At 36.0% G+C, this 66,306-nt stretch overlaps 3 protein-coding genes, 1 long non-coding RNA gene and 1 other non-coding gene across 9 annotated transcripts; 4 read left to right on the top strand and 1 right to left on the bottom strand.

Moving 5' to 3' along the window:
• The first annotated feature begins 16,678 nt into the window (after positions 1-16,678).
• LOC112772070 (thymidylate kinase) lies at positions 16,679-20,466 on the top strand. Of its 4 annotated transcripts, none has more exons than XM_025816954.3 (8): positions 16,679-16,810; positions 16,916-16,969; positions 17,209-17,266; positions 17,596-17,949; positions 18,669-18,780; positions 18,938-18,997; positions 19,520-19,624; positions 20,056-20,466. In XM_025816954.3, the coding sequence occupies exons 3-8, from the start codon at positions 17,229-17,231 to the stop codon at positions 20,173-20,175; spliced, it is 789 nt and encodes a 262-aa protein (XP_025672739.1). In that variant the 5' UTR covers positions 16,679-16,810; positions 16,916-16,969; positions 17,209-17,228; the 3' UTR covers positions 20,176-20,466. The 4 variants fall into 4 exon arrangements, with proteins under 4 accessions (XP_025672739.1, XP_025672737.1, XP_025672740.1 ...); XM_025816952.3 differs by having other exon boundaries at positions 17,593-17,949; XM_025816955.3 differs by lacking the exon at positions 16,916-16,969 and having other exon boundaries at positions 16,681-16,810.
• Positions 20,467-22,794: 2,328 nt separating this feature from the next.
• On the top strand, positions 22,795-27,348 carry LOC112769254 (probable ubiquitin-conjugating enzyme E2 25). Of its 2 annotated transcripts, none has more exons than XM_072225951.1 (7): positions 22,795-23,302; positions 24,208-24,345; positions 24,427-25,443; positions 25,557-25,620; positions 25,694-25,833; positions 25,927-26,238; positions 26,858-27,348. In XM_072225951.1, the coding sequence occupies exons 1-7, from the start codon at positions 23,228-23,230 to the stop codon at positions 27,140-27,142; spliced, it is 2,031 nt and encodes a 676-aa protein (XP_072082052.1). In that variant the 5' UTR covers positions 22,795-23,227; the 3' UTR covers positions 27,143-27,348. The 2 variants fall into 2 exon arrangements, with proteins under 2 accessions (XP_072082052.1, XP_072082053.1); XM_072225952.1 differs by having other exon boundaries at positions 22,816-23,302; positions 24,208-24,339.
• A 2,450-nt stretch (positions 27,349-29,798) lies between these two features.
• On the top strand, positions 29,799-32,603 carry LOC112769786 (uncharacterized). The gene has a single exon (XM_025814254.1). The coding sequence runs from the start codon at positions 29,799-29,801 to the stop codon at positions 32,601-32,603; it is 2,805 nt and encodes a 934-aa protein (XP_025670039.1).
• A 1,239-nt stretch (positions 32,604-33,842) lies between these two features.
• LOC112773030 (uncharacterized) lies at positions 33,843-36,834 on the top strand. Its single transcript, XR_003187771.2, has 2 exons — positions 33,843-33,924; positions 34,063-36,834. It is a non-coding gene; the product is annotated as an uncharacterized lncRNA (long non-coding RNA).
• Positions 36,835-44,912: 8,078 nt separating this feature from the next.
• On the bottom strand, positions 44,913-45,020 carry LOC112774807 (small nucleolar RNA R71). The gene has a single exon (XR_003189266.1). It is a non-coding gene; the product is annotated as a small nucleolar RNA R71 (small nucleolar RNA).
• Positions 45,021-66,306: the final 21,286 nt, after the last annotated feature.

Genomic DNA, 66,306 nt, shown 5'->3' with positions numbered 1-66,306 from the left:
GAAGCAGAGGGGAGTCAGGAGCAAGCCAACTACATTGGGAGTTCACCAAGGAAAAACTATGATCCATACTCCAAGACCTACAACCCTGGATGGAGAAACCACCCAAACTTTGGGTGGGGAGGTGAGCAAGATCAAAACCAAGACCAGAGACGTTACAACTCCAACAACAATGCAGCTCACCAGCAATTCACACAGAGGACGTCTCAACACCCCACAACAACACTTCTTCATATGCTTATCAAAACTAAAATAGCACATCTGCTCCGAATCACCCATCAATTGATGACAAGCTCTCTAAGATTGAAGCCTTACTTGAAGGAATATGCCAAGAGATTCAAGAAAATAAGGTGTTCAAAGAGGAAGTGCGAGCCAATATTAAGAACCAGGGAGAGACCATTAGGAAGCTGGAATTCCAGGTGGGATATTTAGCTGAGAAGATTCCCAAACCTACCGATAGCTTCCCAAGTGACACGGAGAAAAACCCCAAGGGAGAAGCAAAGAAAGTAAGATGGGAAGATTGCAAAATGGTCACTGCGAGTGATCAAGAGACTGAAGACAAGCAAGGCAAACCTTGCAAACAACCTGAAGACAACTCAACAAAGGAGGAGGATAGAGATCACCAAGGACCAGAAATCTCACAACAAGAGTTGCTGAAGCTCTATGCTCCCTTCCCTCAACTGCTCAATGGTGCTGTGGGAAAGAGAATATACTCAAGGTTCCTAGACTTGTTTGCATCTCTGCATGTAAACATACCATTCATCAAGGCAATTCAACAAATGCCTGCATTCATCAAGTATATGAAGGAACTTCTTTCCAGGAAAAACTCACTCAAAGAAGGCCAGACTATAGTGATGAACAAGGAATGTAGTGCCCTTATTCAACCTGAGTTGCCTACAAAAAGAAGAGACCCAGGGAGTTTTCACATCCCTTATGCCATAGGTGAAACTATGTTCGATAGAGCACTATGTGATTTGGGGGCCAGCATCAACTTACTGCCTTTATCCCTGGTGAAGAGGCTGCAGATCAATGAGATAATGCCCACAGATGTAATCATCAGACTGGCTGACAAAACTCAAAAGCAAGCAATAGGAGTGGTGGAAAATGTGTTGCTAAAGGTTGGGAAATACTTTCTCCCAACAGACTTTGTCATTCTGGACATGGAAGAGAGTCACACTCACCCAATCATATTGGGAAGACCATTCCTAGCTACGGCCAGAGCACTTATCGATGTAGAGAAAGGGGAGCTAATATTAAGAATCCATGATGAACGACTCAGCTTCAATGTCTTCAAACTCTCACAAGAAACAGATCAAGAGGACAAGAAACTAAGCACAAACGATAAAGAGATACTGAAGGAGGAGACAAGCACTAAAGCACAGCCAGTTCATTCTGAGATCCCCTTAATAGATAAACAAGGAAAACAGCAATTGTCACAACTCAAGGAAAAGTTGGAGGAACCTAAACCTCTAGAGGCAGGTGAAGACAGCATCACAACTCCTTGGAAAAAAGAGGTCACCAAGGGGAAGGCAACCTCAAAAGAAACAAAGAAGAAGGTACCAAGGAGATGGAGGAACAAGAAGATCCCTACGGAAGACTTCTCACCAGGGGATAGAGTTGTCTCAGCTTACTTCCCAGATATTCCCCCTAATCTCCCTACTGTACCATCTCAGTTACCTAAGGTCTTCACTATCAACAGAGTTCTTTCCCTGGAACATGTGGAGATCATTGATCCAACCAATGGATACAAGTCCACAGCAAGAGGGGAGGACTTTAAGCACTACCAACCACCCTGATGAAGGAAAAACGTCAAGCTAGTGACGCTAAAGAAGCGCTTCATGGGAGGCAACCCATGTTTTATAAGTTTTTAAAATAATGAATAAATCAATGTTTATGAATTTCAACCCAAACTTGACAAACATTTGGTGAAATCTTTATCATGCAGTATATAGTGAAGAACAAGTTTGGTGTTCAAAGCAAACCAAGATGCATGCTAGTCTTGGGAGCTTTGAACAAAACTTTTCATCACAATGCTTCAAACTAAGTTTGGTGTTACCCCATGGTGCCACCAAAATGCATGAGGATACACCAGTAGTTGGCTAAGTTGAAATTCATAAATATACAAACTCTTTTTCTTCTCTTTATTATTCTAGCCGAAGAGTTTGATTTTTTTATGATATTAATTTCCTTATTTTAAATCTTTATAGGAAAGGAAAAGGAGCATTAAAAGGGATAGATTGGACAACCAAACAAAGAAGGTTCGGACACCACAAGAGGAGGGGTTACACACTTGTTCTAAAGAGGGAATACATTGGAAAATGTTGCCATGCAACATTGAAAAAAATGGGACCCCTAGAAGACCGAGCAATCCCCATCATAAAGTGATGATCCTTGTCTTCTAGCCATGCATAACCCTAACCGTCCATCAAGTGACCACTTCATCAATCTACACCCTCCATTCTCGCACAACTTCTTTATATAAACGACCCTTGTCCGTACCACCCTTCATTGTCATCACACACCCTTCACCACTCTTCATTTCGGTACAATACACCCCCTATCTGATTATAAACGTTCCTTCCCTAACTCTCTTCATTGCCATAAAACCCTAAACAACCAAAAGTCTCCACAACCTTACCACCTTCACATATTAATCATCATTCATGGCATCTTCAAGTTCTAAGAGAAGGGAGGGAAAGGAACCCATGGAAGAACACCCATATGATGAGAAGAGATTTAGAAGCTTGCATCATGCATTGCAATACGGGTGGATGGTTGATAAGAAAATAATCTATGAGCTGGGGTTTCAAGTTAAGAAGACTGAATGCCCCGAAATCACAGAGAAGGTAGAAAGGAGAAGATGGGAGCTCCTCACTGACCCGGTCACTAAGGTGAATGCAAATCTCATAAGAGAATTTTATGCAAATGCAGTCAGATATGATAAGAAAGATGAGTCATATACAAGCTGTGTGAGAGGAACAATGGTGGATTTTGGTCCCATGAGTGTAATGAGGGCATTGAAGCTACGATCTATACCGTTTGAAGAAGAAAGTTATCATTCAAGATTGGACAACAACCCCAATTATGACCAGCTTTTACGAGACCTTTGTGTACCAGGAGCTGACTGGGAAAAGGGGTGCAGGAAATAAACCAAAGTTCATTAAGAGAACAGACCTCACTCCTGAAGGTAAGGGGTGGTTCGAGCTAGTGAGGAGGTCTATTCTCCCAGCTGCAAACAACTCGGAGGTGAATCTCGAGAGAGCAATAATGGTGCATTGTATACTCAAGGGAGGAGAAATCAAAGTTCATGAGATCATAGCTCAAGGCATTAGAAAGATGGCAGAGAAAAGCGACTCAAGAGGAACATTAGGTTACCCCAGCACTATTTACCGAATATGCAAGAAAGCTAGGGTGGTTTTTGAAGATGAGGACCCCGTTTGGATAAAGGAAGGCATTCCAATAACGGTCCGAAGGATGAATGCTGCAGCATCCCCCCTGCCTCAACGGAAGCAAAGAAAGAGGACAGCCCCTCAAGTAGTAGAAGGCCAAGTCTCAGAGGGTCAAGCACAACAGACCTTGGACATGCACCAACTGCAGGAGGCCATTGATGACTTGTCTAGACAATATTTGGAAAGCCAAGGAGCACAGAAAGAGCTTCAACTACAGATGATGGGGCAGCAAGAGGAAACACTTTCAAGATGGATGACTCAGCAAGGTGAGTGGCAAAGGCAAATGATGGAACAGCAACTAAGCCAAGGACAACAATGGGGAGAAGCATTCAACAGGATGGAACAAAGGTAAAACGAGCAACAAGAATCCACCCAGAGGCTAATCAACATCCAAGCACATCAAGGGGCACACATACATGAGATGCATCGAAGACAAATAGAACAGGCAGAACTATTGGACGAGCAAAGGGCATTCGCAGAAGGAGTTTACATGAGCCAAACAGGACATCATATAAACACTCAAGTCAGGCTCGGCTACTTAGTGGGACAGCTGCCAGTATTGCATCCAGGAATAGCCAAGTATGACGAAATGAAGGATGAATTAGCACGAAAGGAAAGACAAAGGGTGGAAGAGAGTCATGAGTCAGTGAGGAAGGCACTTGAGGATTGGAAGCAAGCAAGATTGGCACGGATGCAAGGAAATGCAAGAGGAAACAAGGAGGACAAGCAAGGAAAAGAGCATGGACATCCACAACAGTAAAAGGTGGTGGAGTTCCTTCTTTGTTCCATCTTTCTCTATGTCTTAAAATAAGGAAGATCTTGTATGAAATAGAACTTGCTCCCATGTTATGTTTAAACCTTTTTCAATCATGTCTTTAAAGTTTGTGGTATTGAATAGGTCTATGTGTGCTAGTCTTTATGTCGCTGCATCCTTACTTAACTTACTTGTATGCTTGTTCATTTTAAATCAAATGAAGAAGAGAATGTTTATGTTTTTAAAAGACCAGAGTAGAGTTCATATTGTGGAAGTGCATTCATGAATCTTTGGGGTAGTCATAAGTTAGCTAAGTTGGTTCAACCACAAGGTTAGGAGGACAACTATCTATCCTGAATACTTGACTTTGGATATACCCATGAGACTAAGTAGATGACAAGATCCTAATAAGAAAAAAGGGAAAGAATAATGGAAGTGAAAAACAAAAGAAAAAGAGTAAGCAATAAGGCTAGGCACCAATGGTTTGGACCTTGAGACAAGTGTCTGTGGTGCTCCTGTGTGAGGGATCTACTTGGATGAATAAGCTCTTAGGGGTGCTTTATCACTTGGTAACTTGGGTTAACTAACCCGGGATTATCAGCTGAAAATCCACTATCAAGAGTAACCCTCACTACAGAGCATTTAGTAACCCAAAGAGGTGCTGGACACCAAGGTCTCAAGAAAAGAAAATGAACAAACTATATGCCTGTGGTGTGTATGTATGGGGGAGAGACTTGAGGGAGTAAGTCCTTAGGGGTGCTTCAACACCTAGCACCTTGAACCAACTGGTTCGGGAGTGTTGGCTGAAAGCTTATCTTAAACAGTTGCCCCCTTACAGAGCACTTAGCCTAAATAACACAAATAACCCTTGAAATAACAATAAAAGGGTCAATGAATAAAAGTCTCATGGGATATAGACAAAGTAAGTGTTTAGGGACATGATAAAGGTCTAAAAGCCATTAATGGAATGAACCTAAGTTGCTATACATGAAACCACCATAAAATCAGTAACATGACTTCTACAAGAATGACTCATTTCTCTGGATATTCCATTCATCATTCTCTTGTTCCAGTACTTGCTTAGGAACAAGCAAGCTTTAAGTTTGGTGTTGTGATGCCAAGGCATCTTGGCCAGTTTCACTGACCTTTTCTTTACTGTTTTTAGGTTAGTTTCATGCATTTCCTTAGGAAATAAGCTAGTTTTGGGTAGATATTCACTTACACCTTGATTCAAGCATACATTGTGCATTTTACATTATTTCATGAGGATTTTGCATAAGTTTAGCGACAAATTGTATGTTGCATTACCCATGACTTGGACTAGAACTTTGATGCACTCTATTGCTTGATTTCAGGACCAAAGGAAGCAAGGAAAGGGAGGAAACTTGCAAGGTTAATGAGAAAAGTGATTGCCAATGACAATCTTAAAGCCATCATTGCCCACGTTAAGAGTCACGTTAACTAAGTTAACGTGAACTCTAACGTGGAAAAGGGAAGTTGAGCCAGCGTTAGTGACACTTAACATTGTCACTAACGTTGGCAAACACTCATGAGTGGCCACGTTAACCTAGTTAACGTGGCCTCTAACGTTAAAGGGGGAAGAGAAGCCAACGTTAGTGACATACAACATTGTCACTAACGTTGGCCTAGGATGCAACACACCACGTTAACTCCCACGTTAACTTGGTTAACGTGGGAACTAACGTAAGAAGTGAGAGTTGGCGACAACGTTAATGACACTCAACATTGTCACTAACGTTGGAAGCAACCACACAACCCCCCAAGGAGCCACGTTAACTTCCACGTTAACTTAGTTAACGTGGAAGCTAACAATGAGGAATGAATGATGAGCCAACGTTAGTGACACTAAACATTGTCACTAACGTTGGGATGGCTAAGAATGGCCATGTTAGAGGCCACGTTAATCTAGTTAACGTGGACTCTAACGTGAGATCTAGGGGCACATTGGAACGTTAATGACAATGTTGAGTGTCACTAACGTTCTCGAAGGTTGGCAAGGCCACGTTAGAAGCCACGTTAACCTAGTTAACGTGGGGTCTAACGTGAGATCTAGGGGCACATTGGAACGTTAGTGACAATGTTGAGTGTCACTAACGTTCTCGAAGGTTGGCAAGGCCACGTTAGAAGCCATGTTAACCTAGTTAACGTGGGGTCTAACGTGAGGCAAAGGGGTACAATGGAACGTTAGTGAAAATGTTAAGTGTCATTAATGTCCTCGAACTTATACTTTCACTAAATGTTAACACCCCTAACGCCCTGAGCTAAAGTCTCTGCCCACTTAGCACTTTCTCTCTGCAAGTAAAGCCAAGCCCAAATGAAGAAAAGAACTGCTTCAAACTCAAGATCCAAAGGCCTAATACTTGAAGAGCAAACTAGAAGCTGAGAAGAGTAGTATATATAGGAGTAGCTTTGAATTGTAAAAGGAGTTCTGGAGGCTGAAAAAAGGAGAACTACTCTCTGTATTTTATCTTCTATGCATTTTCTAGTTTTATGATGTATTCTCCATCTTTGTTTTCATTTTCAAGAGCTATGAACAACTAAATCCCTCTCATTGGGTTAGGGAGCTCTGTTGTAATTTGATGGATCAATACTAATTTTCATTACTCTTCTTCTATCTTTTCTCTTGATTTTACTTGAAAGCTTTCGATCTTCATCCAATTGAGTAGTTATCTTGGAAGAGAAGCTATTCAAACTTGGATCTCTTTTGAACCTTGAAAGAGGAATGAAGAGATCAAGCAAGAAATACTTTCTCATGCTGGACTAAATTAGGTTTGGATGGGTATGTGACTATAACCCTCTCAATACTTGATTTGGGAAATGCATGTGGTATAATCAGTGACCATACTTCATCTCTTCTCATGAGCAATTGACCAAGGAATTGGCTATTGATCAAGATTTGAGAGATTGAATTGCAAGAAATTGTAATTCAATCACTTAAGATTGCCAAGGAGATCAATGAGTGCATTGATTGAGGAAGAGATGAAAATGAACTTGATCCGGAGAATTGCAACATCTCCTAAGCCCAATGAACTCCCCATCTCTGATCTTACCCATTCTCTTTAAATTCTGCCATTTACTTTTATGAGCAAATCCCCCATTCCCATTTACAATTCTGCAATTTATTTTCAGTCATTTACTTCCAATCCTTTAATTCTAGCATTTACTTTTCTGTTATTTACATTCCTGCCATTTTATTTTCTGCAATTCTCAACCCAAATTCTGGATTCGCTCAACTAGAACATTCTTCTAATTAAATTTGCTTGATCAATCAATCCCTGTGGGATTCGACCTCACTCTATTGTGAGTTTTTACTTGACGACAAATTCGGTACACTTGCCGAAGGGAGATTTGTTGAGAGACAAGTTTCCCCCGCATCAGTCAAATTAGGAATCTTTGTGGCATTAAGCTTAAGAGAAGAATATTTAGTGGTTGGAGTTGCAAATTAAGGCTCATCAAGGTTGATATTTCAAGAGCTAGATGTAAGTGCTCAACTGATGATAATTTGGTTAGATCTAAAAGAAGAGTTTGGTACTCTGTAGAGAATTCAAATTGCTTACCACCCGGATGGAATCATCATGTTCCACTTGAAGACGGATGTAGATACAAGATTTGGGATGCGGGAATATATGAGGATCAATTTTGGGAGCTCAAAGCTTGTGAAGAACTCCCTCAAGGCTTAGCAAATTCACTTGAGAATGATGAACATTATTGGAAGTCCAAGCATCGGTGGAAGTTTCAAGACGAGTTCAAGCACAAACCACTATGACAAGGAGCTCACCAAATGTCCAACTTAAGGACTTTAACTAAAAGTGCTAGGTGGGAGACAACCCACCATGGTATATTCTTTCCTTTTTGTTCTTAGTTTTATTTTATTTTATTTTTATTCGTGTTCATTCATAATTTCTGCATATTCACCTGCATTCTGCATTTGCATCTACATATTGCATAAAAAAAAATTTCGCACGCGACGCGCGAGCGTTGTTGACACGTCCGCGTCATATGTGCATTCAGAAGAAAAGAGAATTAAACAGAAAGTCACGCGAAAGCGTGGCTGGAGGCGTGCCTTAGGCACAAACGTGCCCACACGATCGTGTCAACCACGCGACCGCGTCATTCTGTAAAAAAGCCCCCCCCCCCACGCGACCGCGTCACCTACGCGAACGCGTGGCCCTGCAAAATCAACGTAAAGATGTGTATGGCAGAGAGTTATGATGGAGCTGGGCTGGAATGATGCTAGAAGCACCAGCCCTATCACGCGACCGCGTGCCCCACGCGTCCGCGTCGTTTTCAAAATATGGCCATTCACGCGATCGCGTCACCCACGCGAACGCGTCACCCTAAATTTTGGCAAAATAAGTTTGAGACAAAAAGTTGCGCGAACGCAAGGCTGCACTCGCGCCACTAGCACAAATCAAGTCATGCGTCCGCATGACCCACGCGTTCGCGTCACTTGAAAAACATCGCACACCATGCGACCGCATGACCCACGCGTCCGCGTCGCCTGCGCCGCACAGTTTATCAAGATCAGCGCCAGATATCTTATCTTTTCTTTCCTAATCCTAATTCTTTCTTATCCCTTCTTATTATTTCTTCCTCCTTTCTTACTTTCTTCTTCTTCATCTCTTTAACTTCTCATCCTTCTTTTCTTTCATTTTATTTTACTCAATTTATTTGAATACTTTCATTCATTGTATTTTAATTTTTGTGCATATTTTTATTTTCTTTTCTAAATTTATTATTTTTCCATTGGTGTTAAATTTTCTTTTTCAACTGTTGCATCTTTTCTGGTATTAATTTGGTGATTCATGACTTGTTTTATTCTGATTGGGTATTATTATTCATAAGTCAATGCTATTCTTTTATGATACTTGTATTCTATTTGCATTGATATGAACTTATACTGTCTTTTATTACCCACACTCTTCCCCTTTGTTGCAAATTTTGCACCACTGGTATGCCATGTGCTTTTATTATTTTCTCACTTGCATGTTGTAGCTACCATATAATTGAGACCCTTATTATTTGGCATTAACTCACCCATACTTTATTTATTCTTTTATCTTTATTTCTGGGTTACTTTTCTTCCTTTTTTCTTTCAAGATGGCCACCAGGAAGGGAACCGGAAGACGTTTACATGGAGAGACAAACAAGTTCATCTGCACAATCTCTAGAGAAAAGCATCAGTTGTAGCAGTCCGTCCACCTGCACATCTCAGCATGCACCGAGGATGGTGCAATCTTTAAGTGTGGGGAGGTCGATACCGATCTCCATGGGTTAGTCATTTCCTTCTCAAACACCAATGTTTTATTTTCTTTTTTTGTTCATTGTTACATTTGCATGTTTGATTGTATATTTGTTTGGTTTTGTGCATATTCTACCACTGTTTGGTTAAAGTAATAATTTATTTTCCAAGAAACTTTTTATAACATTTCACTAATTTGAATAAAATTTTTGATAAACTTGTTTGAAGGAATATTATATTGGAACATGGTTTAGAGCTCGAACACACAAAACCTGTGAGATTTTGAGCCTATTTGAATTGGTTGTATTCTATCAACCAATATTTTATTTTTTTTGTGTGTGTTGTTCTCTCTAAAATTGTGATCTTTGTCTTGCTTAATTCTATATTTCCATTGTTTGATGTATGCATATACTTATATGATTGAGACCTTGTTTCACTGAGCTTACATACCCATATGGCCTTACCTTTCATTATCCCTTGCAAACCAATTTTTAGCCTATTTTACCCCTTTATTCTTTACTTTAGCACATCATTAACTCTAAGCGGAAAACAATAATGTCCTTAATTTGAATCCTTGGTTAGCTTAGACTAGTGACAGTGCTCACGAATTAAGTGTGGGAAAGTTGGATTTGGAAACATTTGGTTTGAGAATTGAGTATGTTAGAATTTTCTGAAAATGTGAAAGAATGTTGAGAATATGTTCATGCATTCAATACCTTAATCATATGCCTTGAGAAAAGCAAAAGAAAGAAAAATTATGAAAAAAAAGGGAAAAATAAAGGAGAAAAAGAAAAGAAAAAGAGCAAATAAGTAAAAGGGGACAAAATGCCCCAAAGTAAATGGTGAAAGCAATACATATGTACTGTACTTGAAATTAGAATGCATGAATATGTGGAAAACATGGTTAATGGATAGTTAGGTTTTGTACTTTGATTACATGGATTGTCTAAAGTTAGGTGGAAAGTTTAAGTTAATTAAGGATTCAGATTTTAGTCCACTTGGCCAAATACAATCCTACCTTGACCCTAACCCCATTACAACCCTTAAAAGACCTCTTGATATGTGTATTTTGTGCATTAAATTTTTATTGATTGTTAGATGAAGAGCAAGCCTTAGAAAGCAAGGTTAGTAGAGAATTGAGAGATCGAACCTTAAACACTTGAGTGATTAGAGTGTATACACTTCTGGTGAGGGTTCGATGCTCGATTCTTTGTTCCCGGCTTTCATGAGCTATTTTCTTCTGCAAATTCACTTGTACTTTATTTTGTGATTTGAATTAGTGAAATCTAATTCATATTTGTTCTTAAAATATTTATTTACTTTTAACCAAGTAGGTAAAAGTATTTTGCATATAGCTGCATTCATACAAATAGGTTACATTTCATACATTCTACCATTCCTCTTCACTCTTATAGCTTCTCTTGAGCTTAGCATGAGGACATGCTAATGTTTAAGTGTGGGAAGGTTGATAAACCACTATTTTATGGTTTATCTTATGCTCAATTGAGTGGATTTTATCAATCTTTCATACACTTATCCATACAAGATGCATGGTTTTACAATTTCCTTCTTGATTTTGTGCTATGATTGAAAACATGCTTCGTGCTCTTAAATTTCCTATGTTTAATCCTCTCTTATTACCATTCAATGCTGTGATATGTGTGTTAAGTGATTTCAGGGATTACAGGACAGGAATGGCTTAGAGGATGGAAAGGAAGCATGCAAAAGTGGAAGGAATACAAGAAACTGAAGGAACTGCTAAAGTTGTCCAGCCTGACCTCTTAGCACTCAAACGGTCATAACTTGAGCTATAGAGGTCCAAATGATACGGTTCTAGTTGCGTTGGAAAGCTAACGTCCGGGGCTTCGAAATTATATATAATATGCCATATTTTCCCTGACGATAAGTGACGCGAACGCGTGATTCACGCGGATGTGTCGCAGTGACAAAAAAACCATCGTGACAGATTTCGCAACCAGTGATTTTTGGGCTGTTTTTGGCCCAGTTTTCGGCCCAGAAAACACAGATTAGAGGCTATAAAGTGGGGCAATCCATTCATTCATCAATTATACTTTCATATTTATAATTTTAGGTTTTAGATGTAGTTTTTAGAGAGAGAGAGGCTCTCTCCTCTTTCTTAGGATTTATGATTAGGATTAGGATTTAGGATTTCTATTATGATTAGGCTACTTCTCTTCATTCCAGGTTCAATGTTCCTTTAATTTACTTTCTACTTTTAATTATTCTATTACTTTAATTGTTATTTATCTTTTCAATTTGGCTTATGAACTCCATGTTAGAATTGATTTCTTATTTAATACACATTGAGGTATTTCAGATTTATGATTGCTTTCTTTTATTTATTATATAAATATTTTAGATTTTCCCCTTTTGGCTTTGGTTGAGTAATTAGTGACACTTGAGTTGTCAAACTCAGCTGTTGATTGAAAATTGGGAATTGCTAATTGATTTGGATCACTCTAAAGCTAGTCTTTTAACAGGAGTTGACTAAGACTTGAGGATCAAATTGATTGGTCCACTTGACTTTCCTTTATTTAGTAAGGGTTAACTAAGTGGGAGCAATAAATAATTCTCATCACACTTGATAAAGGATAACTAGGATAGAATTTCCAGTTCTCATACCTTGCCAAGAATTTTTCTAGTTATTAATTTATTTTTCTTGTCATTTAAATTACTTGTTCCTTATTTCAAAAACCCAAAAATATACAATTTTCCATAACCAATAATAAATCATACCTCCCTGCAATTCATTGAGAAGACGATCCGAGATTTAAATACTTCGGTTATAAATTTTATTGGGTTTTGTTACTTGTGACAACCAAACTTTTGTATGAAAGGATTCTCTGTTCGTTTAGAAACTATATTTACAACGCGATTATTTTTATAAAAGTTCTTTACTAGCGAAGAATCAGTTCGTCATTTTTCTTCTTTCATTTTCCATCTATTCACTAGTAGCCAGGCATTTCTAAACACCCATGGATTTCCCTTTAAAACCCTCTCAAGATCTATCTCCTTTTTGAAAAAGAACTGGTAGAGTTTGAGTCTTACTTCTATTACTCTAAATCCCTCAGGGTTTTTCCAAATATTGGCCATAGCAATTTGGATCCAAGCTACATTAATGTGTTTGTTGGTAATGAGCTTTTCCACTATGCTTTTTTTGTAGAATCTCACTCCCTCAGAGATATCTTCATCGTCATATATTACCAGTATTTCTTCTCCTTCCATTGTTTCATTAGTGTTCTGTCGATTTTGTTCTTCTTCCTCACCTGCTATGTTTTGTTTCAAGACCAAAGCCAAGTTACCCCTTCTTAATTGATGCTTTGGGGTGGTTCACGATTAGGAATGGAGGCTTTCACAATAACAAAACAGATATTTAGCATTATATTTCCCAAGAAAGCGAACCTTGGGATTGAAAAGAGAGGAATTTCAACATGGCTATACTAATATTCTTTAAAATGATATTAGTTTCGAGCATGCGGTTAAGCTGTCTAAAAGGGTTACTAACTGTTAGTCAAGTTATAACAAATAATGTTAAAAAATTCTAATTATATATGGTCCAGATTAGGTAAATAGCTTAATTAAGTTTTTTTTTTTTTAAAAAAGAACTTAAATAATAAATATTTATATTAAAAGTAACTTATAAATAAGTTATTTTTTATTTAGTTTTTTAGTCCTAAAAGTGTTTATTTTAAAAGAAAAGTGATAAAAAGCTTTTTATTATAAGAGAAGTTATTTTTTTAACTTCTGCATAAACACTTAAATAACTTTTTAAAAAGTTATAATTTGATTTTAAAAATTACACCAAACATTAATACTATAATTTTTCATAAATTAAAAGTAAAAAAAAAAAATCACTTATAAACCTACTCAAACTGACCCAAAATCATAAAGGCATATAAAGAAATTATTCAAATACATTAATTAAATTACTAAATTAAATTAATATACATATAAGTTCACACTCAAAAAAATTTAGTCTCCAGTACATCAAAATAGATTAGTAAAAGAAAATAGAAAGTTGAGAGAAGCACTACCAAAAAATAATGATTAATTCAAATTTCAAATACATTAGGCACTCACTTTAGGGACTTTTTATTTAAATAAATTAAAAAGTATTTTATTTATTAAAATAAATAATTTCAAAAATAATTACGAAAAAAGTATAAACGAGATATGATAGTGTGAGTGATACGTATATATTTCGTTTACAGTGTAAACAAGATATGTGTAAACTTATCTTGTTTACACTGTAAACGAGATACATGTTAAATTATAATTTTACAGTGTAAATGAGATACAGTAAGATAAATTTTCAACAGTTATAAAAGGATGTGCAACCCTTGGCATTCTCCACATACATTTCATATCTTCTTCTCCTTTATTTTTCTTCCAAAAAAATAGCAAAAATATCCAATAGTAGCGGATATGTGGTTGTATGTGTGTATCTCAATTGTAGTATGAGAAACAGTTACAATGGGGTGATATTTGAGTGTGATAATCCGTTACTGTTGCGCACTCGGCGAGTAAGTTCCTTGTCCGAGTTGAAGAGTCTGATATTGAATAACTTTAGTGGTTTAGGGAGAAAAGAAATTAGAAGGGTTGGATATAGGTTGCTAGCACCGTTGGTATAGGAGTTTTTTGGTTTCGTCTGTTTTGACCCCAGGACGACGAGCATGTGCGACTCATGTTTGACATCCATGGGATAGTTAAATCTTATTGCTAACCCCATTCATCAGTAACTGATCTAGCAACAGACACCATCGGAAGACCCTCTACTCGTGCTAGTCCCTGCTCTACTGTGTCAACCCTATCAACCTGTCAACAGTTGCAAGAATAACACAAATTCAATTTACAGAACATCATAATGAGTTACAAATTCGAAGTACAAGCAAACCATAAATGATGGTTACCTCGCTGCCATAGGATATATGAAAATCTGTCGGTCAAATGGACACCACTGCGAAAATCTCTGATATATCCAAGACAACAACAGCAGCCAACTATGCCTGTCGTATCTTAGTGTGCTGCAGAACACAGCAAATGGTAAGTCCATGCAAGCACCGCTGAATCCTAAGACAGACCACAGCACGTCTGAAAGTCGGCAAGTAGTGGCAGCCACCAAAGATGGACCGGGTTGTTCGACTTGTCCATCATTAGATAACCCCGCATACTGTCAGAGTGTCTCTGGATCAGTGGTGTCAGGCATATGTCGGATTCGGTCCCGAAGCCATGTCAACTTCAACAAGAAAGACTCATTCCTTTGCACCCCCTGTTGTTGAACCACTGAAGGCTTGACACCAAATAGTCGCTCCACCAACTCCCACGTCTCGGTGCCGTACCAGTTGTAAAAATCACGGAAGCACCCCCACTGGCTCCCCATGTGCGCGTAGCCCGAGGTGATACGCAACATCTTGCAGGGTGATTGTGCACTCACTCTATGGCAAGTGAAATGTGAGTCTCTAGACGCCAGCGCTTCATGTATGCCGTGATCAGAGATTTGTCAAAGATGAAGTTCCTAAGAGGCACCGTGTAGACAAAGCCAGCCTCCCTTAAATACGGGAGTGATGGCGTCCGGTGGTGGAAGCGTGTGACTTACTTGCCGATGAAGAAGTAGGCGAGGCCTCTGACAACAAATAAATGATCACAATTAGAAAAATATTATATACGTGCATTGACATAACAAACTGAGTTAACTATTATTTACATTTATTTAATAGAAATTTATAAAAAAATGTACTAACTAAATTTATTTAAATAAAACCTTTTACGTTAATAATTACTAAGTTAATTAATAAATATTTCTTTAATACGTTAATTAAAATAAAATTTTTTAGTAAAGTAATTAATAATCTAATTAACAAATTTTTACTTAATAATTTAATTTAGTAAATACAAAATTACATAATTGTTCACTTCAAAAATAACTTTTATTTGGATAGTTAATAACTAAATTAATAAATTAAAAATATGTAATTAATAAATTAACTTCAAGGGTTGGAAAACATCTACCTCAACATTTAATATCTAAATTAATAATTATGTACTTAAAAACTTAATCACAAAAAAATTAGAACCACATTCCTAAAATCATACTCTATTAATGACCTATTACTAACGATACATTTAGCCACCTAAACCATAAATTATATTCTAGTTCTTAACAAGTATCATAATCATGGCTATACATATATGCGATAGTATAAATGTGAAGATAACAAAATTAATTGCGAAGTCGGCTGCCCCGATGACGTGCCATGTCGCGTTTAGTCGATTGATGTCCGGATCACGTGCTTCTACACACGCCATCTTAGTGTTACTCAATAATATGGTTAGAAAAAGATAGACGAGAGGAGAAAGTAATGAAAATGTTGAAAATGGAGTCCAAGACCTCGCAGTGAATGACAGGTATATGTATAGACCTCACCCAAACTTATCTCGTTTATAATAAATTTATCTCGTTTACACTGTAAATGAAAAACGAGATAAGATAAGACATACTACATATTTTTTAATTATTTTTAAATTATTTATTTTAATAAATAAAATATATTTTTAATTTATTTAAATAAAAAATCCCTCACTTTAGTACTTTATCTTTAGTTCTAGGGGTGTCCGCGGATCGGATCGGATCGGATATGGCTGAAAATTCGATCCGATCCGCACAATTTCCATCGGATCGGATCGGATATGATATCCGCACTTTTTAGTGCCGGATCCGATCCGATCCGATCCGCAAATTTGCGGATCGGATATCGGATATATCCGCATAATTTAATCTTCTCTTTTTAATCATATTTTTATGTAAAAGAATTCGATAAAAATATTTCTTTCGTACTTTTAAACTTGTTTATTCCTAAAATATTTTTAATCAAACTCTCTCTAAATAACAAAAATAAAATAATACAATATATGAATAATAATTACTAACTAAAACATACAAACAAGTAAATATAATACCAAACATATATATATTTATTTATTTTTAATTATTATAGTGCGGATCTGCGGATACGCAGATCGGATACGCGGATGTAGAGCAGATATCCGCGATCCGATCCGCAAAGGGTGCGGATCGGATCCGATCAATTTGCGTATCGGATCGTATCCGCAATTTTCGGATCAGATGCGGATATTTACCGCGGATATCCGATTCATGGACACCCCTATTTAGTTCTTTACCAATAGTGCATTCTTATTTTATTTTTTTAACTAAATTTATTAATTTCAAGAAGGGCGCGAAAGTTGAGTGAATACTGAATACAGTGATATGAGAGGCGCGAAAACCCTAAATCCTCTCTCCTGTTCTCAGCGCCTCCTTCTCTGACGGTGATTTGCTCTTTCTCTCAACTTCGCTCTGCTCTCTGTCTTCTTTTCTGATGTCTTCCGTCTTGTTTGCTTGATAATCTTCAATTGTCAATCATAAAATTGCAGGAATGATGCATTGGACGGATCAATGGCGGCGTGAATTTGATTCACAAACATTTAGTAATAATGCACTCTATGTGTTTGTTATTTTGCTTCTTAGAAATTGGAATCGTTTAATTACTTCCAGTTTAGTGTTTCAATAACTCTCTTGCATTATTTGTATATTGAAGAATTACTACTCAATTGCTGTCATGAAATAATTTACATATCTGGTTTATTACCTCTGCTCCACTTTTGCCCATTTTCTTCTTGAATTTCATGATTATGCTTTAATTTTATACTTTACTATTTTGGTTCAGTTTAAGTGCTGGGCGAGGATATGATCTGTGGCACGTGTACCACAGCTTCTAAATCACTGTAAGAACCATTTTCTTCTTAAGCTTTTAACTTCAAATCTTATTTTATTCATCAAAATTTGAGTATGGGTCTCTCCATCCCCCCCCCCCCCCTCTCTTTTATTCCAACCTTCTTTTCAGTTATACTCTTTGAAAATTATACCCAATCCATAATAGTTCTTAGTTCAACTGGTGAAAAGTTTTCTTTGGTAGAACGCAAAGGCTTGCAATGTTTGTTTTCTTTTCTTTATCTTTCTTTTTTTTCTTGAGTTCATACCATGTTCTCTATTCTTGGTGTTTATCTTTATTTTTATACTAATATTTAAGGGGTTGGTTTTTCTTTTGTAGAAGTTTCAAAGCACTATTGTTGCAGAAATCATTCAATTTTCGGGTTCAGTTCTTCTCCAATTGTTCTCCTAAGAAGCTAAGAATGGATAGTAATCTTAATTGTAGCATTGAGGGCAACAAAAAGGTGTGTAGAGGTGCATTGGTTGTCCTAGAAGGCTTGGATCGTTCTGGGAAGTCCTCTCAATGTAGCAGACTAGCCAATTATTTGGAGGGTCAAGGAATTTCTGCTGAATTATGGAGATTTCCTGACAGAAACACTGATGTTGGGAAAATGATATCTGCCTATCTTACTAACACTTCACAGTTGGATGATCATACTATTCATCTCCTCTTTAGTGCCAATCGTTGGGAGAAGAGGTTTTGTGTCTCCCCCACCCTTTCTGATGATTAATAAATGTTTACATTATTATCCGTCATTTGCTTTCTGTGTATGTTAATCAAATTTAAGGTCTTTGACTATGACAGAATTCTAGTGGTAGGTATAATAAAACAACTACACTTTTTTCTTTTTCTTTTTTGCTTCGGAGGAGGCCCCGCGGGGGGGGGGTGTTGAAGGTTTCAATGCTGTAGTGGTTTGAAAAAACATAGATAATTGAAGACTGGGCGTATAAACAATGAGATGGAGACAATACGATGGACCTTTATTGAAGTAGGAACTAGGAAGCTCAGATTGATGGTTCCAATAAACTTGTGCATTTTGTAATCTACACCATATTGTGTTGGCATAACTGATAAGAAAAAAAATCAATAACTGCGGCTTAGCTTGATGTTATAATACCCAATCTTAAGTATATGCAGGTTTTTTAGCTTTGAGGGAAGCATATCAAAGAAATCTGGTAATATATCTGAATGATTCTCATGACTACACTAATATGGCTGATATGACTTTGCTGATATTGTAACAAGATGTATATCCTGGATATTTTGTTGCACTGGGTAGTGTTTTTGGGTTACAAGTAAATTTCTAATGTTACTTTGAAATATCTTAAATCAAATCAGTTTTTATGTATTTATGATGGTTAGTTTGGACTAATACTATCTGTTAAGGTAGTTTGAAAACGTATTTGACATTGTAGGTCACTGATGGAAACCAAACTCAAATCTGGAACAACCCTCATTGTTGACCGCTATTCATATTCTGGTGTGGCTTTCTCCTCTGCCAAGGGACTTGATATTGAGTGGTGTAAGGTAAATTTTTTAAGTAATCTGTTTTCTGTTGAGGTGAAAAAAAATCAAGGGTGCAAATGAGAGCTTCCGTTCTAGTTAAGAGTTTGTGTAATGTGTTTTCTGTTAACTACACTAATAGGTTCTATCTCTATTAGTTAATCATGAACACATTTTTTAGGCTCCAGAGGTTGGGCTGCTTGCTCCGGATTTGGTAGCTTACCTTGATATTCCACCGGAGGTAATATGAAACTTCTATCCGTGTAGCCAATAGAAAAGTTCTGTTTTGGGCAAGTTTTAAGCCTCAATCCAATATTTGCTTTGTTAAAAAGAAAATTTTATTTTCCATTGGTTTCTATTTTCATTCATGCTGGGAAAACAAGATTTTTATTCTACTGAAAGAAATCCATGCTTCTTTTATGAAATGTCTTTCTCGGCTCTCTTTCTTTGTTCGATCTTGCTCGGATTTTTTTGAAGTAAAGGGAGTGTGGGAAGTTGGGACAATAGTTACAGCATACATGTATTACCGTTTTCCAAGAGGGTGTTCTGTTCTTAATATAGAGATGTATTGTGCTATACTGCTATTTCGTCTATAAAATTAACACTTTGATATAAACCTGAATGAGCTTTTGGCACTACATGCACATGGGTTTTCCGACCTCTTTCGGTGTTGTTGGCTAGCATATTTAAGTATTGGTTCATTCATGTTGGTGTACCATTGTTTGTATATTTGAATTTTCCCCATACATTCCATATATATCAGAAAGCCGCAGAAAGAGGAGGGTATGGAGGTGAGAGATATGAAAAGTTGGAGTTTCAGAAGAAAGTTGCTGAAAGTTACAAAGCTCTTCATGATGTCTCCTGGAAGGTAATGGGCTGCTTATATGACCACTGCTCCTGAAATTAATAGTTCTGACATTAAGGCTATATTTGGCAAGTGTCTTAAAACAGAAGAAAATATAGACATTAGGCAATGAAGATAATGTCTATCACAACTCTTCCTAGTATTTTGTAGACAAAATTTGGCTAATTTTTTTAGAGAGGAGATATTTTACTTGTTCCTTTACTTGTATCTGTTTCTTTCTTTGGACACGTTGGTGTCTTTTAACGTCTGTAGTATTTCTAAGGACTATTACCAATCAAGGCCAACAGATTTTTATAGCTGACTGTCACTCTGTTTTTCACTTTTTTGGCTTTTCATTTTGTTGGCAAAGGGGGTGGAATTTCATTCTAAATAAACCTTTTGTTCTTGTTTTTGCCTTTGTTCCTCTTTTTTCTCTTTCCACTGGCTTGGTTCAGTCTGTAGATGCTTGCCAACCCATTGAAGATGTGGAGAAACAGTTACAGGAGATAGTATTTGATTGTGTCACAGAGTGTCAGAAGGGGAAGAAGCCGCTCTCCCTCTTGTGGTCAAAGTAGACCTATTATACTCTTGAAAGGGATATAGACAAATATGTGAGGATCAATCATGAACCTTATAATATTCGGTTGTGTTTGTTTCATTCTTATTTCCTATGTATCATTAGTTAGACATTTGTTTTCTATATATATAATGGCAAATAGGCTTTTTGTAATCTTGGTGAGAGCACTGTATAATTAAATTTCACTGAAGTTAACCTTTATAGTTTTCTTTTTTTGGTCAGAAACCTTTATAGTTTATACACTACAATAGAGTTTCTTGGCTATGGTATTGAAGTTCATATCCACCAATTTGGCCTTTTTGTCCCCGGAATTTTTTCCTACTATTATGTATGTATTTATCTACATGCTTACGGTATCAAATTGTCAAGGCTGGAATCTACTTTTTCTTTGTGCTTTTTAAAATCATTTATTCATGTCTCATTTATGTCAATATTCTATATTTTTCATGAAAGTGCCTTTTCTTCTCATTTTTATCCTCTTGACAACATTTAAAATAATGTTTTCTTTGTTCCTGTAGAAAATTGAATTAATCAATATACTAATATAATTTTGGCTGTGTACCAAAAAAAAAAAAAAAATCAGTAATCAATTAGTTAATGCATATAAAAAATATATATTTGATGTTTTATTAATATTGTATTATATTATTTAAACAAGTTTGATTATTTATTTATTATAAATTTGGTTATTTTATTTTGATAGATTTAAATATTATAATAATCAATTATTTAGTTGAAAAAATTGTGAATTATATATATATATATATATATATATATATATATATATAATAGTTAATTTGGTGATTATTTAGTATATATAAAATATTCTTTTTAAAATAAACTATATATATATAATAGTTAATTTGGTGATTATTTAGTATATATAAAATATTCTTTTTAAAATAATCTCATAAGTTTGGTGCAATAAATTTCAAATAAATTTCTCCCTAGTTATCCGTGATAGAAAGCTTTAAAAAGTTAAATTCGGTGGCATAAGCAATGCTTGATGATAAATAGATCATAGAATCTTACATTTGAAGATACTAAATAGTAAATACAGTCAACTCTCAAAGTTCACAAGTAAGACACGTAAATTTCCAATTCCATACTTAGTGACAAGATGGTAAATATAGCAAAAATTATGTCCATTTCAGGAAGAAAAAGGATTGGCTTTGGGGCAATCTATATTAATCTCCTTTGACAAGGCGCGAAGCCATGAAAATTGAAAGATTTTCAACCTTCCATTAATAAATTTCCTATATAAATATTCTTAGGGTTTTTTATTCCCCACCCTTTTCATTTCTATTTTAACAATATTTTTCTTATTTTTCCAGCTCGTTGGTAATGTTTTTTGATTTACTAAACACATGTCATTTGTATTACTTAAAAAATTATTGATATAACAATGAATTTAGATCCTCAAGTTAAACTTTTATAATACTGCTAAGTTGACGGTTATTATGACTAGATTAAATCAAGCGTCACATATACAATATACAGTATGTAACATATAATCAATTAATGATTAATAAAACGAAAAGTTTTGGTACCAAAGTATTAAAAGTAATTTATTAGAATTAATCTAATTATTCCTTTTACCCCAATTGACTGATAAAATCCAATTATTGTCTTCGAGAATTGAGGAGGTAGAGTCTCTACTCTCTACTAAAAGGTTTCTTATTTTTAATTTTTATATGTCACTATTCACTTCCTAGAAATTGATACTTTTAATTAAAAAATTATCAAAATAGGAACTATCTTGAGCAACCAGATTTTTCACATATCATTATAGTAACACAGGTTTGAATAGTTTGGTACTTAATTAATTTTTTAAAAAAATATATAAAATAATATATAAATTTATGATAGTTAATTTTGTCTTTATTTATTATTATTTTTTATATCAATCATAATACATATACAAAAAAAATCAATTATTAATTAATCATTATATAAAAATTCGTATTTGATAATAAAATTCTTTTATTATATTATTATAAAAAAATTTATATTTTTGTATTTTATATCATATTTCATTTATTCTACTATTCTACGAGTGAATTAAACCATTAGCATATAATATATATTGAAATATAAAATATACAATAAAATAAATTAAACTGCATATATATTTATTAATAAATATATAATGACTAATTTTTTACGTTCATATAGTATTTTTGTAAAAACATATTTCATCACATATTTTATTTACAAAACTTTAAAAAATTAAAGGAAGAGTAAATGAAAAATAAAAATATTACTTACACAAAAGTGTCTTTTTACTAGAAAATAATTAAAAAATATTAAATAATTTAATATATTTAATTAAATTATTTAATATAATACATTTTAGTTATTGCCTTTACATAAATATTTTTTCTGCCACCAAAAGAAATAAAAACTCGAGATTCATGAATTTTCCTTTATAAAATAGTTTAATTTTAAATTTTTGATATACTAATAATATAAAATATTTTATTAATCATATAATTATAATTATTTTTTAAATAATTATTCACATAATTAATATAAAAAATAATTATTTTTATTAATATAATATTATGTAATTAAATCTGAGTATACTGAAAATGAAAATAGGGTTGAAAATGAAAATAGGGTTTCAAAATCGAAGTTTGAATTTAAAATTGCATAAATCCCCACATAAAAAACCAAGAGCGAGTCAGGAACCATAAAAAATTGGCTAATCGTAAATAAGAAAAAATTAGATCTTGCCGCACTCCTTCGCCGCCGATGATGAGCCGATCGAAATTGGAGCCGCCGTCTCATCAGGCGCCGTGCATCCCCAAATATGCGTCTCCCGACACCTCCAAGTCTCTCTCTATCTTTTGCGTTTTTTCTCTTTTTAGTTTTTAATTTTATTTCACTTCCTTACTCCGCTTACCTAAACAAACACCTTGAAGAAAAAAAGAAAACAAAAAAAATACTCGCTCTCTTTTGCTCTCTTGTATTTTTCATTTTCCTTGTTTCGCCGTGGAATAAATTAAAATAACAGAAGGAAAGCATATTCTTCTTCTTGTTCTCCGAAGATGGAGATGGACCCTGACGTTGTTGAAATTCTTCCCCCAATTCACCGAACTTCCAGATTGGTTAAGCAAAATCAGGTTTTTACTTTGTTGATGATCCTGCTCCTGCTCCCACTATCCTTTTTAATTTATTATTTTTTTAAGAATATAATTTTGTCCTTGCGAGGTTTCCTGAATTTGATCAAAGGTTGCATCTTTTTAATATTATTTCATCTGGGTGCTTATTTTGTCAGCCATGATCACCTATTAGAAGATCTTCGTCCTTTTTGGGATTTACTTGTTTTTGTTTGTGCCTTGTGAGCTCGTCAAGTTCTTCGTTTTTTCTCGCTCTTCTTTTTCCTCGACATTTTTGCCCCTTTTTTAGTTGGCTCTGTTGTTCATGTTTTTATTATGACATAACTCTTTGCTATCGTTATGCCACTTTATGGTAACCCTTCGTTGTTGTTTCTGTGTGTGAGCATAGAATTGATTGTGTTTACTGAGAACGTTCAGTTGTGAGTCATTGCTATTTTGCGGTTGTATCCAAATTTTTAGATCGAATTTTGGAATTGATTATGCCTTCCTGTTATGTTCTATTACCCTTTTGGGTCTTCAATAATGATTGAAAGTTAAGGGGCTTTGAAAATAGATAATGGCTATGCTATGCTTTGTAGTTTGTACAACCTTTAGCTTGGTTAATATTTTCCTATTTGGACTTTACATAAACTTTAGTGATGATCTTATTTCATTTTTACATAGGACAATATGGTTAGTTAACACCAACAATTTTACGTGCATGGTGAAGTTATGGAAGCCTGTCAGAAATCTGTGATCCATGCTATAACTTAAATATGGCAAAATTGTAATCTAAAACACTTAGGTGTGAAGGCACTGCAGCTATGTTTGATGCAAATGTTTGCTACTTAATTTGTGTTTGAATATATGAATGTTTCTGGTCTGCATTTTCCTTACTCAGATAGAGTAATTCTATTTTACTTTACTAGGCCATTCCACAGGATGTGATTGAAATTGACAACGACGATGATTGCGAGGATTTAATGATAATTGGTGAAAAAGTTGGTAAAAGTAACAAGGGGAAGACAATTGAATCTATTCACAATGGCTATGGCAATCAAGTTGTGGTTTGTATAACATTTGTTCGTTATATTTATCTTTTCCAAGATGAAACATGAGTATAACATTTTGCTTGGAATCATTTCCAGGAAAGTGGGTTTGAGACTTCTACTGGTCATTCTTCGGTACCACATAACCTAACTAGTGTTGATGCTCATGTTGCGGATCTATCATATGATGATGATGAGGATGCTGATGATGACTACATTGATTTTATTTCTGAAGAGTATGCACAAGTCGATGAGTATGCTTTATTACAGGCACACTTTGATAATGTGGATATACCTCCCGGAATTGAGGCACCGTTTACTTGGTTGCCAGAATATGAACAAGGTTTGAAGCAAACTGGGAATAGTTCTTTGCATCCTTGGTATCCTACACAATCAGATGCTGAAATTCCTCAGGTGATAGAGTCAGCTAAATCTAAAATCATAGGATCTTCAACAGGTGCTTCTAATTTTCAAATGAACATGGGTGATGTTGATCACTCCTCTGGAATAAATTTGGCTTCTCAATCTGCTCATAGTAAGAAGAAAGTAGCTAATTCACAACGCAGGGTTCGTGGTTCGCACACATTATCAGGACCCCACTCATCTAAGTCTCAATGGTTTTCAGGACCTTTCCATGTTAAAAAGACACCTGCTATTGGTTTCGTCGGCAATTCAGAGGCTGTGAAACCACCACCGGCAGGTGCACCACCATTTTGGAGGAAATTTAAAACTGCTAAGAAGCTAGGTGGCAGTAGCAGTTTGTACCATCCAAGTTTCATTGGACAGAATGGATCATTTCATCCACCAGGAATGGAATCAAAAGGCCCATGGTCAACAAATTTTCAGAATTTTATGCCAACTTTTTCTGATTACAATGCTAATTCAACTAGCTATGGTCCACTTGATTTTCTTCATCCTCCTCCTGGGCATATGCAGTTTAACACATCGGTTCACAATTCTGCCGGAGAAGGAAATAGTGGAGATAGCCCAGTTGTGGCCATCTCTGATGAAGATCGGGATGAAATCATGATGAAATTTCGAAGTTTTAAACAATTTGACACTGTTGAAGATCCATCAGATCATCGCTTTGTTGGCTATAACTCTTCCTTGAAGCAGGTAAACTTTTTGGTCAGCATTTTGATATACATTTTGTTTTATTTCTAAGGTTAATTGTTTGATAGTACCATGAATTGACTATTTTGTTTTGCCATTGATTATTTCTTGAACAGCATCCAAAGAATTGGGCTAAAAAAATCCAGGATGAGTGGAAGATTTTGGAGAAGGATTTGCCAGGTCAGTTTGTTACTGTGTTCCAGTTTCCAAATGGATGTTATATATTCTGATTCTTTCAATTTCTCCTCAACAGATACAATATTTGTCCGAGTTTATGAATCAAGGATGGATCTTTTGAGGGCCGTTATTATCGGAGCAGTGGGGACTCCTTATCATGATGGTCTTTTCTTCTTTGATGTTTTCTTCCCCAGTGGCTATCCCAATGTACCGCCGGTAAGTGGTTGATGATAAGCGAATCTAGTTCACACTATTTTGTCGTCTACTCTCTTTAATTTAAGTCTTAGACAAGAGACTTTTTCACTGCAGCAAGTTTACTACCACTCTGGAGGTCTTCGACTCAACCCGAACTTGTATAATTGTGGCAAAGTATGCCTTAGCCTGCTTAATACCTGGTCTGGCAACAAGAACGAGAAGTGGCTTCCAGGTGTTTCAACAATTCTGCAGGTTCTGGTCTCTATACAAGGTCTAATTCTCAATACGAAGCCTTACTTTAACGAACCTGGATATGCACACATGAGTGGTTCCGCAAATGGTGAAACAAAGTCCCTGCAGTATAATGAGGACACATTCATCCTTTCATTAAGAACAATGATGTATATGATGAAAAGGCCCCCCAAGGTATGATTCTAATCTTGGTAATCTTATATCTCAAACAAGATATTTGTCTTCAAAAGTTTGATTGCCATGTTTACTTGTATCATCTCTCGTCTTTGTATCAAGCTCAACTTTATGAATTTGGTTCTTCTAAAGTGGAAAAATTGCTATAGTGATAAAGTGAGGGGTTAATCACCATTGAATTTGTAACTTCCATCATAAGTGAGCTCCACTATCTTAATTAAAGGGTGATTAAATACTTACTTTTTCAATTTACCAATATTCTCACTTTAGAGGAACTTCATCCCAACTTTATGTACGGTTGACAGTTTTTGAAGATTGTTATATTTCTATGTTGTTGACCTTTAATTACCATTCCGAATCATCAATAATTATGACCTACATCTGAGAAATTGCTATGTTTACTATATTATAATGATATTCCTGGAGTTCACAATACGGAAGTTTGTCAGGTAGCGATGAAGGTAGTTTAGTATTACTTCGAAAAATGGAATTCATGTCAATGAAGAGGAATCCAGCAAGTGCCAGAATAGGCAATTTTTTCTATTGTGGATTCCTTGAACTTGTGTTTGTCCCATTTGAGGTTTTGAAGTTCAACTGTCCATTTTATTTTTGGTTTCAGCATTTTGAGAACTTTGTTACGGGGCATTTCTATAGCCGAGCTCATGATATTCTAGTGGCATGCAAAGCGTACATGGAGGGTGCGCAAGTTGGATGTTTGGTCAAGGGTGGGGTTCAGGATGTCGACGAAGGCGACAAAAGCTGCTCGAAGCAGTTCAAGGAATCTCTAACTGGATATGTGAGTATGATTGTCAAAGAGTTTGCAAAAATTGGAGTTAAGGACTGTGAGAAGTTCCTCTCCACCAAAAAAATAGTGAACAAGCCTTTGTCTTTGCCTGCAGCCTGAACATTCTCATTGTGATTACCAATTTTGAGACTTTGATACAAAAGGCTTATTAACTAAATAGAAGGTTTATGTTTAAGTGGCTAACACTTTCAGGGCACTGCTTTCTGCACATATTCTGGATGATGTATATAGTTACAGTTGCAGATAAATATTTAAAGGACATTGCTAAGGTCACAGGAGATAAATATGTCTATTCATGATCTCAATTTGGCTTCTGTCTGGTTGCTTTTGACTTTTTCCTATGTTTCTTTTAGGGTTACGTTGACAACACTGCTTTACATAAGATATTAAGATAGTGAATTTTATGGTAATTATGATTAAAGTGGTTAATGATGGCTATAATATTTTGGTAACAATTAAAAAGTGTAAGTAAAATTACGGCAATATTTTTTTACTATTTAGTAATATTTTTAAGTGATCTTCATCTTGATAAAAAAATTTTCGAATATTGTTCTTGACAAAAATATTTTTAAATAATTTTAAAATGTGTCAAAAATGTCTAGTCTTGATTAAAAAACTTGTTCTGTTAAAAAAAATTGTGATGTGACTTGTCATATAAGAAACTGTTTGTCATATCATTTTGTTACGTTTGTAAATAATTTGAGAATATTTTTGTCAATAACAAAATTTAGAGGTAATTTTGTTAGTGACAAAATAATTCGGGTGCATTTTTTTTAGTTTATTCTATTTTTAATTTGATTGCATTTTTTATTTTTATTTTAAATAAAGAAGTGTTGTTAAATAATAAAAAAAATATAATTTTAATTTTCATTGTATTTTTAAGTATTGTGAAAATTTTATAACCACTTTAATCATAATCATCATAGAATGTATTTACTAAGTTACAAACTATTCAAAGTTTTTAATACTCTTGGTGACTTTTCAAACATAGCCGGCTGTATACTCTATAACCTCTCATTTGCAATATCCAAACGGATTCTAATTAATTTGACTTGAATTATAAGGTTAAGTTTCTGTTCTTTTTTTCTTTTCCCAGTTCCCACTAGAGTTGCGAGACTTCTTTAAGAAAAAAATGAGTATTGTTAGCTTATAACCATGAACATGTGATCTAATAGTTACTTTACTTGGTCTCTTAACTAAGTGATGGAGATTCTATCCCTCATTCTTGCGAATGAAAATCATTTTATAGCCAGACTTTTAACCCTTAATTAAAAGTTTAAGGGTCCAAGTGATTAATCATTGTTTTATATATATACATATAAGAAATTGTGCATATAATTTTGTATGGTGTATAATTTCCAGGTTTTTTTAATATGAAATTATAATATTTTTCCTGATGTACCCTGTCCTAGGGGGCAACATCCTATCCGTTATTCACGGATAGATGGAATGCACTAAAAACTAAAAAGTCTTCATTGCTAACTTATTTTTTGGTCTTTGACTCCATAGTTTCTTCTGCCTTAATGAGTGATGAAGAATTATTCCAAGTCTTTGTGGTCAACCATAATAGGGAAGACAAATAAATAAATAAATAAATAATAACATTTGAAACATCCAAGAAATTGTTTTTTCGTATTCTATTATGCATGGGTTGAAAATCTCTAACGAAAGGAAACTTCCCTGAAAATGTATGAGTAGAAAGATGGTCCAATCAACGTCACAACTCTATCTTTAAGTATATTACATCCACTCCTAGTGATCTCTAACCAATAAAAAGAACCACAAATTTCATCGCAAATCACAATCATGGGAACTCGATAACATCGGAAGGAAATATATAAAAACGAAATCGTTCTGTTTTGATTGGATGTAAAAAACAAATGACTTCATTTCACCGTTATTCAAAATGACAAGAGAGTGCTAGCTCACTCCGTTTACTGAGTCATTGTTGAAACGGGATCGAGGGACCGGGATAGTGTTTGGAGCTCGACCTCGAGGACAACAATAATGCAATTGAAACCTTAGGGATCAAATCAGTACACGGCGTTAATTAGAGACCGCTTAGGGTTAGTGATTAGAACTATTATGATTATTATTATAGTAGATTATGAGATTGACTAATTTAGCTTTAAATAACTGTAATAATTACGGGTGTACATATGGGTCGAGTAAATTTGGGTTCGTCTTGGCTCTAATGTTAAATAATGACTGGGTCTATTGATTCTTACCCAATAAAATCTTACTACTTTTGGTACACACTTAAACGGGTCTAAACTGGTAAAGTCTTAGTCTTAATAAGTTTTATATAAAAAAATTATGATACACTTATTTATAAAAAAAAAAAAAAACATATTTATTATCGAAAAGTTAATATTCATATTTGAACTTAAATTTATTCATAAATTCAAATTTTATGCTTCTTTGATATATTTTCTAATTCAACAAGTGTGATTAAAAACAAGCCAATAAACTTATAATTAATATAATATAATATTAAAATTAATTTAAAACATATATACTTTTTTTAGTTTTCTTAGAGTGCTCATGAACCGGGTGTAGCCGAGTTCGTCTTGACCCGGACCCGATCCTAAATAATGATCGCGTCTATTTTTGCTTCTCAAAGGATTCAAACTTAATGCTCGGTAACTACGACTATTTAGTAGAGACATACAGAGATTATATAAGTAAACTCAATTCTTCTTTTCTCCCTCAACCACTCCTCTCTGATAACACAAACAAACTCTTGATCATTGTTATGGATCCTCTTGTCTCAGTTATCTTCTTTCTCTTCACTTTCTTGTCCATCAAGTTTGCCTCTTCTGCTTCAGAACTCTCGTATAACAACCACTGTAACTCTTTTGTCTCATACTCAACACCTTCCAACAAAAGGGTGAACACTTTCCCTCTTGGTGATACTCACAATGGTTACTTCCAAGGAGGGAAGAAGATCACTGGCCTTGGAAATGGAAAAACATGGAGCCAATTCTCCTTTTACCTTCAACCAAGAAGAATCCAAACAACTGAGGCCTCTCACTTATTCAAACTTGAAGGCCTTGTTTCATTCAGGAGCACTCTTACATGGAACTTCACCTATGTTCAAAGCCGAAGTCACCGGTGGAGGAGAATTGGTCACGGCAGTGATCTTGTAACCTCTTTTAAGCTTGAAGGGTTCTGGTCTGAATCCTCAGGGAAGGTTTGCATGGTTGGCAGAGGCACTTATTTTTCCGAAATAGGTGAATCTATTGGCCTTGAAGCTGTGTTTAAGCTTAACAATGTGTTCAGTTCAAGTAATATCAGTAGCATGGTCATTGGAAAGTTGGAGAGCTTGAGTTCTGAGAATGATAAGAGTTACTTTGAACCAATTTCTTTGTTCATGTTTCCAAAAGAAGCATACGACTATACCTTAGATTCCACAGAGGCAGATAAAGAATGCTCTTCTGGAATTGATGCTGCACAAGGTTTGTCATTGGATTCAAACTCCTTAAGTTTTTGCTCAAATTCAATCTCAAGAGCCATTGCTATGCTCCCATTGGAGTACTCTGATGAATGCAATTCTCCTAAGAATTGCACTCCTATTGATGGCAGTTCTGGACAATTGCCAACACTAATGTCTTTGAAAGCCATTCAGTGTTCTCATTCTCAGAAGCATAGGATGAGGGTTCTTCTTGAATTTTCAAATAATAGTTACTACTACTATGGTATGAACCAAGAAAAAAATCCCCAAAACATATTAGTAGGTGAAGGGTGGTGGAATAAGAAGAGCAATGTTTTGTGTGTAGTAGCTTGCCATATCAAGGAAATTTCATCTTCCGTGGATGGCGCTCGTGTTGACGATTGCTCAGTGAGATTAAGATTGAGGTTCCCCTCGACTTGGTCGATCAAAAACACTAGTAGCATAGTTGGGGAAATTTGGAGCAACAAGACTGCAAATGAACAAGGCTACTTCAAGAGGATCAAATTCAGAAATGATGAACCTCAATTGATGGTGGTTGGTCATGGCTTAGAGTATAAGTACAGCCAACTAGAAATAGCTAACAAATCATGCCACAACCAAAAACCTGTTAAAGGCCAGGGGAAAAGCTATCCAGAGGCATATTCTTATGATATGAGATTTGATATGTCAGTTAAAGAGTCAAGAAAAAGAGTAGCTTGGGGTTATTCAGCTCCTTTATTTGTTGCTGATCAATTTTATGATTTGGGGATGCCTATGTTTTTGGATTCTGTTTCAAGCTTCTCAGATCCAGTTCCTCATCCTGATATCCACAACAACAATAATGGTAGCTTGTTCAACATTAGCTACAAGATTAGCCTCACACCGCTGTCTTTCTCGGGGATAGATGACAAGAATTCTTTCTTCAGTAATAAGTCATTTGAGACAGTGAAGCTCACTGCCGAAGGAATTTATGATGCTCAAGGTGGAACCTTGTGTATGGTAGGCTGCCGCAAAGTTTCCTTAAAAAATGCTACAAATACGTATTCTTTGGACTGTGAGATTATGGTGAACTTTCAGTTTCCACCATTAGGTACAACCGATGGGAGGCGTATCAGGGGAAGCATCGAAAGCACGCGCAAAAAGTCGGATCCTCTTTACTTCAAGCCTTTAGACCTATCTGCATCAACAAATTACATGATATCATTAAGAAGGAATGCTTGGAGAATGGATATGGAGGTCATCATAGCACTGATATCCACCACTCTAGCATGTGTTTTTGTTGGATTGCAACTCTACCATGTAAGGAGGAACCCTGATGTGCTACCCTTCATCTCAATTATGATGATGTCGATTCTCACTTTTGGCTACATGATACCTCTTGTTCTGAACCTTGAAGCTCTTCTCAGCCAAAATCCTAACAACAAAAACATTGTATATGGCTTTGGTGGATGGCTTGAAGTCAATGAAATCGCGGTGAGGCTAACAACCATGGTAGCTTTCTTGTTGCAGTTCCGGCTCCTATATCTTACTTGGTCATCAAGAAAGACCAACGGAAGCAAGGGAAGTTTCTGGAATGCCGAGAAGAAGGCAACATTTGTCACCTTACCCTTGTTTGCAGCCGGTTTATTGGTCGTATTCCTGTTCAAATTGAAGAAAGGTCGAGCTCAAGCTTCTATATACGCCGGAGGGTACTACAACCGAGAACCTTCCTCTTGGGAAAACTTGAAGTCTTATGGTGGTTTAGTAATGGATGGTTTTCTCTTGCCACAGATAATTTTGAACATTTTCTCAAACATAAAGAGGGCACAAATTCTTTCATGCTCATTTTACATTGGAACTACATTTGTGAGAGTGTTGCCACATGCCTATGATCTCTACAGGGCTCACAATTATGCTGAAGTAGATGATTTCGCATACCTGTATGCAGATCCTGATGCAGATTTTTACTCAACTACTTGGGATATTGTGATCCCTTTGGGGGGTATCTTGTTTGCTATCATTGTATACTTGCAGCAACGTTTTGATGCTCTTTGTGTAATGCCTCAGAGATTCAAAGGGTCATTTGCATATGATAAGGTGCCTGCAGAAACTGAATTAGAAGGAGAAGTACAAACAACAAACATCTAATGTGCACTTTTCTGAAACCAATGTGAATTATAGTTTTTCTTTTTCTTAGTAATGTATTTAGGGGAACACAAGTAGAGTTCTCTACAAATCTATTGTGGTTATGAAATTGTGTTTTGTTGTGAGTTTACTGTTAGTCTTTGTAAAATAAATTTGGCACTATAAAAAGACTGTTCATGTGGCTGATTAGTTTGGCTAGCCTTGTATACTATGAAATTTTGAAGCTAAAGTATAAGTAGCGTTTATTTGTTACTTTTAAGAAAGTGATTTTACAACTAGGCTTTTGTATAGTTGAAAAAAGATTGAAATTTATTTTAATAAAATCTAGTTTATATAAAAGAAAAGGCAATTAACTAATACAAATTAATTATCTATTTTTTTCACTAAAAGTATTGACCTTTATCATTCTTCCAAAACTAATTTAAAGCCCCCCCCCCCCCCCCCCAAAAAAAAAACATAAAAAAAATAAAAGAGAGTACTAAGTATTTAGAAATCTTTCTTGGATTATTGTTCCGTCCAAGTTCCAATCTATGGTTGTTGACTTGCTGCCGTTGAACCCAAGTTTACATACATCAAGGGGAGTCATCATGGACGTGTCATATTTAAACTTCTCCGTTGTATTTTTAATTTTTTATCCTTGTCAATAATATCTGTAACAATGATTAAGGAACAAACATATTTTGCATATCTTCTTTTTTTGTCAGAACATATTTTGCATATCTTTTTGTTTTGGTCTTGATATTTTGCATATCTAAATGACCTAAAAAGGAACAAAGAGATGCAGGAACAAAGAATAGTATAATAACTCAACAAAAAGATACAGCCTGAAATTTTGGAGTGATCATCCAAGTGTGGCAAAATTATTGAGACACAATGTCACAATGATACAAACATAGTAAATAGCAAGGCCCAAGATGATAAAGAAAATGGGCTGGAGGAATCCAATAAGAAGAATGATCCAATTGGCAAGAGAGTGAGAAAACCACATGTGTGGATTTTTTTTTTTTGGGTTTACCCAAACAATATCCCCCAACTCATTAGGTTAAGGACTAATCCATCGCGGATTTGAGCTCCATTTAAGGGTCTGTCGCTGGCTAATGAGTTGCATGCACAAGGCGGGGTTCGAACTCCCGACACTTGCTTAAACGGACGAGTGAGCTGACCACTCGACCAACCCAAGTTGGTTAACCACATGTGTGGATGAAAGACTATAAAGTGTAACTGTTGTGCGTCGCAGGTGATAATTAGCTAGTGTTGAGGTCATAGTTGGTTACAATGGCTTGGAGAAATGGGTTGTTAAAAGGGAATTGCTAGTGTATGGAAGGTAACTATTGATAATGATTATGAATTATTAGTGCAGGATTGCCTCGTGTTCAGGGGCTGTTTTCTCTATTTCATTGCTTCTTATTTTAATTCATACATTCTTTCTCTTATTATTTTTGTGATAATTGTTATTGTGTAGTTGCTTATTAAAATTGGTGCTTTCATTGAGAGTAAATCGGAGCCATGGCAGATGGGACCAGTTTGAATCGACCCTGTCCAACAAGTAAGAGATCACCACACTCAGTTGTGGTCTCATAGAGGCAAATGAGCGGATTGCGACACTCAAAACCGGCTCACAATTGACAAGATGTTGCATCAGAATCAGAAGTTCAAATAGAAAAACACTGATTACGTCCTCGCTAGGGATGATGCCGCGAATGGTGGTGCTAGTCCTGGTTTGGACAACCTGGGAGTTGAGAAATCGTGGCCTCGAATGAGGGTGAAAGTTGCTGATCTTCCTATGTTTGACGGCGATGGGGTTGAAAATTGGGTGTTCTGCGCTCGCCAATATTTGGAAAAGTTTGAAATACCAATGCAGTAGAGGATCTGGGTATTATCGTTCCACCTTGTAGATGCGGCTTATGCATGGTATTGGTGGGGAATCAACAACAACATCACCTACAACTGGGACACATTTTTGAACACTATGAAGGTCAGGTTCGGGAAGAATCTCTTCTACGATCCTCGCACTGCCCTCAAGGAGCTGAAGCAGAACGGTTCAATGGAGGAGTACCAGAACCAATTTGAAGAATTGACTAACAGAGACAATGGGTTGAGTGAAGAGTGGATTATTTTTCTTTTTGTGGCTGGGCTTCAAGATCAAATGAAGTGTGAATTGCTCTTAGCCTAGCCCACTTCTTATATCCAAGCAGTCTCCATTGCCAAGCTGCATGAGCAGAAGAATGCTTCTACCTTAGGCTTGACCCGCATTGGAATGACTAAGCCCAATGCCCCTATAACCCGACCCGGTTCGCACTTAATCAAACCCTCAACCTATCCAAGCTCATCTCTTTGGCGCCCCTCCCCACCACAAGTTCAACAGCTTCCAATACCTTTCCAATACCCTCAATGCCAACGGCACCATCACCATTCAAGAAATTAACAAGTGCGGATATTCGAGCTCGAAAGGAAAAGGGCTTGTGCTACTACTGTGATGAACGTTATACACAAGGTCACTGCTATAAGGCCTCCTACTAGCTTCTTGTGGGAGAGGAGGAGCTCTAGGAATTGTTGCACGGATTGCCTCCGGTGCCGAAAGAGAAATCCTAGTCAGATTTAGAGGATGAAGGTACTATGGGGGAAAGGCAGGAACCTTGCATAAGTCTAAATGCTCTAAAAGGAGAATTTCATCTAGAAACTTTAAGAGTAAAAGGGATGCACGAAAACTGGCCGCTACTAATCTTGATCGACAGCGGCAGCACCCACAAATTTATCAAAAGGTCAGTAGTTAAGAAACTGAACCTAAACCTCACCCCATCCCAATGCTTCAGGTAATGGTAGGTAATGGGGATTCTATTAATTGCGTTGCGAAATGTCACGATTTTTCTGTTATGGTGCAAGGATATAGCTTTAGAGTAGATACTTATGTGCTGGATTCAAAAGGTGCTGATGTTGTGTTGGATGTGCGATGCGGTTGGGCACTATCTGAATCAACTACTTGGAATTGTTTATGAAGTTCAAGGTTTTGGGAAAATGGATCACATTCAAATGAGAGAGGCTATTAAGGGACACTAAACTGAATTTCAAAAAGGGGAAGAAGCTCAATGATAGTGGCAATATTGGCTCTCTGTTCCAACTAGAGACGGTCAATTCAGTAGCATTCCTGACTCCGAAAGTAGTTGATGGGGTTGTTCAAGAAGCGCTTGAGGCTTTTTTAGATGTTTTTGTAGAACCCACCCAATTACCACCGCAGTGCACTGTTGATAATCCAATTCACCTAGCATCGGGTGCCGCACTAGTTAGCGTCAGACCAAACAAGTGCCTTCACTTCCAAAAAGAAGAGATGGAGTGTTTAACGGCTGAAATGTTGCAAACGAGAGTAATCAAGGATAACCAAAGTGCATTTTCGAGTCTAGTCTTGCTTGTGAAGAAGAAAGATGGAGGCTGAAGATTTTGTGTCGACTATCGTGCCTTGAACACAATTACTATGAAAGATAAGTTCCCAATCCCAACCATTGATGAAATTTTAGATACAAGAATGGTTACAAATTCGAATGAGGAAGGAAGATATTGATAAGATAACCTTTCAAACTCATATGGGGCATTATGAGTTTGTTGTGATGCTATTTGGGCTCACAAATGTGCCATCTACTTTTCAAGCTACTATGAATCGGGTTTTCCAGCCTTTCTTACGACGATTTATTGCTGTCTTCTTTGATGATATTCTAGTTTATAGCCACACTAGAGAGGAACATTTGCAGCACTTGGCTCAAGAATTGCAAGTTCTCAGAGAGCATCAGTTATTTGCCAAACAATCCAAATGCACTTTCCTCCAGCAGCAGATTGAATATTTGGGTCATGTGATTTCTGGGGAAAGGGTGAGGGTGGATCCTTCGAAAATTGAAGGAATTGTCGCCTAGCCAACTCCAACCACTGTGAAGCAACTGTGTGGGTTTCTTGGACTCACAGGATACTACAAGAAGTTTGTTGCCAACTATGCCCAGTTAGTGTTTCTTCGTACTGAATTACTAAAAAAAAATGTGTTCCATTGGACAATGGATGCTGATCATGCCTTTAATCATTTGAAACAGTTAATGGTTCACACTCCGGTATTAGCCCTTCCCATTTTTTCCCAACCTTTTGTCATGGAAATTGACGTGTCCAATATCGGGGTTGGCATAGTTTTATCCCAAGTGGGTTACCCAATTTGTATTAATAAATTCATATTTTATGATAATTTTTGGGTTGAAAAGAGTGGAATCTATCAACTTAATTATCTTGCACTTATTCCTTGAAATTACATGGTTTTGTGAATTTTCTCCTAATTGTGCTTAATGGATTAAGCATGCTTTTTATGCTATAAAAAAATGTCAAATTAATTCTATTTTTATTCCATTCGATACCGTGATAAGATTTCTTTAAGCGTTTCAGGATTCAGATACATCAACAGCTTCAAAGGATCGAAAAGAATGCATAGAAGAAGGAAATTCGGGAAGCGATTCAGAGTGGAGATTGCTGGATGCTCGCATGGGCGAATTTCTTACGTAGGTGAGCAATTCACGCTTAGGTGAGTTTTTTGCGTGGGCTACCATTTTTCCCGTGCGCAAAAAAGTGCCTGGTTTAATGAAATACGTGCATCATCGTCTTTGGGGTTTCCAAAGGCCCCAATATCCATTTCTGATGGTATATGAAGCCAAGATAAAGGAGAATCAATCAAGTAGTGATAGTTTAGGTTTTTATGATGTTTTAGTGAAATTCTAGAGAAAGAAGCACCAACTTATCTCTAGAATTCTTAGCGTTTTACTTAGTTTTCTCTCTAGTTTTAGTTTATAATCTTATTTTAGTTAAGTTTTATTTACATTTTCTTATTCTACTATCTTAGTTTACTAGAATTCTCTTGTTAGTTTTTCCATTTTTGCTATTTTAGTTTAGGTTTAATTACTCAGTTGGTCTCTTTAGTTTCACGAAATTTTTAATTAGGTCCCTATACTTTTTTTCATTTTAATTGAGTCTTTGCACCAATTTGTTTTTTAATTGGGTCCCTATATTTTTTTTCCTTTTATTTGGATCCCTGCACCAGTTTTTCTTTTTTCTTTTTTTTAGTTGGGTCTCTATACAATTAAGCCAATTACTGCTAAGAGGGACCTAATTGAAAAAAAAAATTTTGGTGTAGGGATGACGTTAGGATTTTTGCCAGTAAAGAAGTTCATAAAAACAGTCGCGTTGTAGATATAGTCTCTAAACCGACAGAAATCCCTTCGTACAAACGTTTTGGTTGTCACAAGTAACAAACCCCTTTAAAATTGATAACCGAGTATTTAAACCTCGGGTCGTCTTCTCAAGGAATTGCAGGGAGGTATGTTCTTATTATTGGTTATGAGTTTGTAAATTGGGGTTCTGGAGTTTGGGCAATGCGCACAGGTATATTTTCAAGCAATAAAAATAAATAAATAAATAACTGTAAAATAAACTCTTGGCAAGGTATGAGAACCAGAAGTCCTATCCTAGTTATCCTTATCAATTGTGATGAGAATTCACTACAAGAAAAACACCCATTCAGGTACACTTAAAAAGTGTAGCCAAAAGTAAAAAAAAAATGATGCCTTAGGCTACGGCTACGCTTTCTGGGCTACGGCTACGCTTTTTATGGTGATTCCTATTCGGCCGTTGCCTATTCTCAAAGGCTACGCTTGTCTTCACCAAGGGCTACACTTTTGGCGTTTGGGAATAGGGTATGCTTTTTAAGTGATGCTGTCCAAGACCAAAGGCTACACTTTTCAGCTTCTATTTTTGCCAGAATAGGCTACGCTTTTCAACGCTACTGCATCACCTGTAAAGCGTAGCCACATTATATACCATGACTACTTTTTATAAGTGTAGCCTTAGGTCCCTCATTGTTTTTTTTTTAATTTTCTATATATATATATATATTCTAATAATTTTTTGTACAATATAATATTTAATAATATGATTACATATATAATTCTGTATTTTTAATTAAATGAGTTAAATCTTATAAAATAAAAATAAATACACAATTATACTAAATTAAAAAATATTCTAGCAAAGCATAGTAAATACATTCTAAAGATTCACAAGCATTATAATGATATAGTATATTAGTACATAAAACAATAGATCCAACTATCCAATTGAACAATCATTCAACAATAGAGAAAAAAATGAAACATATCTAAAGTCTAAACTACTAATTTCCATGTATCAATGAATATAAAGAGGATTACAAATTAAGTCTAAAATTAAAATAAATAAAAGAAAAGAGAATAAACAAAGACTTTAGTGCCCTGAGTACTAAGTTCCTATCAGTTGTGTGTGCCTGAAAATCATTTGAACATACCCCACAAAGAAAGAGGATTTTTTTTGTTGAAGCCACTTATGTTGCCTGCTAGTACCTTTACAAAGTGCTGAATAAATTCAGAGTGCCCTTCATAAGTGGCGGCAGTAATGAGATTACCATCCACCACTGTTGCTAGTGTCTGGTTCAACCCAATGAGCACCAGAGGCAACCGGTGCTGGTTTAACAGGAGGAAAAGTGGTAATCTTGTGATCTTTAGCTACACCTACAGCCGCCAGAATCAACTGTCCGAGGCAAATGGAAGCAAGTGCTTTTCCAGAACTGAAAAGCTTGATCACCAGTGCCACAAGAGGATCATGAGCAAGATACTCTGGCGCTCTTCCACCCAGTAACATCACATTGTCATAGTTTGCAGCATCAATTGAAGTCTGGTGGGAAGATATGCATATAGAAAAATTAGGAATAAGGTAGAAAAACTAAAGCAAAAGTGTCAATGCACATTGGTTATCTCTATAAAGCAATTAAATAAATCAATGCAGATCAATTAAATAAGTGCCGTATCTGAAATAATGAACAAGCCATAAACTAAAGGTACAGTTCTGATCAAGCCCAGAAAAATATAAGTTAATAACAAGAAATTAGCCTTATTAACCAAAGCTGGAAGTTCAGAAGAAACAGAAGAAAAGTCTGCATATATATCAGCAGGTAGGAATATTCACAAAGATCACAATAAAAGTCTGCATATATATCAAAGCTGCAACTGAACTGAGAGATACCACTTCAAAGTGATTTCAAATTCAGAAGCAATAATATTCACAAAAGAGAAAAGTACACTCATGCCACTCAAAACAAATTGCTGTCAATCAGAAATTCAATATTCTTCCTTTAATCTTCTTTTGGCGCGAGTGCAGCCTCGCGTTTGCGCAGTTCTCTGTTCGAAACTCTTTTTGCCAAAAATCTGGGTGACGCGGTCGCGTGGGTGACGCGATCGCGTGAATGGCCTTATCTCCAATATGACACGAACGCATGAGGCACGCGTTTGCGTGGGAGGGCTTGGGCTTCTAGCACGAGTCCAGCCCAACTCCAGCTCAACTCTCTGCCATGCACCCTTTTTACGTCGATTTTCAGGGCACGCGGCCGCGTGGGTGACGCGGTCGCGTGGGAGGCCAAAGTTCCCACCTGACGCGGACGCGTCAGCGACGCGGTCGCGTGGGGTCAAATTATGCTAAAGGCGCACCTCCAGCCACGCTTTCGCGTGACTCTCTGTTCGTCTTCTTTTCTTCCCATTGCACTGGTGACGCGGACGCGTCAGCGACGCTGCTGCGTCGCGTGCGTGCTTTTTTTTTTTTTATAATCTGAAAAAAAATGTAGAATGCAGTGTTAATATGAATGTGATGCAAAACTCCAGGTTCAATATAAAATAGAACTCGAAAACAATTAAAACTAAATAAAAATGAAAAAAAAAGGAACGATCATACCATGGTGGGTTGTCTCCCACCTAGCACTTTTAGTTAAAGTCCTTAAGTTGGACATTTGGTGAGCTCCCTGTTATGGTGGCTTGTGTTTGAACTCATCTAGGAATCTCCACCAATGTTTGTATCTCCAGTAACCTCCGGGATCCCAAACTAGACGCAGAAAGCCTTCAAGTAAGTTAAAGCAAGTGACAAGGCCCCAAGAGTGCTGATTTCTAGATTGAATTCCGGGGTCCCAGATCTTGCTTTTGCACCCATCTTCAAGTTGATTATCATGATTCCATCCGGGTGATTCAGCTTTAGAATTCTCACTGAAGTGTCCAAACAACTTCCTAGACCCATTCAATTGAGCTCTACACCAACCCTTGCGTTTAAACTTAAAGCTTCCAACCATAATGAACTTTGCAAGACAGTTCTTACCACTGACCATCTTCCTCTTACTCTTAATGCCACAAAGAGTTCTAAGTTGACTGATGAGTGGATAATTTATACGCTTTTTGGCATTGTTTTTAGTATGTTTTTAGTAGAATCTAGTTACTTTTAGGGATATTTTCATTAGTTTTTATGTTAAATTCACATTTCTGGACTTTACTATGAGTTTGTGTGTTTTTATGTGATTTCAGATATTTTCTGGCTGAAATTGAGGGACTTGAGCAAAAATCAGATTCAGAGGTAGAAGAAGGACTGCTGATGCCGTTGGATTCTGACCTCCCTGCACTCAAAGTGGATTTTCTGGAGCTACGGAACTCAAAATGGCGCGCTTCTAATTGCGTTGGAAAGTAGACATTCAGGGCTTTCCAGAAATGTATAATACTCCATATTTTGACCGAGTTTAGACGACAAAAATGGGCGTTGAACGCCAGTTCTACGCTGCTGTCTGGAGTTAAACGCCAGAAACAAGTTACAAACCAGAGTTGAACGCCAGAAATACGTTACAACCTGGCGTTCAACTCCAGAAAGAGCCTCTGCACGTGTAACATTCAAGCTCAGCCCAAGCACACACCAAGTGGGCCCCAGAAGTGGATTTATGCATCAATTACTTACTTCTGTAAACCCTAGTAACTAGTTTAGTATAAATAGGACTTTTTACTATTGTATTTGACATCCTGGATTGTATTTTGATCCTGTGATCTCGTTTTGGGGGCTGGCCATTCGGCCATGCCTGGACCTTTCACTTATGTAATTTTAACGGTAGAGTTTCTACACTCCATAGATTAAGGTGTGGAGCTCTGCTGTTTCTCAAAGATTAATGCAAAGTACTACTGTTTTTCTATTCAATTCAACTTATTCCGCTTCTAAGATATTCATTCGCACTTCAACCTGAATGTGATGAACGTGACAATCATCATCATTCCCTATGAACGCGTGCGTGACAACCACTTCCGTTCTACCTTAGATTGAATGAGTATCTCTTGGATCTCTTAATCAGAATCTTCGTGGTATAAGCTAGATTGATGGCGGCATTCATGAGAGTTCGGAAAGTCTAAACCTTGTCTGTGGTATTCCGAGTAGGACTCTGGGATTGAATGACTGTGACGAACTTCAAACTCGCGAGTGCTGGGCGTAGTGACAGACGCAAAAGGAGGGTGAATCCTATTCCAGTATGATCGAGAACCTCAGATGATTAGCCGTGCTGTGACAGAGCATTTGGACCATTTTCACAAGAGGATGGGATGCAGCCATTGGCAAGGGTGATGCCTCCAGACGATTAGCCATGCAGTGACAGCGCATCGGACCATTTTCCAGAGAGGATTAAAAGTAGCCATTGACAACGGTGATGTCCTTACATAAAGCCAGCCATGGAAAGGAGTAAGATTAATTGGATGAAGACAGCAGGAAAGCAGAGGTTCAGAGGAACGAAAGCATCTCTATGCGCTTATCTGAAATTCTCACCAATGATTTACATAAGTATTTCTATCCTTATTTTATTGTTTATTTTCGAAAACTCCATAACTATTTTATATCCGCCTGACTGAGATTTACAAGGTGACCATAGCTTGCTTCATACCAACAATCTCCGTGGAATCGACCCTTACTCATGTAAGGTTTATTACTTGGACGACCCAGTGCACTTGCTGGTTAGTTGTATCGAAGTTGTGAATGAAAAATGATTTATTAAGACGTGCGTACAGAGTTTCTAGCGCCGTTACCTGAGATCACAATTTCGTGCACCAAGTTTTTGGCGCCGTTGCCGGGGATTGTTCGAGTTTGGACAACTGACGGTTCATCTTGTTGCTCAGATTAGGTAATTTTATTTTTGTTTTATTTTCAAAAATTTTTCAAAAATTTCTCATCTGTTTTCAAAAATTTTTTTTTTAAAATCAATGTTTTCAAAAATATATTTTTCTTCAGAATTTTTAAGAATGAATTCTAGTGTTTCATGATGATTTGTTGAATCCTGGCTGGCTGTAAAGCCATGTCTAAATTCTTTTGGACCGGGGCTTCAACTAATCACCTCAATGGATGTAATTTACATGCTAAAGCTTGACTGGCTTTTAAGCCATGTCTAACCCTCAGATTGGAGCTTTAGACTAAGAGTACAAAGATTCCTGGAATTCATATTAAAAATTTTGGAATCCTTATTTTTCTTTTTCATATAATTTTCGAAAAAACCAAAAAAATAAAAAAATTCATAAAAAATCAAAAATATTTCATGTTTCTTGTTTGAGTCTTGAGTCAAGTTGAAAGTTTGGTGTCAATTGCATATTCATCTTGCATTTTTCAAAAAATTCATGCATTCATAGTGTTCTTCATGATCTTCAAGTTATTCTTGGTAAGTCTTCTTCTTTGATCTTGATGTTTTCATGTTTTGTGTCTTTTCTTATTTTTCATATGCATTCTTGCATTCATAGTGTCTATACATGAAAGATTTCTAAGTTTGGTGTCTTGCATGTTTTCTTTGCATTAAAAATTTTTCAAAAATAAGTTCTTGATGTTCATCTTGACATTCAAAGTGTTCTTGGTGTTCATCTTGACATTCATAGCATTCTTGCATGCATTCATTGTTTTGATCTAAAATCTCCATGCATTGAGCATTTTCATTGTTTTTCTCTCTCATCATTAAAAATTCAAAAATAAAAAAATATCTTCCCCTTTTTCTTCTCATAAATTCGAAAATTAGATTTGACTTTTTCAAAAAATTTTAAAATCTAGTTGTTTTTATGAGTCAAATCAAATTTTCAATTTAAAAATCTTATCTTTTTCAAAATTTTTTTCAAAAAAATCAAATCTTTTCTATTTTTCTTAGTTATTTTCGAAAATTTTAAAAATATTTTTCAAATATATTTTTCTTAATTTTATATCATAATTTTCGAAAATAACATCATCAATTAATGTTTTGATTCAAAAATTTCAAGTTTGTTGTTAAGAAAGATTTAAACTTTAAGTTCTAGAATCATATCTTGTGATTTCTTGTGAATCAAGTCACTAATTGTGATTTTAAAAATAAAATCTTTTTCAAAACTAATTTCAATCATATCTTTTCAAAAATATCTTCTTATCTTATCTTTTTCAAAAATTTGATTTTAAAATATCTTTTCTAACTTCCTATCTTCTTATCTTTTCAAAACTGATTTTTAAATTTGTTTCAACTAACTAACTAACTAACTCTTTGTTTGTTTCTTATCTTTTTCAAAACTACCTAACTAACTCTCTCTCTCTAATTTTCGAAAATATCTTCCCTCTTTTTCAAAAATTCTTTTTAATTAACTAATTATTTTAATTTTTGATTTTAATTTTCGAAAATTACTAACCTTTTTCAAAAACTATTTTTGAAAATCACTAACTCTTTTTCAAAAATTATTTTCGAAAATTATCTCTCTCTCTCTCTCTTATCTCCTTCTATTTATTTATTCATCTACTAACACTTCATCTCACCCAAATTCGAACCCCCTCTTCTATCTGTGTTCGAATTTTTTTCTTCTTCTTTTCTTCTACTCACACAGGGACCTCTATACTGTGGTAAAAAAGATCCCTATTATTATTATTTTTCTGTTCCCTCTTTTTCATATGAGCAGGAGCAAGGACAAGAACATTCTTATTGAAGCAGATCCAGAACCTGAAAGGACTCTGAAGAGAAAACTAAGAGAAGCTAAATTACAACAATCCAGTAAGAACCTTTCAGATATTTTCGAACAAGAAGAGGAGATGGCAGCCGAAAATAATAATAATGCAAGGAGGATGCTTGGTGATTTTACTGCACCTAATTCCAATTTACATGGAAGAAGCATCTCCATTCCCACCATTGGAGCAAACAACTTTGAGCTGAAACCTCAATTAGTTTCTCTGATGCAGCAGAACTGCAAGTTTCATGGACTTCCATCTGAAGATCCTTTTCAGTTCTTAACTGAATTCTTGTAAATCTGTGATACTGTTAAGACTAATAGAGTAGATCCTGAAGTCTACAGGCTCATGCTTTTCCCTTTTGCTGTAAGAGACAGAGCTAGGATATGGTTGGACTCTCAACTTAAGGATAGCCTGAACTCTTGGGATAAGCTGGTCAAGGATTTCTTAGCTAAGTTCTTTCCTCCTCAAAAGCTGAGCAAGCTTAGAGTGGATGTTCAAACCTTCAGACAGAAAGAAGGTGAATCCCTCTATGAAGCTTGGGAGAGATACAAAGAACTGACCAAAAAGTGTCCTTCTGACATGCTTTCAGAATGGACCATCCTGGATATATTCTATGATGGTCTATCTGAATTGGCTAAGATGTCATTGGATACTTCTGCAGGTGGATCCATACACCTAAAGAAAACGCCTGCAGAAGCTCAAGAACTCATTGACATGGTTGCTAATAACCAGTTCATGTACACTTCTGAGAGAAATCCTGTGAGTAATGGGACACCTATGAAGAAGGGAGTTCTTGAAATTGATACTCTGAATGCTATATTAGCTCAGAATAAAATATTGACTCAGCAAGTCAATATGATTTCTCAGATTCTGAATGGAATGCAAGCTGCATCCAACAGTACTCAAGAGGCATCTTCTGAAGAAGAAGCTTATGATCCTGAGAACCCTGCAATAGCAGAGGTAAATTATATGGGTGAACCTTATGGGAACACCTATAACCCATCATGGAGAAATCATCCAAATTTCTCATGGAAGGATCAACAAAAGCCTCAACAAGGTTTTAACAATGGTGGAAGAAACAGGTTCAGCAATAGCAAGCCTTTTCCATTATCCACTCAGCAACAGACAGAAAATTCTGAGCAGAATCCATCTAGCTTAGCAAATTTAGTCTTTGATCTATCTAAGGCCACTGTGAGTTTCATGAATGAAACAAGGTCCTCCATTAGCAATTTGGAAGCACAAGTGGGCCAGCTGAGTAAAAGGATCACTGAAATCCCTCCTAGTACTCTCCCAAGCAATACAGAAGAAAATCCAAAAGGAGAGTGCAAGGCCATTGACATAGTCAACACGGCCGAACCTGGAGAGGAAGGGGAGGACGTAAATCCCAGTGAGGAAGACCTCCTGGGACGTCCAGTGATCAATAAGGAGTTTCCCTTTGAGGAACCAAAGGAATCTGAGACTCATCTAGAGACCATAGAGATTCCATTGAACCTCCTTATGCCCTTCATGAGCTCTGACGAGTATTCATCTTCTGAAGAGAATGAGGATGTTACTGAAGAGCAAGTTACCAAGTACCTTGGTGCAATCATGAAGCTGAATGCCAAATTATTGAGACTTGGGAAGATGAACCTCCCTTGTTCACCAATGAACTAAGTGATCTGGATCAACTGACATTGCCTCAGAAGAAACAGGATCCTGGAAAGTTCTTAATACCTTGTACCATAGGCACCATGACCTTTGAGAAGGCTCCATGTGACCTTGGGTCAGAGATAAACCTCATGCCACTATCTGTAATGGAGAAACTGGGAATCTTTAAGGTGCAAGATGCTAAAATCTCATTAGAGATGGCAGACAATTCAAGAAAACAGGCTTATGGACAAGTAGAGGACGTGTTAGTAAAGGTTGAAGGCCTTTACATCCCTGCTGATTTCATAATCCTTGATACTGGAAAGGATGAGGATGAATCCATCATCCTTGGAAGACCTTTCCTAGCCACAGCTATTGACTCTAAGTTTGGTGTTGGGGAGTCTCAACAATGCTCTGAACATCTGTGAGGCTCCATGAGAGCCCACTGTCAAGCTATTGACATTAAAGAAGCGCTTGTTGGGAGGCAACCCAATTTTTATTTATCTAATTTTATTTTTCTTGTTCTTTCATATTTCATTAGGTTCATGATCATGTGGAGTCACAAAATAAATATAAAAATTGAAAACGGAATCAAAAACAGCAGAAGAAAAATCACACCCTGGAGGAAGAACTTACTGGCGTTTAAACGCCAGTAAGAAGCATCTGGCTGGCGTTCAACGCCAGAACAGAGCATGGTTCTGGCACTGAACGCCCAAAATGGGCAGCATCTGGGCATTTGAACGCCAGAATTGCACCCTGGAGAAGAGCTGGCGCTGAACGCCTAGAACAAGCATGGTTCTGGCGTTCAACGCCAGAAATGGGCAACAAATGGGCGTTCAACGCCCAGAACAAGCACCAATCTGGCACTGAACGCCCATAGTTGTGTGCAAGGACATTTTGCATGCCCAATTTGGTGCAAGGTTGTAAATCCTTGAACACCTCAGGATCTGTGGACCCCACAGGATCCCCACCTACCTCCACTCACTTCTTCTCACCCCTCTTTCACACAATCCCATAAACACTCTTCCCCAAAACTCTTCACCAATCACCTCAATATCTCTTCCCTATCACCACTTAACCACTCACATCCATACACCCACCTACCTTCAAAATTCAACATCTCTTTCCCACCCAATCCCACCCATATGGCCGAATACACACATCCCTCCATCTCCTCCATATCTTCTTCTTCTTCTTCTTCTATTCTTTCTTCTTTTGCTTGAGGGCGAGTAACATTCTAAGTTTGGTGTGGTAAAAGCATAGCTTTTTTGTTTTTCCATAACCATTAATGGCACCTAAGGACAGAGAAACCTCAAGAAAGAGGAAAGGGAAGACAATTGCTTCCACCTCCGAGTCATGGGAGATGGAAAGATTCATCTCAAGGGTCTATAGCTCAGTGGTAGAACATGTGGCTACAAATCAAGAGATCCCTGAGATACCTCAGGGGATGCACTTCACTCCACATAAATATTGGGAGCAAATCAACACCTCCCTAGGAGAATTAAGTTCCAACATGGGACAATTAAGGGTGGAACATCAAGAGCACTCCATCATCCTTCGTGAAATTAGAGAAGATCAAAAAGCAATGAGGGAGGAGCAACAAAGACAAGGAAGAGACATAGAAGACTCAAGGACATCATTGGTTCCTCAAGAAGGAAGCGCCACCATCACTAAGGTGGACTCATTCCTTGTTCTTACTTTCTCTGTTTTTTGTTTTCTATGTTAAGTGCTTATCTATGTTTGTGTCTTCATTACATGATCATTAGTATTTAGTAACTACGCCTTAAAGTTATGAATGTCCTATGAATCCATCATCTCTCTTAAATGAAAAATGTTTTAATTCAAAAGAACAAGAAGTACATGAGTTTCGAACTTATCCTTGAACTTAGTTTAATTATATTGATGTGGTGACAATGCTTTTTGTTTTCTGAATGTATGCTTGAACAGTGCATATGTCTTTTGAAGTTGGTGTTTTAGAATGTTAAATATGTTGGCTCTTGAAAGAATGATGACAAGGAGACATGTTATTTGATAATCTGAAAAATCATAAAAATGATTCTTGAAGCAAGAAAAAGCAGCAAAGAACAAAGCTTGCAGAAAAAAAAATAGCGAAAAAAATAGAAAGAAAAAAAAAAGCAAGCAGAAAAAGCCAAAAGCTCTTAAAACCAAGAAGCAAGAGCAAAAAGCCAGTAACCCTTAAAACCAAAAGGCAAGGGTAATAAGAAGGATCCCAAGGCTTTGAGCATCAGTGGATAGGAGGGCCTAAAGGAATAAAATCCTGGTCTAAGCGGCTAAACCAAGCTGTCCCTAACCATGTGCTTGTGGCGTGAAGGTGTCAAGTGAAAACTTGAGACTGAGCGGTTAAAGTCAAGGTCCAAAGCAAAAGAAGAGTGTGCTTAAGAACCCTGGACACCTCTAATTGGGGACTTTAGCAAAGCTGAGTCACAATCTGAAAAGGTTCACCCAATTATGTGTCTGTGGCATTTATGTATCCGGTGGTAATACTGGAAAACAAAGTGCTTAGGGCCACGGCCAAGACTCATAAATTAGTTGTGTTCAAGAATCATCGTACTGAACTAGGAGAGTCAATAACACTATCTGAACTCTGAGTTCCTATAGATGCCAATCATTCTGAACCTCAATGGATAAAGTGAGATGCCAAAACTATTCAAGAGGCAAAAAGCTACAAGTTCCGCTCATCTGATTGAAGCTATGTTTCATTGATAGTTTGAAATTTATAGTATATTCTCTTCTTTTTATCCTATTTGATTTTCAGTTGCTTGGAGACAAGCAACAATTTAAGTTTGGTGTTGTGATGAGCGGATAATTTATACGTTTTTTGGCATTGTTTTTAGTATGTTTTTAGTAGAATCTAGTTACTTTTAGGGATGTTTTCATTAGTTTTTATGTTAAATTCACATTTTTGGACTTTAATATGAGTTTGTGTGTTTTTCTGTGATTTCAGGTATTTTCTGGCTGAAATTGAGGGACTTGAGCAAAAATCAGATTCAGAGGTAGAAGAAGGACTGCTGATGCTGTTGGATTCTGACCTCCCTGCACTCAAAGTGGATTTTCTGGAGCTACAGAACTCAAAATGGCGCGCTTTTAATTGCGTTGGAAAGTAGACATCTAGAGCTTTCCACCAATGTATAATAGTCCATATTTTGACCGAGTTTAGACGACGCAAATGGGCGTTGAACGCCAGTTCTACGCTGCTGTCTGGAGTTAAACGCCAGAAACAAGTCACAAACCAGAGTTGAACGCCAGAAATACGTTACAACCTGGCGTTCAACTCCAGAAAGAGCCTCTGCACGTGTAACATTCAAGCTCAGCCCAAGCACACACCAAGTGGGCCCCGGAAGTGGATTTATGCATCAATTACTTACTTCTGTAAACCCTAGTAACTAGTTTAGTATAAATAGGACTTTTTACTATTGTATTTGACATCCTGGATTGTATTTTGATCCTGTGATCTCGTTTTAGGGGCTGGCCATTCGGCCATGCCTGGACCTTTCACTTATGTAATTTTAACGGTAGAGTTTCTACACTCCATAGATTAAGGTGTGGAGCTCTGCTGTTTCTCAAAGATTAATGCAAAGTACTACTGTTTTTCTATTCAATTCAACTTATTCCGCTTCTAAGATATTCATTCGCACTTCAACCTGAATGTGATGAACGTGACAATCATCATCATTCCCTATGAACGCGTGCGTGACAACCACTTCCGTTCTACCTTAGATTGAATGAGTATCTCTTGGATCTCTTAATCAGAATCTTCGTGGTATAAGCTAGATTGATGGCGGCATTCATGAGAGTTCGGAAAGTCTAAACCTTGTCTGTGGTATTCCGAGTAGGACTCTGGGATTGAATGACTGTGACGAACTTCAAACTCGCGAGTGCTGGGCGCAGTGACAGACGCAAAAGGAGGGTGAATCCTATTCCAGTATGATCGAGAACCTCAGATGATTAGCCGTGCTGTGACAGAGCATTTGGACCATTTTCACAAGAGGATGGGATGCAGCCATTGGCAAGGGTGATGCCTCCAGACGATTAGCCATGCAGTGACAGCGCATCGGACCATTTTCCAGAGAGGATTAAAAGTAGCCATTGACAACGGTGATGTCCTTACATAAAGCCAGCCATGGAAAGGAGTAAGATTAATTGGATGAAGACAGCAGGAAAGCAGAGGTTCAGAGGAACGAAAGCATCTCTATGCGCTTATCTGAAATTCTCACCAATGATTTACATAAGTATTTCTATCCTTATTTTATTGTTTATTTTCGAAAACTCCATAACTATTTTATATCCGCCTGACTGAGATTTACAAGGTGACCATAGCTTGCTTCATACCAACAATCTCCGTGGAATCGACCCTTACTCATGTAAGGTTTATTACTTGGACGACCCAGTGCACTTGCTGGTTAGTTGTATCGAAGTTGTGAATGAAAAACGATTTATTAAGACGTGCGTACAGAGTTTCTAGCGCCGTTACCTGAGATCACAATTTCGTGCACCATTGACCATCCATCTCCAGTAGCCCATATTCAAGTGGAATTAGAAAGCTAAAGGATATGAATTTTACCCACTTGAATGTTGTGAAGGATGATGGAAACTTAGGGGGAGGTATTTTTAATGAAATTGCAAGCTCTACTCCCTTGTGCTTTTCTCTGATAATTACCACTTCTTTACAAGCTTCTTCAATTTCAACCTCTTCCTCTTGGTAGCTTTCTTCCAATTCAATTTTCTCTTCATTGCTTTCCAAGGGCATGGGAGGTTGTGCTTCTTCTTCTTGAATCTCCATCTCTTGATCAACCTCTTCCAAGTCTTCAATTGTGATATGCCTTGGAGGTTGTACACCCTCCTCAGCATCAATTTCAAACTTCTTGGAAGGGGGTTCTATGACTGGACTTTCCCATGGAGGTTCTGCGTCTCCTAAGTCTTCAACTACTTCTTCTTCTTCAATAATTCCGGCTTCCTCCACTTGTTCCAGTACAAAGTCGTGCTCCGTACTGTTCACTGGAGTTTCTAGTATCTCCTTCATGCTACATTCTTCATTAGATTGTCCACATGAAGCCATGGGGGTTCCTTGAGTGTCCGAATGTCGGGAAGCTAATTGAATTATCGCTTGCTCCAATTGACGAATGGTTGCATGAAATCGATCCACTGTTTCCTTGAAACGATCCTTTGTCTCTTGATGCACTCAGCTTTCATAAATAGGATCATAGTGCTCTTGGATTGATGGATATGGAGATGGTGAATATTGAAGTGGTGGTTCTTGTGAGTAATTGGGTTGGAATTGTGGTGGTTCTATATATGGTTCATATGGCTCATAAGGTGGTTGGTATGGTGGTTGAGGGTTAGGGTCATATGGAGGTAAATGGCGGAAAGGGGCTTGTGAGTTTGGTGGTCCAAAGTTATGTTGAGGAGGGGGTTGTTGATAATCAAAAGAGTGCTCACCATAGCCATTGCCTTGATATGCATCACAGAATGGTTGTTGATAGTCCATTGGAGGTGGTTGTTGCCATGAGGGTTGATCAAATCCTTGTGGCTCCTCCCAGCTTTGATTTTTCCAATCTTGATGCCTGTTCTCGTTATAGTTTCCATTCCTAACAACAACATTGGAATCAAACTTGAAGCGAGAGGGGTGAGAACTCATAGTTAGTTAATAAAAATTAAAAACAAAAATAAAAACAAATTTAAATTTTGAAATTTGAAATTTGAAAATTTGAAATTTGAGATTTGAAATTTGAAAAATTTTTAAAATTAAATTTTGAAATTTGAGTTTTAAATTTTGAATTTTTGAATTTAATAAGGAAAGAGAAAAACAATAAAATGACACCAAACTTAAATTTTTTTAGATCAAAACGAAGAAAACAACTAAGAACGACTTGAAGGTCAAGATGAACACGAAGAACAACTTGAAGATCAAGATGAACACCAAGAAAAAAATTTTTGAAAATTTTTTTAATAATTAAATAAGAACCAATAACCTCTTAATTTATGAAAAAAGCAAAAATAAAAACAAAAATAAAAACAAATAAACAAATAAAAAAAAGCAACTATTTACAATAACCAATAATAAGGCACACGTTTGCAATTCCCCGGCAACGGCGCCATTTTGACGTTAGGATTTTTGCCAGTAAAGAAGTTCATAAAAACAGTCGCGTTGTAGATATAGTCTCTAAACCGACAGAAATCCCTTCGTACAAACGTTTTGGTTGTCACAAGTAACAAACCCCTTTAAAATTGATAACCGAGTATTTAAACCTCGGGTCGTCTTCTCAAGGAATTGCAGGGAGGTATGTTCTTATTATTGGTTATGAGTTTGTAAATTAGGGTTCTGGAGTTTGGGCAATGCGCACAGGTATATTTTCAAGCAATAAAAATAAATAAATAACTGTAAAATAAACTCTTGGCAAGGTATGAGAACCGGAAGTCCTATCCTGGTTATCCTTATCAATTGTGATGAGAATTGGATTTTTCTCCCACTTTGTTAACCTCTAACTATGAAGGTAAGTTAAGTGGATGAATTAATTCTGATTCCTCAAGTCCTAGTCTTTTCTTAGGAAAAGTTAGAGTTAGTGGAACTCGAATTAATTCTTGAAGAATTCCAATTTTCAATCAACAATGAGTTTGATAACTCAAGAGTCTCCAATTATTTAACCAAGGCCAAAAGGAAAGAAAGTCTACTTGAATGAAAATAACTTGGATAAACATAGAGCATTAATAAATTAAAGAGAGCAATCCTAAGTATGAAATACCTCAAATTATATTAAATAAAATATTCAAATCATAACATGAAAAAGTTCATAAATTAAATTGGAAAAATAAATAAAAATAAAGAACATGGGATTGAGAGTCACTCCTAAAACTAAGAGAAGTCCTAAATCCTAATCCTAAGAGAGAGGAGAGAACCTCTCTCTCTAAAAACTACATCTACTCCTAAAATTGTGAATGTGAAAGCCTTCCTCATGAATGAATAGATTTTCCCACTTTATAGCCTCTAATCTGTATTTTCTGGGCTGCAAACTGGGTTGAAAACAGCCCAGAAATCGCTGGAGAAGAATTCAAACACGCTGATTTCTGTCACTGCGACGCGGCCGCATGGGTCACGCGGTCGCGTCGCCTAGCGTCAGGGAAACTATGGCATATTATATATCAAATCGAAGCCCCGGACGTTAGATTTCCAACGCAACTGAAACCGCGTCATTTGGATTTCTGTAGCTAAAGTTATAGCCGTTTGAGTGCGAAGAGGTCAGGCTGAACAGCTTAACAATTTCTCCGGCTTCTTGTATTCCTTCCACTTTTGCATGCTTCCTTTCCATCCTCTGAGCCATTCCTGCCCTGTAATCTCTAAAATCACTTAACACACATATCAAGGCATCTAATAGTGACAAGAGAGGATTAATAATAAGCAAATATAAGATCAAAGAAGCATGTTTTCAATCAAAGCACATAATTAGGAAGGCAAATATAAAACCATGCAAATAGTATGAATAAGTGGGTAAAGAGTAGATAAAAACCACTCAATTGAGCACAAGATAAACCATAAAATAGTGATTTATCAAGGGATCCAATTAAAAGAAAAAAAAAGTATAGAGACCTAATTGAAAATTTCACAAAACTATAGGGACCAACAGAGTAATTAAACCTTTAGTTTATAAATACTTGTTAAATTCTCACTTTCTATTAATGAAATTTGATGTTTTATGCTTGATTGTTGCTTAATTGAGTTGTTATTATTGCTTTCTTACAATTGGTAGTTGTAGATTTTACTAATTCTTACAATTTATGATGCTTTATATTTATGCATACCAAGTGTTTGATAAATTGTTTGCATTAGTTATGAAGTAGTTTTTTTCATTCTTGGCTTGGGATGAGGACTTAGGTGACCTTGAGTTATTGATGTCCAATATTGATTGGTGATTTAGGGTTGTTAATTAATCTTGTTTCAGTTGACGTTAGTCTTTTACTAATTCAATTAGTAAGTTAGTTATGACTTATGGATTAGGATTAATTATGCCTACTTGACTTTTCTCAATGTGAAAAAATTGAGGAAGGAAGTGGGATTAACTCTTTATAATTGTCATGTTTGTAGTTAGTGACAAGGATAGTGATCTTTGACTCTCAACCCTTGCCAAGATCTTTTTAGCATTTGAATTTACTTTTGCTTCTTTAGTTAATTAGTTTAATTGCTCTTAGTTTAATTTCTTGCTTACTTGTTTACTTTCTTGCTATTTATATTTTGTTATTTTGCTCAAACCCCCAATTTCCCCCATAGTCAATGATATGCACTCAATTGTGATTCCAAAGGAGAATGACCTAAGATTAAAACTCCCGATATTTGATTTGAATTGTGACATTCTAAACTAAACTTTGAAGAGCATTAAATTCCGATTTAAAGCTACAACGATATTGAGCTTTTAAACTTGTGAATTTTCTAAATTGGTGTTTAGCGCTCATCACGTATTTTAGTAAAAAGTTGGGAGTAAGGATGGCGCAAGCCTCGTCGTACATTTGGGAGCTTTATGCCGTCACTTAATCAGTGGCAAAGTGGAGTGGGAAGAAGGTTCCTCATCAAGCTGACCATCAAGGGCTATGAGAACTCATGATGCAAGTGATTCTCACGCCAAAATAGCAGCATTATCTCTCCAAGCTATTGGGTTACAATTTTGAGATTGAGTATCGGCTAGAGAGATTTAATACATCTGCGGATGCTCTCTCAAGGCAAGATGAAGAGAGCATTACCCTTGTCTCCAAGCTTTCACCACAATACAATCTCGCCTCTTACCCAAGTTGTTGCGAGCTAATCGGGAATCAGAGGAGATGTTACAGTTGCAAGATCACTTCAAGAATGGAGATTTAGGCTCCAACTATCTATTCCAAGATGGTTTACTACTGTACAAGGGGCAGATTTGGATACCTCAGTTTGTTGACTTGCGTGACACTCTCTTGCAACATTATCACTCGGTATTGATAGTAGGCCACGGGGGAATTTTGAAGACGTACAAAGGGTTGAGTGAGCTATTTTTTTGGCCAGGAATGCACCAAGATGTCGTGCAGTTTGTCAACCATTGCGTGGAGTGTCAATATACAAAACACAGCATCGCTAAACCTCAAGGCCTCCTTCACCCCTTCCTATTCCGGCAAAACCATGGGATGACATTAGTTTGGATTTTATTACTTGGCTTCTCAACTCCAATGTGTTCCCAACAATCTTAGTAGTGGTGGACAGATTCAGTAAAATAGCTTGGATTGCTCCTTTGAAAACGGGGTTTACGACTAAGTTGGTGGCTTAGAAATTCATTACTTTGGTGGTACGGTATCATGGCTTCCCAACTACTATTGTTTCAAATAGAGACCCTCTATTCTTGAGTCATTTTCGGAAGAAATTGTTCTTGAATTGTGGAACTAAGCTACTCTATAGTACATCATACCATCCTCAAACAGATGGCCAAACGGAAGTATTCAACAAGACACTGGAGCAATATTTGAGAATTTTCAGCCATGCCAACCCTGCCAAGTGGTCTCTTTATCTCAATTGGGCTAAATTTTGTTATAATAACCTCTTCCACTCCACCATTGAGATGTCTCCAAATGAAGCCCTGTTGGGATTCTCCATTTGAACCATTCTCGGATATGTGCACCACTCATCTACGGTATAAGATGTTGATGATTTGCTTTGTGTGTGCAAGTCTCTAGATTTGGAGCTCTGCTTTTGTCTTCAACAAGTCCAAAACCGTATAAAGCACTTGGCTGATCACCATAGACGTGAGAAGGATTTTAATGTGGGCAATTAGGTTCTTTTGAAGCTTCAACCGTATCGACAAGGATCGTTGGTGGCTTGTGGTAGTCTAAAGCTAGGCAAGAGATTCTATGTTCCTTTTAAGATTATCCAACGTGTAGGCGTTGTGGTCTATAAGCTGGACCTTCCAAGTTGTAGTGCCATTCACCTAATTTTTCATGTATCCCTATTGAAGGAATTCAAAGGGGATCCTATGCAAGCAGATGCTATTGCAGAACCTTTGCTTTCTCTTCCCTTTGAACCTGTTCCAGCAGCAATCATTGACAGTAAAAATTGGCAACTTGATGATGGCTCCCAAGATGTTCAAGTTTTGGTCAAATGGCAAGGAGCACCCCGGGAGGAGGCTACTTGGGTGAGTTGGGCTAAGTTGGTAAAAATGTATCCTATTGAAATTATTAAGGATAAGGTCATTGCAATGAGGGGATTAATTGATAAAAACATAGCCAATAACAAGGCCCAAGAGGATAAAGAAAATGGGTTGGAGAATCCAATAAGAAGAAGGATCCAGCTGGCAAGAGAGTGACCTATGTGGATGAAAGACTATAAGGTGTAGTTGTTGTGCGTCACAGGTGATAATAAATTGCTAGTGTATAGAAAGTAGCTATTGATAATGATTATGAATTGTTAGTGCAGGGCTCCCTACTTTTTAGGGGCTGCTTTTACTGTTTCATTGCTTCTCATTCTAATTCATACATTCTTCTTCTTACTATTTCTGTGATAATTGTTGCTATGTAGTTGCTTATTACACAAGCATACATTGAAAGTAGCTTCCTAAAAAGCAAGAGAATAATGCAATTATTTATGTTCCGATTTATATGAAATTATGTACAACACTATAAGTTAAGATTTGTCACCAATTTATAACAATTTAATTGACTATGACATTGTGATTAGGGGTGGAAATAGGCCAGGCAGCCTGCAGCAAATAGTCTGTTGGGCCTGCAAATACATATATAAAGTTTTATTATACTAGTAAAAATGCTTTTGAAAGGATTTGAGCTTAGGTCTTATTTCATATGAAAATTCTTTTATCCACTAAGCCATTTGTCTCTTTAATTATACATGTGTATTTTTATTTTCTTAATATCTTTAATCTTTGATATTGGAATATCAAAAGTAAATCAAATAAAATAATTCTAAAAACTTTCCCTCCACATTAATAAAGAAACAAACATACACACAGTCATTTTCTCTTCTCTTCTCCACTCTACACGCTCTTCTACCATACTACCATCCTCTTCATCTTCTCTTCCTTTGACTATACGTACTTTTTTTTCTTTCTCATGTCATTATTTTTATTTTATTATTTTTATATTTATTGTTATAATGTTAATTATTTTTTCATCAATTAGGGTATTATTCTGTCATAGATCTTATTTTAAGTTCGATTTTTTTGTTTGTGTTGTGATATTATTTCTATTTTTTCGAACATAAAATTTTATCAATTTTTTTCTTCATTAAAATGTTCTTACTTTATGCCAATGATATAATGAAAGTAAAAAAATCATGAGATAATGTTGTCTGTTAATTTTTGTTTAGGCTTTAGAAATGGCTGAATTTGTAATTCCAAGTGATCTATTGGCCAATTCTATTTCTTTAAATGGAGAAGAAATTAATCCATCAGTACTAACAATGCCAATAACAGATACTGGCATTGCACCATTATTAGCTTTTATTTGATGTTATGTTTAGTTAGTTTGTTATAACTCTTGATATTGATGAAGTCTTTTATTTTGATATATTACATATTTTGGAAGTAGCCAAGTGGAAAAATATTCATATATATTATCTCTTTTTTAATCAATGCTAGTTATTTATCGATATTTTGTCTTTATTTTGTATTAATATTGTCCATAAATTTATTATTTTATATTTTATAATTTTAAAAATTAAATTATATCTTAAATTTAATTATTATTAAAAAAATAAGCATATTGACAGGCTTTAGGCCAGGCCAGATTTATCAACAGGCCAGGCTCATAACTCATTAAAAAGCCTATACTAGGCTATAGGCCAGGCTTAGGCTGATATACTCTATTACAGGCCTGGCTTGTTAAGACTAAAGCCTGGCCTGTTTTCACCCCTAATTGTGATTAATAAGGCATATTTATATTACTAAGACTCTAACATTTAAGATAAGAGCAATCTTAAACTCTAACTTTTGCTTCTGCATTAGATCATTAACCTCAACCTCAATGGTTATGTTGAAGCATATGGTAAGAACAAAGAAGATATGTCATCCAGAAAGTTCAAAATAACTAGAAAATCATGCAGATACAAATACAAAATTAGAAATATGAAAACTATCTAAATTTCTCTTTCAGTAAGTTTCTTTCTCAAGCTCCTCATCTGACTCTCTTTGCAGAAGGTCTAGTTCTTCATCAAAAGTAGTCTCACATCTAGCTTCCTCTTCTTTTTGCTTGCATGTATCCATCTTGCATACAAATATATAACTTGAATTATATATAACTTGAACTCAAATGGATAGATATAGAATAGAATTGGTTGTAATGGAGTTCTTTCTTCAATCATAGAGAAGGCATAAGTACATACTAAACCTACTAATGAGTGAATCAAATGCAAACATTATAAAATCTAAGGACCTTGCACCTTTTCATGTTATCATTTAGATTGAACTTGTATTGTATATCAATAAATCATAGAAGCAATACTCATAATTGAGACTTAGAGAGCCCGTAGAAGACGAGTGCATATGAAAATGTTGAGGTGAATGCAGAATGAGTAATGCTAGGAAACTAACATTTTTTAGCTAACATTAGTAATTTTTTCTTAAAGTTATTTTACTTATTATAAATTTTAGCCTCTAAATCATAAATCGATAATCATGTATCCTAAACCCTAAAGTTGACTGACTAAAAGTTAGTTCCCTATACTTTCCCTATAAGCATTGTAAAATAGAAAGAAATTTCTTAAAACTTCCACTCCATTTTTAAATGAATTATGTTTATGATATTGTTCAAATGTTCAAAATCTTAAGAAAAACTTGTAAGTTGTGTCTAGAAACTAAAGATCAACATTTTTTATCAAAGTTGCAACATTAGCAACTATGACATCCGAGGTAAACAAATAAGTAACGTACATACTGCTCATCAACATAAAAATGATAACCAGCAAATAAAATCAAGAAGAATAGTTAAACAAGGAATCAAGGAAAAAGGGAAGTAGTGCGTTAGAGACATAGAGCATGGTTGTCGATGTGGCGCTGGTCCTGTAGAACATTGACGAGGTGGTCGTTCCATGAGATCAACTTCTCCACATTGATGGTTCTAGAAGGATCCGCCATTGGTAAGGGAGTGTGAAAAAGGGAAAGGTTTTTTTTTTTTTAATTTTCTCATGGTATCCCCAGCTCCATTGAACAAAAACTAATCCATGGTATATCTAAGCTCATTTAAGACTTTGTTGACTAATAGATTGCAGTATGTACGTTGGAATTCAAATCTCTACACTTGCTTAAGTGGACTAATGAATTAATTACTAGACTAACTCAAATTGATTAAAAAAAATTCTTTTATTCTTTCCTCTTCAAAGTACCAAGAGTAAATAATAGCTCACTCCAATAAAGATGAGTACATCAAGCAAAAAAAAAATCATAATTCTCCTCATCAATCTGAAGTATGATGCAGCTGAGGTTTTAGTTGAGTGGTGCTTTTTAATATACTGCACTCAGGTTTGAATCGTGACAATGGTTAAATAATGGATAGAACTTTTACATGTGTGTGAATGTATAGTGTGCATAAGTTTATAATGTTTAGAATTAGAGATTCTCCAATCCATTTGTCTAAAAAAAAATATAATGAATGATGAACGAATCATAATCATGGTTCTAAAAGTCTCTCCTTTCCCGTACCGCTTACTACCCTTTGGTGGAAATTCTCTTATAGGAAATATAATTAGAGGTAATTTACATTAATAAATTTAATAGAGACCAATATTATAACGATGTCCTGAATAGAAATTGGTTATACATCTATCTTAAATAAATCTATGTAAATTGAATCAAGTGAACATGAACATATATTTAAATATAGGTAAATCAAACTCATGATTTGATTTACTAACACGTGTGCGCACGCGCGCGCACACACACACAGACACAGATAACTTCGGTTTAGGGTTCATAACTTTCCCCTATTTTCATTAGTTATATTTTTTATGAATATATTTCATTAATTGAAAACAAAGAGTCAATATTTGATAATTGAGGTCATTTTTTTCTTTAGATGATTGGATAATAGTTAAGAATTTATATTTACTTGTGTGAATTTATATATTATATGATACCAAATTCTATGACTGTTCATGGTGGTTTGGATCAGTTTTAAGTAAAAAATTCATCCGATTCGAATACTAATTTTACTTGCGATGCAGTTTGGATTAGATTGTATTTGCAGTTTTGTATATTAAAAAATTTAAATATACATAATAAGTCTCAACATAAAATTTTAAATAACCAATATGACTTAATCGGAAGCAAGACAAATATTGAGAATATATTGATTTAATCAAACAAGAAAATTCATGACCGAGGGCGATGGTGATATGGAAGGGATCCCTTTTGTTCAGACACACCTCTCGTCATAGGAGGATTATTTAGCTGCGAACCATCTCCACCTTTATGATGGAAACCCAAAATCAGCCTCAAATTCTCCAGACCCAAGAGCGGAGAGGTCAATTTAAGACCTTAATAATGGAGCGAAAGCTTCAAGTACTCCCGAATTGGAGATAGCTTCTAATTGTATGGTGGGGGGAAATTCTATCTCTATACAATAATTTGTCTAGTAATTATTTATTGTGTTTTTTTATGCCATATTTTTCTTTATTATTGTTTTATTATGAATATAATAACTTGGAATTGTAGAAGTGTAGGCTCAAAGGGTTTTTCCAGATTGATTAGGGACTAATGTGGGAGATTTTACACAAATTTGCCCTGTTTGCTGGAAACTAATGTATCTAGAGTAAAAGCAAATATAATAGCAAGCTCAATTTTTCTTCTTGTCATTTGATGGAGGGTTTAGGCTTCTCAGGTGGAATTTGGGTTCTGTGGAACGATAATTATTGGTTGATTGAGCATCTTGAGTCTCATAGATAGTTCTCTCATCTCAAATTCTCTTTTCAAAATGAAATGTCATGGTTCTTGACTAATGTGTATGGTTCACCTCATATTGGACCTAGATCTAAGTTGTGGACTAATATTCAAAGATTAACTGATCAAATGCAAGGAGAATGGTGTGTTGGGGGTGATTTTAATTGTGTCTTATCTAGTGCGGACACTGGAGGAAGCTCTAACATCTTTGGAGATCAATCACGCTTTGCTGCCTGTTTGCTTGATTTAGGTTTGCAAGATGTTGGCTTCCATGGTCAACTTTTTACTTAGCAATGAGGTACAGTTCTTAGGAGATTGGATAGATATGTGGTTAATAATTTGTGGTCACTTAGATTTTTCCAAGCCTTGACTAAGCATCTTCCTAAATTGAAATTTGATCATGTGCCGATCCTCTTAGATATAGGAGAATCGGGTAGCTCTTTATCCCGGTCGTTCATATTCTTAGTTGTTTGGCTTGCTCATGATGATTTTCAGAACTTGCTTATAAACAACTAGAGCAAAGAGAATCTTCTTAAGGATAATGTATCTTCTTTCATGTCTGCTACCAAGATTTAGAATAGGAAAATTTTGGAAATCTAGCTAAAAGAAAATCAAGGCTTTTAGTTAGACTCTAAGGCATCTCTGCAATGCTGTATTTTTGAGTTAAATCATTTTCTGGAGAATTTGCAATCGTCATTGTGAAAAGATATGAAAGCTTTATTGATCCAAGAGGAGGTTTAGTGGAAGTAATATTTCCAGTGTAAATCGATTAATTATGGAGATAGGAACACTTTTTATTTTCATAGTTTAGCCACTACTAGGAGAAGAAGAAACAAAGTCAGTATGCTGAACAACCAGCAAGGGATCTGGATTGAGGATGACCAGCAATTGAAGGAGATTAGTGTTTCTAAATCTCTATATGGATAATAGTGGGTATGAGAAGTTGGAAGCTCTGGGTTTGTCCCTTATGCTTACGGATAAATAAAATGAGCATTTAGATAGGGCTGTCTCGCTTGAAGAAATCAAAACATCTCTCTTCTCTATGGGCATTTGGAAAGCACCAGGTCCGAATGGTCATCTGTCTGTTCTTTCAAAGTAATTAGGATTCAGTGAAAGACTCACTTATTAGTTAGGTAGAAAGGGTTTTTCAAAATCTTCAGAAGATAAAGGTAGCTAATAGTACTTTTAATTCTCTCATTCCGAAGGTGGATAACCCTGAAAGGCTGAAACAATAGCACAATTATGGCCTATTAATTTATGCAATGACTCATACAAACTTATTACTAAGATGCTCTTGTAAAGGTTAAAGGAAGTTATGCCCAAGCTTATTAGTTCCTCCCAGTGTAGTTTTGTTCCTGGGAGGCACAATGCATATACCATCTTAGTGGCACAAGAGGTTCTTCATACCATGAGATCAAATAAGGGGGAATAGTGGTTTTATGACCATTAAAATTGACCTCGAGAAAGCCTACGATCGTCTTAACTGGAAATCTATCAGAGATACTCTTTCTGAGGTGAATGTTCCAGAGAACTTGGTTAATTTAATCTTTCATTGCTATTCTTCTGCAGAAATGAAGGTTCTTTGGAATGGTACTCCTGCACCTTCCTTTAATCCCACTAGAGGTGTGCACCAGGGTGATCCAATTTCTCCTTATCTATTTGTCCTATGTATTGAGCATCTTTCTCAGTTAATTTCTTTTGCAGTTGATCACAATTTTTAGAAACTGATCACGCTTGATAGAGGAGGTCCAAGTCTATCTCACCTTTGTTTTGGTGATGACATTGTTCTGTTTCCTAAGGCAACTACGAATCAGGTACAAGTGGTAAGGGGCATTTTAGATCCTTTTTTGCCATTGCTTGGTACAAAAGGTAAATTTTGCAAAGTCCTCTGTCTTCTTTTCAGAGAATATGAACTTGGAGAGGAAACATGCTTTTAATAATGCCCTTGGGATAAGACTTACAAAGGATTTGGGTAAGTATTTGGGAGTACTTCTACTACGTGGCAGGTCAAAGAAGGAGGGTTTCCAATTCATTATTAACAGAATGTCGAAATGTCTTGACTCTTGGAAAGCCCGAATTTCTTTGACAGGTAGAGTCACTCTTGCTCAATCAGCTCTATCAACTATCCCATGTTATGTAATGGAAACCACGAAGCTACCGTTGAGTATTTGTGATTGAATTGACGGCATATGTCACAATTTTGTCTGGGAGGGAGCTGATTTGGTTAGAAAGCCACATCTTCTTAAGTGAGAAACTCTTTGTTCGCCTAAGGCGCAAGGATGCCTTGACTTTAGACCTATGCGCACTACAGAAAAATGGAACATTTGTAACAAAAATTTTGTGTCAAATTTAGAATTGTTACAAAAAGATGATTTTTTGTAATAGTAATTGGTGATTGTTACAAGTTGTTACAAAACATGCTAATATTTTGCAACAACCTGGCTTTTTTTGTTACAAATTATGTTAGCTTTTGTAACGAACTGTTATTTTATTACAAAATTTTGTAACAAAGAAAGAAGTAGTTGCCAAAATTCGAAATATTTTGTAACAAAATATCTTTTTGTTTCAAAAACTCCAATTGGTTTGTAACAAAAAATTAAGTTGTCACAAAATTCAACATTGTTTGTAACAAGTTATTTGTTTGTCATAAGATGTAAGTATATTTTGTAACAAAAAATTATTTCAAAATGTTATACACTTTGAGAGTAAAAAAAGATTTATATAATTCTTTTTAGAATAATTTTATTTTGTTTTAAAAATTAAAATTTTTTACATATTATTTATATTCATTACTTTTTAAAGATTGTAGATATTATTTTATATTCTTTTAAAAAATTAATATATAATTTTTATTAATAATCATATTTTTAATGTTAACTAAAAATTAATTTATGAAATTTAAAAAATTTTAATTAAATTATAAATATAAACAACAATAATTAAATATAAAAGGTAAAAAAAAAAACTAAGATACCAAAAGTCAAAATGTAAAAAATAATAAAGTGAAGCTGTAAAAAAACCATAATTCATCACTCCCTCACTCTGAGCCTCACTCAACCCTCGTCTCTGCGCCTCCAACTCCACTGAACAACAATGGAGCTCCTGCTGGAAGAAGAAGCACCGGCGTAGCCTCCATTGACTGGTCTGCCTTGTCGTCGTCTCCTCTGCTATCATCTTTTCCTCTGTCATCATGTTGTGGAGGGCATCACCATGATCTATTATTGTGTATTGGCTCCTTCAGTGGTCTTCGTCGTTCCATGTGCGCCGTCGTCGTGTCGTGTGGTTGTCATTGTGGTGGTCTTCGACTCTTCGTGGTGGTGGTCGTCGTCGCGGTGTTCGTGGTGGTCATCATCGTCGCTATTCGTGGTCACCGTTTTGTCACATCTGCTCCTCTGCTTGTCCTGTGCGTCGTCATCTGCCTATGTTGGTCTGGTTCGGTCATGCTTTCTCTACTACTGGTCTGGTCTGATTGCTTGTCTACTGAAGGTAAGTGCAGTTTATTTGAATATTGTTGTTTATATTGTTAGTTGATTCTGCTGATGTTGTTGTCGATGAAAATATTGTTGTTTAATATGTTTGATAATCTGATTATTGGTTATTTGGATAGTTGATATTTGATGCTATTTTTTTGTTTTTGTGTTCTATTATTTTGATTATATTTTTTGCTTTTTCTTTTTGGTAATTTTGATTCAATTTTTTCTTATATTTTTGTGTATGTGAATTGAGTGTGTTAGGAACTACATTATCCTTATTAACATAGAAATATTAATTGAATTTTGTTATTAATTTTGTGTTCTGTACAATGCATTGAATTAGGATATTCCTGCTTCTCTGCTCGTCCTGCGTCATCCTTTGCCTCTGCTGGTTTGGTTCGGTCGTGCTTCCTCTGTTGTTGGTCTGGTCTAATTGCTTCTCTGCTGAAGGTAAGTGCAATTTATTTGAATATTGCTACCTATATTATAGTTGATAATCTGCTGATGTTACTCGAAATATTGTTGCCTATATTGTTAGTTGATTCTGCTGAAGTTGTTGTAAATGAAAATATTGTTGTGTAATATGATTGAAAATATGATTTTTGGTTATTTTTGGAGAGTTGATATTTGATTCTATTTTTTATTTCTGTGTTCTATTATTTTGATTCTATTTTTTGCTTTTTTTTTGTGATTTTGACTCTGTTTTTTTCTTATATTTTTCTGTTTGTGAATTGAGTGTCTTAGGTAACTACATTATCCTTATTGACATAGAAATATTAATTCAGTTTTGTTATTAATTTTGTGTTTTTTACAATGCATTGAATTAAGATAGTTTGTATTGCGGAGTTATAGAAAACCGCCTCGGAATTTAGTTTAGATAGAACTCTTTGAAAGTGATAGTCGCTGTGATGCTAGGTTATGTCTTGCTGCTCTTTTTTTCCACTCGTTACATCCTTCTATCTATTCTCATCTCCTGCAAAAATTAGTCCAATGGTCAATTATCATAAATATTGAATTAATTTTGATAGGCATACTCTTGAGTTTAGGAAGTGCCTCGATGAATTATTTTTGGATATTACGTTCTCTCAACCCGGTGTGAAAAATCAAATACGTTATCCTTGCCCCAAATGCAACAATTTTTTGTTCAAACTTTGAAATGAAGTTCATCATCATGTGTGCTAATGAGGGATAGTGACTTCATATAAAACATGGGTGCATCATGGTGAGAGTCTTCAAGATACATCAACTATAGATGTGTCTTATCTAAATGAAATTGATTGTGAAAAGGAGAATGATTCTGCCACTTATGAGATGTTGTATAACATCTTTAGAGGAGAAACACTAGGGGAGACGCCGAGATATTTTGCTGTCAACGTAGATGACAATATAGCAGAAGAACCTCAAGAGGGGGCAAAAAAGTTCCAGAGGCTAATGAGGGATGCTGAGCAAAGCCTGTATCAGGACAGTGGGATTTCAAGATTATCTTTCATTGTTAAGTTATTTCAAATGAAATGTCGCTATGGATGGAGCAACAATTCAGTTGATGCTTTGTTGCTCTTTCTAAAAAGCATATTTCCAAAGGACAATTCTTGTCCTACTTCATTTTATGATGCTCGAAAAGTGATTCGAGATTTGGGATTAGATTACAAGAAGGTAGATGCTTGTGTGAATAATTGCATTTTGTTTTGGGGGCAAGCATATGCTGATCTTGATGAATGTCCAAAGTGCAAGCAATCTAGATGGGTGAAGGGGAAGGGGAATGAAAAGGATGATGTAACACCCTACCACACAGAGTCTTATGCTTAAGTCATAAAACAGAGGTGGCGAGGTATTACGACTTCTAAAATAAAATTTAGTATATAT

The sequence above is a fragment of the Arachis hypogaea genome, chromosome 18, assembly GCF_003086295.3.
Source record: "Arachis hypogaea cultivar Tifrunner chromosome 18, arahy.Tifrunner.gnm2.J5K5, whole genome shotgun sequence".
Classification (NCBI taxonomy): domain Eukaryota; kingdom Viridiplantae; phylum Streptophyta; class Magnoliopsida; order Fabales; family Fabaceae; genus Arachis; species Arachis hypogaea.
This window is presented reverse-complemented; position numbering and strand designations above follow the sequence as displayed.

What these genes read in the sequence shown, in the direction of transcription:
- LOC112772070 (XM_025816952.3), top strand. Translation starts at nt 17,229, where the DNA reads ATGATCTGTGGCACGTGTACCACAGCTTCTAAATCACT. An exon ending in GCCAATCGTTGGGAGAAGAG is followed by an intron (nt 17,950 to 18,668) that starts GTTTTGTGTCTC and finishes TTGACATTGTAG; the next exon opens with GTCACTGATGGAAACCAAAC. An exon ending in ACCTTGATATTCCACCGGAG is followed by an intron (nt 18,998 to 19,519) that starts GTAATATGAAAC and finishes CATATATATCAG; the next exon opens with AAAGCCGCAGAAAGAGGAGG.
- LOC112769254 (XM_072225951.1), top strand. Translation starts at nt 23,228, where the DNA reads ATGGAGATGGACCCTGACGTTGTTGAAATTCTTCCCCCAATTCACCGA. An exon ending in GCTATGGCAATCAAGTTGTG is followed by an intron (nt 24,346 to 24,426) that starts GTTTGTATAACA and finishes AATCATTTCCAG; the next exon opens with GAAAGTGGGTTTGAGACTTC. An exon ending in ATAACTCTTCCTTGAAGCAG is followed by an intron (nt 25,444 to 25,556) that starts GTAAACTTTTTG and finishes TTTCTTGAACAG; the next exon opens with CATCCAAAGAATTGGGCTAA.
- LOC112769786 (XM_025814254.1), top strand. Translation starts at nt 29,799, where the DNA reads ATGGATCCTCTTGTCTCAGTTATCTTCTTTCTCTTCACTTTCTTGTCC.